Source organism: Bos mutus, chromosome 10, assembly GCF_027580195.1.
Source record: "Bos mutus isolate GX-2022 chromosome 10, NWIPB_WYAK_1.1, whole genome shotgun sequence".
NCBI classification, from domain to species: Eukaryota; Metazoa; Chordata; class Mammalia; order Artiodactyla; family Bovidae; genus Bos; species Bos mutus.
Genome location: NC_091626.1, coordinates 43,481,100 through 43,539,172, shown reverse-complemented (window position 1 = coordinate 43,539,172; position 58,073 = coordinate 43,481,100). Strand labels below are relative to the sequence as shown.

Here is a 58,073-nt window from a genome sequence, read left to right as displayed (position 1 = left end):
TTACCGCTGAGCCATGAAAGAAGCCCGCCACAATATTAGGCAATCAATAAATATTTGTGGGGCTTCCCTGGTGGTCCAGTGGTTAAGAATTCACTTTGCAATGCAGGGGACACCAGTTCAATCCCTGGTCCAGGAAGATCCCACATGCTGAGAAGCAACTAAGCCCCCTTGTGCCACAACCACTAAGCCCACTCACCTTGAGCCTGTGCTCTACAACAAGAGAAGCCAGCACAGTGAGTCCACGCACTGCAACTAGTGAGTAGCCCCTGTCTTGCTGCAACTAGAGAAAAGCCCACATGTAGCAATGAAGACCCACCACAGCCAAAAAATAAAATAAATACATGAATATTTAATAAATATTTGTAAAATAAGTGAAACAAACAGATTTCGGACATTGGGTGTGAAGATGATGATAACCAACACCAAAACAGGAAGATATATCTCTGTTTCCCTAGTTCCATGCATTTGTATACACACACACACACACACACACACATACAAAGCCTAGCAGAGTAAATGTATGTTATATTCTGTAACCTAGAGCAACTCATTTTGCCTCTCTGGACCTCTTCTGTTATTTCTGCCCTGCCTAATTGTCCAATGCTATTGAGAGAGTCAGTTCTTAGGCAGGTTGATAGGGAGTCTAGGGATCCCCAAGGAGAGAGGGATCTGGAATTCTCAAGGAGGAAGAAAGGACAAACTTTTTTTCTTTCTCCACATTCCTTAGGATTATATAACAATAATGTATCCTGCCTAAGGACAGTCTTTGGATTCAACCTTCTGTTATCTTAAAATGTTAATTATGGGAGTAGACCTGGTCTTTACAAGGATGTATCTTGCCTGAGGACAGTGTTATCTTAAAATGTAAATTATGGGAGTAGGTCTGATGAGGTCTTTACAACCTCCAGATAGTCTTTGGATTATATAACTTCATTGTTAACACTAGCAAGCGGGTACTCTTTCTGCCCCCTTCTGATGCCTATGTCAGAAGCTTTCTCTATCTCCTTTATACTTTAATAAAACTTTATTACACAAAAGCTCTGAGCCATCAAGCCTCGTCTCTGGCCCCGGGTTGAATTCTCCTCCTCTGGGGGCCAAGAATCCCGGTGTATTCGCGTGATTCAACAACAACCTTTCACAGTCTTTCATCTTGGGGGCTCGTCCGGGATCCTTCAGGACAAGGTAAGGATGCTTGGAGCTTTAGTTCTTTGTTCACTTAGAGAACACGTTTTCTGCTGTGCTTTACTAACTCTACCGTGTGCTTGTGTGAATGAATGGCATGCCCTGAGTGAAGCAAGTAAGGAGCCCTGCTCTGCTGTTCCATGGTGATCTTATATGGCTTATGGCAGAAACCTGTCGGGGCGTTATACCGACCTGCCAATGCCAAGAGGCACCCAATGTCTCCTTCGGGAACCGACCAGAAATGGGCAAAGCGTGTGGACTGAACTCTCCTTTCTCGGTCAAACTTTTCGGTCTCTTTGACCATTTCATAACTCCTTGGGAATTAGAAGTACTAACTTAATCTATCAGATCATAGACTTTCAAGGGATTTGTGATCTATACTGTTATTGTGTACTGTGGCTTAGGTCCCAAACTTGGATTGGTAGCCGATAAAGCGCCTAGCCTCGCTAGGAATCGAAAGGTCAGAAGCTAGATGGAGCTCTAGTTCCCAGAACATCTCTGAGGTTAAAGGTTACTCACATTGGGACTGCCATGAGTTTTTTTCCTTTGGTAACACTGGCTCTTAGATCAGAGGAGGCTGTTATACTGGTGTGGTGATGCTTGGAAAGAACATCTCAGTTTCATGTTCGTGCCGGTCTTATTGTGGTCAGGAAATACTCAGGGTCGTGCATGGGCACTCAGGTGACGAATGTTTCCCACAGTGGTCTTAGCTTGGGAGGCATTCCAGAAGGTTACTCTGATTCACCCCGGGTGACATCAGAGGCAAGCAAGGTTAAAGGTGAAGAGCTGGACGTCAAGTAGGGATGCTATCAAGTCTACTCCTGGTACATCCCCACCCCATCTCGGTGGTAGAACCGGGAGGGACGAGTTTGGCACCTGCATCAGTAAGGGACAGACTAAGTCCGACCAGGAAGGAAAAGCTTTTGGTGTAACGTCTGTCTACATCCCCATCTAGAGCAGGGAGGGATGCCTCTGGTAGAAAAATGGTGCTGGTCACTTTTTTTCTCTCTTACAGATGGGAGCTAACAATTCCAGCCTCACTCCTTTGAACTGTATCCTGAAAAACTGGGATAGACTTGATCCCCAGGGCTTAAAGAAGACACACCTGGTCTTCCTATGTGATACCGCATGGCCACGGTATCCATTGGAGGATGGCGAACGGTGGCCAGTTGAAGGGTCTCTTAAGTATAATACTGTTCTACAATTAGACCTAATGGGTAGAAGTAGCATATGTGTTGCCCTTTTTCTCTCTGTGAAATATGCCAGACTTATGTCCTAAGGGTATAGATTTGGGTGTGAAACCTTCAGCTCCCTACTGTCCTCTTACTTTGCCCCCATACCTGGGACTCCAAACTGGGATTCAAACTGCCCACATGGAAGTCCAAACAACTCCTGTCTCAGTACGACCTCAGACTACTCTGGTTTCAGTAGAAACTCAGACCATTGAAGTAAGAGATGAGATGGAGGACAGGAGACAAAGAGAAGAGGAAAAACAGGTTTCTCCAATCTATCCCTGGGATCATATGCGCAGAGCAGCCAGGGAGACTGAGGAACAGCCACACAAGCTGTTGCCTCTTTATGAAACATCCACCGGGAGAAATAATCAGTCTGTGAGAGTTAATAAGCCTTTCTCTTATCAAGAAATACAAAGAATCAAGGAGGATCTGGGAGACTATTTAGAGGACCCAGAAAAATATATTAGAGCTTTTAAAGGTGTTACTCTGTTTTATGACCTCACTTGGAAGCATGTGATGTATATCTTGGGACAAACGCTGACTCCCGAGTCAAAGACTCGAGTTTTGGGGAAAGTGGTTGCTTATGGAGATGAATGGCTTGGTAATGAATCAGTAGGGAAGAGGGAGAACTCCCCACTGGGAATCAAGCGGTCCCAACTATAGAACCAGACTGGGACTACAACACAGCTAAAGGAAAATGGGATCAGAGTCATTTTGTTAGATGTATTCTTGAAGGACTTAGGCAGGTGTGTTCTAAGCCTTTAAACTATGGCAAATTGGCAGACATAGAACAGGAGGAGAAGGAAGCTCCTGGTAAATTCCTAGATAGACTGAAAGAAGCCCTTCGAAGATTCACTGAGATTGATCCTGAAAGTGAAGTGGGAAAAGTGATCTTAAAGGATAGATTTCTCACTCAGTCGGCTCCAGATATCCGCCATAAGCTACTAAAAAGGGCGTATGGACAAAATCAGTCTTTAGATACTCTGTTACAACTGGCTCAGACAGTCTATTATGGTAGGGAATATGAGGAAAATAAAGAAAGGCAAAAAAAAAAAAAGACAAAGGAAAAGGCAGAAGCCTTCGCCATGGCTATGAAAAACGTTCTTAAACAGCCTGAGAAAAATGCCCAGAGGGACCCAGGTGAAAAGGGATGGGCTTGCTATTACTGTGGAAAGGAGGGGCACCTCAAGCAGGATTGCCCTCAGGCATCTAAGCCGCCCCCGGCTCCATGTCCGGTCTGCAAAGGACTACACTGGAAGAGAGACTGCCCCCAGAGTCGTAGGTCTCCAGGGTCGGACTCAAGACAATCAGGACTGAAGGTGCCCGGGGGTCCCCACACAAGCTCCCGTCCTAATTACACCTGAGGAACCCCGGATATTAATAATTGTGGGGGGCCAATCCGTCGATTTCCTTTTAGATACTGGGGCAACTTATTCTGTGCTTACTGAAGCCCCTGGCCCACTTTCTTTCCGATCCGCTTCCGTAATGGGACTGTCTGGACGAGCCAAAAGGTATTATTTCAGTTATTCTTTATCTTGCAACTGGGATTCTGTGCTGTTTTCACATGAGTTTTCTGATCGTGCCAGAATCTCCCTCACCTCTTTTGGGGAGGGATATACTGAGCAAGGTCCATGCCTCTATTTTCATGAATATGGAGCCCTCCCTTTCTCTCCCTTTAGTTGAACAAAATGTAAATCCTAGAGTATGGACTGATGGAAAATCTGTGGGTCGAGCACAAAATGCTATTCCTGTAGTTGTTAAGCTCAAAGACCCACACGTATTTCCACATAAGAAGTAGTATCCACTGAAACCTGAAGTTAAGGAAGGGTTAAAACCCATCATTGAAAATTTAAAGGAGCAGGGACTATTAATTCCCTGTAACAGTCCTAGCAACACTCCTATTTTGGATATAAAGAAATTGAATGGTAATTGGAGACTAGTTCAAGATTTACGAATAATAAATGAGGCTGTAGTTCCTTCACACCCCGTGGTGCCTAATCCTTATACTCTATTGTCTGAAATTCCTGAATGGGCCAAATATTTCTCAGTAATTGATTTAAAGGATGCCTTCTATTCAGTTCCTTTGGCGGAAGAAAGTCAATTTCTATTTGCCTTTGAAGACCCTACACAATCAGCTGCTCAGATAACCTGGACAGTTTTGCCCCAGGGATTTCGTGATAGTCCTCACCTATTTGGACAAAGTTTGTCACGGGATCTACAAAACTTTAATAGCTCTGAAGCAGTAGTGTTACAATATTTTGCTCTGTGCTGAGACAGAGGAAGCTTGTTCGCGAGCCTCAGAAGATTTCTTAAACTTTCTGGCAGACTGTGGTTACAAGGCATCAAGAGAAAAGGCTCAGCTTTGTCAACAATCGGTTAGATATCTGGGCCTAATCATATCAGAAGGGACTAGGGCCATAGGCCCTGAGAGAATTAAACCTATACTAAATCATTCCCTACCTATGACTTTAAGACAATTGAGAGGATTTTGGGGAATCACAGGTTACTGTCGCATTTGGATTCCGGGTTACGGGGAACTTGCCCGGCCTTTATATAAACTTATAGCTGAAACTCAGCAGGCCCAAACCGACAAACTGGTTTGGTCTCCGGAAACTCAAAAGGCTTTTAAGGTTCTTCAGACTGCTCTCCTGCAAGCTCCAGCTCTGAGCTTGCCCACAGGGTCAGAATTTAATTTGTCACTGAAAGAAAAGGTGTGGCATTGGGAGTTTTGACACAACCCCGAGGGTTGTGTGTCAAACCAGCAACCTATTGCTTATCTAAGCAGAGAATTAGATGTAGTTTCATGTGGGTGGCCCCACTGCCTAAGAGTAATTGGGGCAGCGGCTTTATTAGCACCTGAAGCTTTAAAAATAATTAATGGACGAAACCTTACTGTACTGACTTCTCATGATGTGAGTGGAATCTTAAATTCTAAGGTTAATATTTGGATGACAGACAGTAGGCTTCTTAAGTATCAGTCATTGTTGTTAGAAGGACTAGTAACTAAGCTTAAAGTTTGTGGAAATTTAAATCCTGCCACTTTCCTTCCTGAGAAGGAAAATGAAACACCTGACCACGATTGTTCTCAATTCCTAACTTTAAACTATGCAGCTTGGTAGGATCTAAAGGATACCCCATTAGACAATCCTGACATGGAAATATTTACAGATGGCAATTCTTTTGTTCGGGATGGAAAGCGTAAAGCAGGTTACGCCGTGGTGACTGCTGAACAGGTTTTGGAAGCAAAATCTCTCCCCCAGGGAACCAGTGCTCTGTTAGCGGAGCTTGTGGCCCTGACCCGAGCTCTAGAGTTAAGCACAGGGCAGCGGATGGGCCTGATAATCTATGTGAGTCTACTTCTGCTGACTCCAAATATCCTGAGTCTGCCGTTGGATCCTCAAGACACTGCCTTCCTGTCCTGGGCTCACTCCTATGCTGCATTCCACAATCGGTCTAACTGCTGGGTCTGCGGAGCGCTCCCCTCTTCGTCAGTGGAAGGCTTCCCGTGGTGGACATCCCCACTTCAAGGAAAAGACTTTCTCCAAGTCTGTGAATACCTTCGACAACAATCACATGCGATGCCTCTTCTTCATCTGATGACATCTACCAACCCTAAAATGGACTGGTGCAACACTTTGCACTTTAACTATGGACATGATGTGACTTTTAATTTTGATTCTGAATGTTGTGTTTTTGCTGTTTGTATCTGTAATTGTATAACTGGATTTGTTTCTAGCCGCATGAAAGCTTTTAAGTTACAAATGGTTGCTCAAACTCCTGCTACTGCTGTAGCTTCCTCCAGCTACTATTTGGGCCCCCTGGATCAGATATCCTCAATATGAGGATTAGGAAAATATGTTGCCTCACCAATTTAGGGACAACGCCCCAGTCAGCTTGGAAGTAGTTATGGAATGAGAACGATGCCCCTTTTCCCTAGGCAACATAATCCTCCTAAAAAGAAAAGGGGGGAATGAGAGAGTCAGTTCCTAGGCAGGTTGATAGGGAGTCTAGGGATCCCCAAGGAGAGAGGGATCTGGAATTCTCAAGGAGGAAGAAAGGACAAACTTTTTTTCTTTCTCCACATTCCTTAGGATTATATAACAATAATGTATCCTGCCTAAGGACAGTCTTTGGATTCAACCTTCTGTTATCTTAAAATGTTAATTATGGGAGTAGACCTGGTCTTTACAAGGATGTATCTTGCCTGAGGACAGTGTTATCTTAAAATGTAAATTATGGGAGTAGGTCTGATGAGGTCTTTACAACCTCCAGATAGTCTTTGGATTATATAACTTGTTAACACTAGCAAGCGGGGACTCTTTCTGCCCCCTTCTGATGCCTATGTCAGAAGCTTTCTCTATCTCCTTTATACTTTAATAAAACTTTATTACACAAAAGCTCTGAGCCATCAAGCCTCGTCTCTGGCCCCGGGTTGAATTCTCCTCCTCCGGGGGCCAAGAATCCCGGTGTATTCGCGTGATTCAACAACAACCTTTCACAACCTTTCACTATTTCACAAGATTATTAAGAAAATTTGATATACTAATGGAAAGATAATTTGAAAAACAGTAGGAAAACTTAGAATTGTAGGCTATTATTGTAAGTCCCTATAGAAACTCAGGAAAATTAAAGACATTGTAAAGGTCGCATCTGAAAACAATATGATTATGAAATCTCTCAAACTCATTCTCAGTCAGTTCAGTCATTCAGTCATGTCTAACTCTTTGCAACCCCATGGACTGCAGCATGTCACGCCTCCCCGTCCATCACCAACAGTCGGAGCTTGCTCAAACTCATATCCATCGAGTTGGTGATACCATCCAACCATCTCATCCTCTGTCGTCCCCTTCTCCTCCCGCCTTTAATCTTTCCCAGCATCAGGGTCTTTTCCAGTAAGTCCGTTCTTCGCATCTGGTGGCCAAAGTATTGGAGCTTCAGCTTCAGCATCAGTCCTTCCAATGAATATTCAGGGTTGATTTCCTTTAGGATTGACTGATTTCATCTCCTTGAAGTACAAGGGACTCTCAAGAGTCTTCTCTAACATCACACATCAAAAGTACCAATTCTTCGGTGTTTAGCTTTCTTTATGGTCCAGCTCTCACATCCATACATAACTACTGGAAAAACCACAGTTTTGACTAGATGGACCTTTGTCGGCAAAGTAATGTCTCTGCTTTTTAATATGCTATCTATGTTGGTCATAGCTTTTTTTTTCAAGGAGCAAGCGTCTTTTAATTTCATGGCTGCAGTCACCATCTGCAGTGATTTTGGAGCCCCCCAAAATAAAGTCTGTCACTGTTCATTGTTTCCCCGTCTATTTGCCATGAAGTGATGGGACCAATTGCCATGATCTTAGTTTTCTGAATGTTCAGTTTTAAGCCAGCTTTTTCACTCTCACTTTCATCAAGAGGCTCCTCAGTTCCTCCTCACTTTCTGCCATAAGGATGGTGTCATCTGCATATCTGAGGTTATTGAGATTTCTTCTGACAGTCTTGATTCCAGCTTGTGCTTCTTCTAGGCTGGCATTTCGTATAATGTACTCTGCATATAAGTTAAAAAAGCAGGATGACAATATACAGCCTTGATGTACTCCTTTCCTAATTTGGAACCAGTCTCTTGTTCCACGTCTGGTTCTAACTGTTGCTTCCTAACCTGCATACAGATTTCTCAGGAGGCAGGTCAGGTGGTCTGGTATTCCCATCTCTTTAAGAATATTCCATAGTTTGTTGTGATCCACACAGTCAAAGGCTTTGGCATAGTCAATAAAGTAGAAATATATGTTTTTCTGGAGCTCTCTTGCTTTTTCGATGATCCAACAGATGTTGGGAATTTGATCTCTGGTTCCTCTGAATTTTCTAAATCCAGCTTGAACATTTGGAAGTTCTCGGTTCACGTACTGTTGAAGTCTGGCTTGGAGAATTTTGAGCATTACTTTACTAGCATGTGAGATGAATGCAATTGTGCGATAGTTTGAGCATTCTTTGGCATTGTCTTTCTTTGGGATTGGAATGAAAACTGACCTTTTCCAGTCCTGTGGCCACTGCTGAGTTTTCCAAATTTGCTGGCATATTGAGTGCATCACTTTCACAGCATCATCTTTAAGATTTGAAATAGCTCAACTGGAATCCCATCACCTCCACGAGCTTTGTTGAGTAGTGATACTTCCTAAGGCCCACTTGACTTTGCATTCCAGGTTGTCTGGCTCTGGGTGGGTGATCACACCATCGTGATTATCTGGGTCATGAAGATCTTTCTGTATAGTTCTTCTATGTATTCTCGCCCCCTCTTCTTAATATCTTCTGCTTCTGTTAGGTTCATACCATTTCTGTCCTCCTCCTGAGAACAACTAAAAAGGCTAGAAAGTGAAAGTTAGTCGCACAGTTGTGTCCAGCTCTTTGCCTCCCCATGGGCTGAAGCCCACCAGGCTCCTCTGTCTGCGGAATTCTCCAAGCAAGAATACTGGAGTGGGTTGCCATTTCCTTCTCCAGAGGATCTTCCCGACTCAGGGATCAAACTCAGGTCTCCTACATTGCAAGATTCTTTACCAACTGAGTCACTAGGGAAGACCCCAAAATAGGTTAGACAAATATTTAAATCAACAGGAGAAAATATTGCAGAGCAACCAATGGAGGCAGAACTTGAAGGTCTATGATCCTTGAGAGAAGAGAAGCATAACAGTTGAGTTCCACATTCATCTTAGTTCTTTTTCTGAGGACATTTTATTTTCCAAATCACAAGCAGTCTTTTTGAAAGGGAAAAAGAAAAGAAAAAAAAAAAAAAAAGAACTATGAAGAAGGAGCCTAAAAACCTGCAACCAAATTTCAAAGTCATTGGCCAACTCAAAAATTTTAGATGTTCAAAACAAGAAACCAAAAAATTCAGTGAAAAACAGTATTTGGAGTGGTTAAAGACCAGAGATTTCAGCAACCATGTGCTGCCAGATAGACAAATGTTTGTTTTGGATCTCGATAAACACATCAAGTTTTCTATTGAGACCCTAAAGGCACCATAGCCTAGTAATAAGAAACATGTCTAAAGAATAAATACTATGCCCTAGGACATTTCTTTTGTACTGACTTCCCTGGTGGCTCAGATGGTAAAACATCTGCCTACAATGTGGGAGACCTGGGTTCAATCCCTGGGTCGGGAAGATCTCCTGGAGAAGGAAATGGCAACCCACTCCAGTATTCTTGCCTGGAGAATCCCATGGATGGAGAAGCCTGGCAGGCTACAGTCCATGGGGTCGCAAAGAGTTGGACACGACTGAGCGACTTCACCAGTTTACCAGGGGAAAGACAAGGCTGAAATAGCAAGCTTAAGACAAAGCCTCAACAGGATCAAGTCAATCCACTTCTACCTTATCTGACTGAGGAAAGAAATGTTAACCCTCTTCAAGTACATATAACATCATCCAGAGCCTCTACAAATGTTCAATTACAATGTCCAGCACCTAATTTTAAAATATAAGAGATTCTAAAACGAAAAAAAAAAAAAAAAAAGAAGGATCAAATGACCAACCCCCTCAAAAAAAAACACATCATAGAAACAAATCCATAAATGATCCAGATATTAGAAATATCAAATAGGGCCTTTAAAATAACTATGATTAAACTTTCAAGAAAATAAGGGGAAAGGTGGAGAAACAGATGAAAAGATGGGAGATTTAGAAAAGACAATTAAAATCTGTAAAAAAAAATGCATATTCTAGAAATTAAAGGCTAACTGAAATGGTTTCATGAACTACATAAAGCAAAAGGCAGGGTGAATGAACTCAAAAAGTGGTCAACAGAAAACATCAGAACAGCACAGAGAGAAAAATTGAGGGGAAAAAAAAGAGAATAAGACTTCCATCTTTTATTAAGGATGCAGAACGCTGGAGAGTCTTGCTCCCTTCATTAAAACAACAATTTTGAAAATCCAGATAATCTAAAATTTTACAATTTTTGTTTAGCCAATCAGTAACCTGGGTTACAAGTCACCCACCTAGTCTATGGCGTTTTGTTATGGCAGCCTGAGCAGATTAAAACTGAGGCTTATTATGAAGAGAAAGTAATTAAGGCAGTGTGGTGTCAGAAAAAGCACTGACACATAGTCAATGGAATAGGGTCCAGAAATAGACCCACAAATATATGGTCAACTGGTTTTCCACATGTTATAAAAGCAACTCAATGTAAAAAGGATAATGTTTCCAACAAATGGCACCACAGCAACTGGGTATCCATATGCAAAAAAGACAAATTAATTTCAATTCATAATTTGTGCCCTATTTTAAAAGCAACTCAAAATGGGTCAAGGACTGAAATCCCAACTCAGAAAGCATAAAGCTTCTAGAGAAAAAAAAAAAAAAACAGCAAATTTTTGTTATCTTGGACTATACAAAAATTTCTTGGATACAATGTCAAAAGCACAATCCATAAAAGAAAAAACAATAAAATGAATTTCCTCAAAATTAAGAACTTCTGCTCTCCAAAAGACACCACAAAGAGAATGAAAAGATATACCACAAATAGGTATGAAATATTTGCAGATTTCAAATCCGATAATATACTTACAACCAGAATATTTTTTAAACTCACAAAACTGAATATTGAGAAAAAAACAAGCAAACAACTTGATAAACGGGCAAAAGATTTAGATATTTTACCAAAGAAAATATCAGGTGGCAGAAAAGCCTATGGAAAGATGCCACCTCATTAGTCAACAGGAAAAGGCAAATTAAGACTACAATGAGATACCACTGTATATCCATTAGAATGGCTAAAACTAAAACGGCGGGGGATGGGCCGGTTGGGGGGGCGGGGCGTGGGGGTGGAGAAAAGGAAAGGAAAAGAAAGAAAGAAAAGAAAAAAAATTACAATTCTAAGTACAGATGAGTTTGCAGAGCAACTGGAATTCTCACATACTGATGGAGGGAATGATCTCTACAAGCGTATACAAAAACAAATTATAAAAATCAACTATATTACTATGTACTAAAAAAATGAATTTTAACAAAAGATACCTTACAATACAATTTTTTAAATAGAATATCTTCAAATACTTCTTTGTCTCACCCATCTGTTCTTTCTGGGACTCCAATCAGATTTGTAGCAGGCCCTTGATGATATTCCACAGATTTTTAACACAGTGTTATGTCTCTCTTGTCTATGCTTATTTCAAATAGTTTCTATTGCTATGTCTTCAAGTTCACTAATCTTTTCATCTGCAATGTGTAAGCTGCTACTAACCCCATCCAGTGTACTTTTCATTTCAGATGATGTATTTTTTTATCTCTAGAAGTTTAATTTCAAGCATATCTTTTTTATATCTTCTTTTTTTGTACCTCCTATTTCTCTCCTACTAAAGCTCTCCTACTTTCTCTCCTACCTACTTCTTCTACCTTCTTGAACAATATTTTAATACATATGGGATGGGATATACAATAAATATTAAAATACTTGCTTCAAAGATTTTGTCCTGTATATCTATCATGTGTCCTTCTGTGTTTTTTCTGACTGATTTCCCCTCTTGTTACAAGCTCTATTTTTATGCATTATTACATAAAGTAAATTTAAATTTTTTTAAAATGGTAATTTCAAGTCAGAGGGCAGTTAAAATGAGTTTTACACAGTTGGGTGCTGCATTTTTTTTACATTCCTTTCCCCCGAGTCCGAGGCCAGGGGCTGCGGGCGGGAGGAGCTACCCCACGCCCCCACGCCCGAGGCCAAGGGTGGCCGGGAGGAGCAACCCCAAGGAGCCGTGGCTGCATGGGCGCAGGAGGGCCTAGAGGAGCCATCCCACGTTGAAGGTCAGGAAGGGTGGCAGTGAGGAGATACCCCTAGTCCAAGGTAAGGAGTAATGGCTGCGCTTTGCTGGAGCAGCCGTGAAGAGATACCCCACGCCCAAGGTAAGAGAAACCCAAGTAAGACAGTAGGTGTTGCAAGAGGGAATCAGAGGGCAGACACACTGAAACCATACTCACAGAAAACTAGTCAATCTAATCACACTAGGACCACAGCCTTGTCTAACTCAATGAAACTAAGCCATGCCCGTGGGGCAACTCAAGATGGGCGGGTCATGGTGGAGAGATCTGACAGAATGTGGTCCACTGGAGAAGGGAATGGTAAACCACTTCAGTATTCTTGCCTTGAGAACCCCATGAACAGTATGAAAAGGCAAAATGATAGGATACTGAAAGAGGAACTCCACAGGTCAGTAGGGGCCCAATATGCTACTGGAGATCAGTGGAGAAATAATTCCAGAAAGAATGAAGGGATGGAGCCAACACAAAAACAATACCCAGCTGTGGATGTGACTGGTGATAGAAGCAAGGTCCGATGCTGTAAAGAGCAATATTGCATAGGAACCTGGACTGTCAGGTCCATGAATCAAGGTAAATTGGAAGTGGTCAAACAAGAGATGACAAGAGTGAATGTCGACATTCTAGGAATCAGTGAACTGAAATGGTCTGGAATGGGTGAATTTAACTCAGATGACCATTATATCTACTACTTCGGGCAGGAATCCCTCGGAAGAAATGGAGTGGCCATCATGGTCAACAAAAGAGTCCGAAATGCAGTACTTGGATGCAATCTCAAAAATGACAGAATGATCTCTGTTCATTTCCAAGGCAAACCATTCAATATCACAGTAATCCAAGTCTATGCCCCAACCAGTAACGCTGAAGAAGCTGAATTTGAACGGTTCTATGAAGACCTACAAGACCTTTTAGAACTAACACCCAAAAAAGATGTCCGTTTCATTATAGGGGACTGGAACGCAAAAGTAGGAAGTCAAGAAACACCTGGAGTAACAGGCAAATTTGGCATTGGAATATGGAATGAAGCAGGGCAAAGACTAATAGAGTTTTGCCAAGAAAATGCACTGGTCATAACAAACACCCTCTTCCAACAACACAAGAGAAGACTCTATACATGGACATCACCAGATGGTCAACACCGAAATCAGACTGATTATATTCTTTGCAGACAAAGATGGAGAAGCTCTATACAGTCAGCAAAAACAAGACCAGGAGCTGACTGTGGCTCAGATCATGAACTCCTTATTCCCACATTCAGACTTAAATTGAAGAAAGTAGGAAAACCACTAGACCATTCAGGTATGACCTAAATCAAATCCCTTATGATTATACAGTGGAAGTGAGAAATAGATTTAAGGGCCTAGATCTGATAGATAGACTGCCTGATGAACTATGGACTGAGGTTGATGACATTGTACAGGAGACAGGGATCAAGACCATCCCCATGGAAAAGAAATGCAAAAAAGCAAAATGGCTGTCTGGGGAGGCCTTACAAATAGCTGTGAAAAGAAGAGAAGTGAAAAGCAAAGGAGAAAAGGAAAGATATAAACATCTGAATGCAGAGTTCCAAAGAATAGCAAGAAGAGATAAGAAAGCCTTCTTCAGCGATCAATGCAAAGAAATAGAGGAAAACAAATGGGAAAGACTAGGGATCTCTTCAAGAAAATCAGAGATACCAAAGGAACATTTCATGCAAAGATGGGCTCAATAAAGGACAAAAATGGTATGGACCTAACAGAAGCAGAAGATATTAAGAAGAGATGGCAAGAATACACAGAAGAACTGTACAAAAAAGATCTTCACGACCCAGATCATCACGATGGTGTGATCACTGACCTAGAGCCAGACATCCTGGAATGTGAAGTCAAGTGGGCCTTAGAAAGCATCACTATGAACAAAGCTAGTGGAGGTGATGGAATTCCAGTTGAGCTATTCCAAATCCTGAAAGATGATGCTGTGAAAGTGCTGCACTCAATATGCCAGCAAATTTAGCAAACTCAGCAGTGGCCACAGGACTGGAAAAGGTCAGTTTTCATTCCAACCCCAAAGAAAGGCAATGCGAAAAATGCTCAAACTACCGCACAATTGCATTCATCTCACATGCTAGTAAAGTAATGCTCAAAATTCTCCAAGCCAGGCTTCAGCAATATGTGAACCGTGAACTTCCTGATGTTCAAGCTGGTTTTAGAAAAGGCAGAGGAACCAGAGATCAAATTGCCAACATCCGCTGGATCATGGAAAAAGCAAGAGAGTTCCAGGAAAGCATCTATTTCTGCTTTATTGACTATGCCAAAGCCTTTCACTGTGTGGATCACAATAAACTGAGGAAAATTCTGAAAGAGATGGGGATACCAGACCACCTGATCTGCCTCTTGAGAAATTTGTATGCAGGTCAGGAAGCAACAGTTAGAACTGGACATGGAACAAGAGACTGGTTCCAAATAGGAAAAGGAGTACGTCAAGGCTGTATATTGTCACCCTGTTTATTTAACTTATATGCAGAGTACATCTTGAGAAACGCTGGACTGGAAGAAACACAAGCTGGAATCAAGATTGTTGGTAGAAATATCAATAACCTCAGATATGCAAATGATACCACCCTTATGGCAGAAAGTGAAGAGGAACTAAAAAGCCTCTTGATGAAAGTGAAAGTGGAGAGTGAAAAAGTTGGCTTAAAGCTCAACATTCAGAAAACAAAGATCATGGCATCCAGTCCCATCACTTCATGGGAAATAGATGGGGAAACAGTGGAAACAGTGTCAGACTTTTTTTTCTGGGCTCCAAAATCACTACAGATGGTGACTGCAGCCATGAAATTAAAAGGCGCTTACTCCTTGGAAGGAAAGTTATGACCAACCTAGATAGCATATTCAAAGGCAGAGACATTACTTTGCCAACAAAAGTTCGTCTAGTCAAGGCTATGGTTTTTCCTGTGGTCATGTATGGATGTGAGAGTTGAACTGTGAAGAAGGCTGAGCACAGAAGAATTGATGCTTTTGAGCTGTGGTGTTGGAGAAGACTCTTGAGAGTCCCTTGGACTGCAAGATCCAACCAGTCCATTCTGAAGGAGATCAGCCCTGGGATTTCTTTGGAAAGTATGATGCTAAAGCTGAAACTCCAATACTTTGGCCACCTCATGCGAAGAGTTGACTCATTGGAAAAGACTCTGATGCTGGGAGGGATTGGGGGCAAGAGAAGAAGGGGACGACAGAGGATGAGATGGTTGGCCAGGAGTTGGTGATGGACAGGGAGGCCTGGCGTGCTGCGATTCATGGGGTTGCAAAGAGTCGGACATGACTGAGCGACTGATCTGATCTGAAATACTTTTGGACTTCATTCTAGAATACAGCTAAGTTATTACTTGGAAACAGTTTGAATCTAGCAAGTCTTTTTTTTTTTTGCTTTGTTACAGAGATCCAAAACAGCCTTTAAAGGGACTTCCTGGGCAGTTCAGTTGTTAAGACTCTGAACTTCCACTGCAGGGGGTGTGGGTTTCCTACATGGAACTAAGTTCCCACCTGTCTTGAGGCCAAAGAAAAACAAAACAGCCTTTAAACTAGGACTAATTTGGCTCTACTACTGAAACAATCCTTTCCTGAGAATTTGACTCAATGCCCCAAGAGTTAGGTCTTTCCACTTGGGTCAGTAGTTTCCCAGTCCTGTGCAAGCTCTAAGGGTTTTTCTGATTGCTCTTTTTCAGTTCTTCTTTCTTAGGTCTCAGTGGTTTCTTCACATGCATGTCCTTATCAGCCTTCTCTCTGTTACTCTCTCCTCCTCCGTACTCTGTCCTGTGAATACCAGCCATCTTGAACTGAACTCTGAATCCCATGAGATCAATGGGCCTGGAAACCCTTTCCAGGCAGTAAGCTAAGACAGTCACAGGGTTCATCTTACTGCCCTTTCAAGGATCACCATCCTGTGCTGCCTGTTGTCCAATATCTGAAAATGTTTTCAGTTGTTTACAACGAGATAAGGCTGGACCTTGTCACTCCATCTTGGCCAGAAGTGGAAATCCGTGAGTAATTATGAGTGCCTACTATTGTGCTGGATGCTGAGGACACAGTCGTGACCCACACAGACAAGGGTCCTGTCCTGGAAAAAAGCTTTTTTAAAAAAAAAAAAAAAAAAAAGGACCTCCAGGGAAGCCTGCATAGCATCTTTTTAATTTCATTTCTTTTGCCTGTAGTGGGTCTTATTTGCTTTCTACTGGCTTTCTTTAGTTGTGGAGATCAGGGGTTACTCTTTATTGTAGGGAGAGGCCTTCTCATTGTGGTAGCTTCTCATTGTGGAGCACAGGTTCTAGGTGCATAAGCTTAAGTAGTTGCAGCACGTGGGCTCAGCAGTTGTGACTCGTAGGCTTAGATCCATAGCATGTGGAAACTTCCCGGACCAGGGATCGAACCTGTGTCCCTTGCATTCACAGGTGGACTCTTATCCACCGTGCCACCAGGGAAGTTCCGGGAAAAAGCTTTTTAATAAAGGCCTGTGAAGATCAGTATTGGATTCTACAGCAGGAATAGATACAATTAAGAAGTCTTCATTCTGCCTTTCAGGACTTTCAGATCTACAGCTTCAAAAAATAGCAGATTACACTGGAGGGCAGAGGATAGGCAAAGAGGTGAAGCAGACATCTATATAAAAACTTTGCCTATCATTTTTTTTGCTTGTTTGTTTTTGCTCTCTTCCTTTGTGTGATTTTTTCCATTACTGTTCTTTTGTATTTTTTTTTATTTTTTGACTACCATTTTGTAAACAGAATGGTAGTTGGCTGTAACAAAGCAGCATTAGTTTAAGAATGAATGCGGGTAATTATAGTGTCCATTCAACAGAATCCTAAATCAAGTTGATTTATATGAAGTGTTTATTTATCTCAATGCTTGATAGGGACAGCTTTTTCCCTAACTTCAATTCAACAAATAATTATGGACAAATTCACAGCTTGGAGTAGTGTATGGTGCCTTTTCGTCCACTCCTATGCAACTTGTATTATTATTCCTATAGTCTTCTGCCCCCAGATACAGAATTCTCTCCGGAAGAATCTCTCTTATTTAAGACCACCTCCATAATTTGTGGGGCCCAGTGTGAAACTAAAACATGCCCCTCCTTGATCAAAAAAAGAATTACCAGATGTTGACAGCAGAGCAAAGCAAGCATGGGACCCCTCTGAGAGTGGGCCTTGTGTGACTGCCTAGGTCACACACTCATGAAACCATTCCTGCTCCCGTCTCACCTCCAAACAAATTCCAATCTCCTCTAAGATGCCCTCAACCATCTGTCAGACAGACAGGAAGGCTCTCCAGCAGCCTGGTAACACAATTAACACAAACACACAAACAAACAGTCAAAACATTTGCATCATTTGCAGATCGAATGCACAGTGCTTCTCCTAGGGTTGTAACACAACACGTACTTGATAAACACTTGTTGGATAACAAATACTGAAGAAATAATGCCCTAAGAAAAGGAGTTAGTTAGCATAGCTTTGATCATCAGGACCTTTCTGGCACCCATGAAATCTTCCCACATGAGTGATCCCTTCTTGAACTCTAAGGATAGGTCTACCAGTGTTCATACCACACTACCGTCATTTAGCAGTCTTCGGAGGAAAACTGTTTAAAGTGAAGGAATTGGGACCTCCCTATTGTCACCCTGCTTATTTAACTTATATGCAGAGTACATCTTGAGAAACCCTGGGCTGGAAGAAACACAAGCTGGAATCAAGATTGTTGGTAGAAATATCAATAACCTCAGATATGCAGATGACACCACCCTTATGGCAGAAAGTGAAGAGGAACTAAAAAGCCTCTTGATGAAAGTGAAAGAGGAGAGTGAAAAAGTTGGCTTAAAGCTCAACATTCAGAAAACAAAGATCATGGCATCCAGTCCCATCACTTCATGGGAAATAGATGGGGAAACAGTGGAAACAGTGTCAGACTTTATTTGGGGGGGCTCCAAAATCACTGCAGATGGTGACTGCAGCCATGAGATTAAAAGGCGCTTACTCCTTGGAAGGAAAGTTATGACCAACCTAGATAGCATATTGAAAAGCAGAGACATTACTTTGCCAACAAAGGTCCGTCTAGTCAAGGCTATGGTTTTTCCTGTGGTCATGTATGGATGTGAGAGCTGGACTGTGAAGAAAGCTGAGCGCCGAAGAATTGATGCTTTTGAGCTGTGGTGTTGGAGAAGACTCTTGAGAGTCCCTTGGACTGCAAGGAGATCCAACCAGTCCATTCTAAAGGAGATCAGGCCTGGGTGTTCTTTGGAAGGAATGATGCTAAAGCTGAAACTCCAGTACTTTGGCCACCTCATGCGAAGAGTTGACTCATTGGAAAAGACTCTGATGCTAGGAGGGATTTGGGGCAGGAGGAGAAGGGGACGACAGAGGATGAGATGGCTGGATGGTATCACCGACTCAATGGACGTGAGTTTGAGTGAATTCCGGGAGATGGTGATAGACAGGGAGGCCTAGCGTGCTACAATTCATGGGGTCGCAAAGAGTCGGACATGACTGAGCAACTGAACTGAACTGAACTGGTGGCCCAATGGTTAAGACTCCATGCTTCCATTGTCAGGGGCGTGGGTTTGATCCCTGGTCGGGTAACTAAGATCCCATATGCAGCGTGGCTTAAGTAAATAAATAAAATGAAGGAATTACATTTAAAGGAAAGGCAGAGAACCAGCAAACTGAAAATTTCAACTTTCCAATCAATAACTGAGCTACTGTTAAGTGGATACAGATCTACATTATCTTGTTATCAGCTAAAGAAGAGAACAAATTGAGAAATTATCCTGCTTCCAAAAAGGTAACTGAAAAAATCAATTTCCAAGGAAAAGAACTTCACGGCCCTCCCATTCCTCCCATGCTCAATTCCCTCTGGCCTTGGTGCCAGCCAGGATCATAAAACAGCTGCCATCTGGAGGAGTGAGGCAGGTTATCTTGTAGAATCTAACAGATTTTTAGAGCAAACTGGACCTTTAAGATTGTCTTGTTAACCACAACTGAACTGACTGTGGGCAGTGCAGGGCATCAAGCTGCAAACAACTGCCTGATCGGCAGGGTGTAAGGACTCCGCTCTGCTGGTTGTGCACTTGGGCCTGCGGTGAATCTGACAGTCTATTACACACTTTCCTCTTCATGAAGATGACATCCAGTCCCTCTCTCTACCTGTGACCTTGAGAAGTCTCCCCTCACTCTCCTGTCTTCCCAAAAACCTGAAGGTCCTTTCCAATTAGATGATTCACTGATGTCTCAGCACTAATTGTTCTAAACGTGAAATTACACTTATCTTGTCAGATGCCATCTCCTTCCAAATTCCCTCTGTTACCCTCTAGGTAAAGCTTTCCTTATCCTTACTTTCTCCTTCTGTCCCCGTAGTGGTACTTTCCTCACTTGGCCTTGTGTAGAGCTAGGCATATGTCCAAGCCAGGTACAGGGTCTGGGCTAGAGCTAGGGCCTTTGTTCCCTCTCATCAGAGGGGATGTTCCCTGAGAGAAGACCTTGTGAAGGAGAAAAAGAAGACATGGAATAGGGTGCAAAGGGAAGCATTTAAAGATTCATCTCTTCAACGTCACAATTTTGCAAATGGTGGACCCTAAACACCAGGCCATGCAAATTACTGGGTACAGTTAAATGGCAGATTTAAATGGGTGGTAATGACAAGTGTTTTCCAAGGACCCCTTTATTTTTTAATGTTTTCTATATTCAACTATGATTTGTTTTTTGAAATGTTTGCCATTTCTTATGTAATTCTGCTGTTTTTTAAATTTTGTCTATGAGAAATTTAAGGTCTTTTTCTCTTTAGCTTTGTCTCCCACACAGGTTACTTTCAGAGTAATGAGACATTGCAAGTGTAAAGGATGTGAGAACAGAGGAGGGAGATGATAAATACCCTTCCATACCACAAGTATTGGTCTTGGCCAATTCAAAGACCAAGCACTAGATAGCCTGTTCTTTCAGTAAAGAGTTTCTAGAAATACCTAATTGAAAGATCAACCAAATGTTCTCACCACAGAAAGCAGAGTGAAACTATGGTAAGTCTTAAGGAATTAACCTTTCTGCTCTGGTGTTAAGAAATCTTATTCCTAAAGATGCTTTCTCAAAAAAAAAAAAAAAAAAAAAAGATTCTTTCTCAACATCCTGTTTGTAATTTCTCTCTTTGACTCTACTTCCCTCTCTCTCTCATCTCTGTCTCTCATACCCCTTCCTCTCTGTTTCCCACTTCTGTTACATCTTGCAGTGCGTTGCCTAAGAAAGCTGTGAAAGACGGATCTCTGGGGAACAGCTTCCCAAATTCCTGTGGGGACCACCCCACCTCAGTCCCTGCAGAGTGGAGTTGGTGACTAAGACAGTCAGAAATGAGGGTGTGTGTGTCAGGGAGCAGGTGGGTGAGCAGTCAAGGCTTTATCCTGGGAGCGACTTCCCTGGTGGTCTCATGGTTAAGACTCTATGCTTCCAATGCAGGGAGCCTGGGTGTTTGATCCCTGGTTGGGTAACTAGATCCCATATGCTGCAGATCCCATATGCTGCAACTAACTAAGAGATCCCGCATGCCCCAATGAAAATCAAAGATCCCATGTTCCACAATTAAGACCCGGTGCAGCCTGACTAATTAATTATTTAGTATTTTTTAAAGGCTTTATGGGGGAATGAATGAGGCTCGTGAAGAACTCAGTGAGGCCCTGCGACCACAGTCATGTGGTCTAGAGATTCGGCATTAACAAAAACCTCCCACAATTAGTCTTACAGGACTGTGACTAGAATCTTAATTTTCTTTTTGCTGAACTTCTTGGGAGACTTTTGCCTTGGATTCTGATTAGAAAAGCCTAATCTCTAGTATTCCTTACTGATCTGTAGTTGGCTAATTATTTCCCATGGTTAAATTGTGAGGTGGACAAAGTCTAGGAAAATTGGTGCTCATTTCTCACTTCTGACCCTCCTCCTAGGTGCTCTAAGTATACCTTATTGGTGAAAGTCTATTCTTGTTTGAAAAACAAGTTATAAGGAAGTAATCCTTGGCCAAAATATTAGTTATTAAGCATTTCAAGGTTTTTCTCTCTACCTCTCTTTCTTCTTTTTTTTTTTTTTTTTACTTTTAAGGTAGGATTGGAGAGATTTGGAGTCAGAGACTCCACGAGAAATGACTTCGTGCCTTTAGGGAAAGTATATTAACCATCTTGAGTCTCGAGTCCCATTTCTGAAAAATGGAAGTGATAAATTAATCTGCCTACAAGACTGAGAGTCTGCCTACTAAATGAGAACAAAAGGGAAAGGAGAAAAAATGTCTGTATAAATGGTAAGATGCTCTCAAAACTTTAGTACCTAAAGTATAAACATCCTAATATGGATCCTTCTGCTTTTTTTTTAAGCTATATTGTTCACTTATCATATTTCAGGCACTACTCCAAGCCTGACATGTATTTCATTCATTTTCTCATGTAATCCTATCCACACACCTTTGAGGAAAGTACTATTACTATCCCAGTTTTCCACACAAGGAAACTCAGGCTTAGAAAGGTGAAATACTTAAAGAGGTTAAACAACTTGCCCAACTGCTGATAAGTGGAAATCTTTGTTTTGAATCCAAACAGCTGGGTATTTCTTAAGTAGAGTTGAGAACTCCCAATCCGTAGGTTCCCAAATCCCCTTGTCTCCCCTAATCAGAGGGTGCTGATGGGGCATTACAGCTGGGGCACTGATTCAAACCTTCAGTTCACATCTCTCCCAGGAAGCTGTTTCAGTTCCTGATAAAGCCTTCTAGAAGCAAGTATTGCAATAAAGATAAGTTTTGAAATAATGGCATTCTGCAGAAAGGAATTAAGGCAACTCTGATAGTAGGGAAGGGCACTCCAGATGCACTAGCTTTGAAGTCTGCAAACTCTGCCTGTGATTCAGTCCATAGGTCAGTTCTCAAGAACTCTTCCAGGCCTGTTGACTCCATGGCCTAAAAGAGTAGAACCTGCCTGCAAGGAAGATGGAACAGAGTGGTGGCCACCATCTCCTCACTTACCTCCTGTCCTCTCCACCTCTGCAAGCCTTTCCAAGGAAACCACTGACCATATCATAAAGAGTAGGAGAAGGGGCCCTGCCTGGGTCAGATAGGGGCATGGAAAGGAGAGGCCATGTCTGAAACATGCAATAAAGGACAGCACAGATGACTGGGAAGCCAGTCTTCGGCACTAAAGCCCCCTCTCTTTTCCCTTTTCTCCATCCTATCTTCCTCTCCATCCTGTCTTCTTCCTCTCCAGCCTGATCAAAATCTGTCCTCAGGAAAAGATCAGAGATTGGCTGCTTCCCTGGGAACCAAAGTCAGGAAGTAACCATGTAGTTTCTGTAGTTTCTGTGCCCTGTAAAGGGCTTTGCAGAATTGGTGAGCAAAAGAGGTAGGTGGGCTTTGTCATAGTCAGGTTTATTTTCCCTGTGCCTAGATCAGTGCCTGGCTCTTTAGTTGTTGACTGAACGAATTTTGGAGGCCAGGGAGTCCTTTTCACAACCCTTAAACTGAACACCTATTGGCCCTGGGCTGTGGACCTGTGGGCCACAGAAGTTATATCTTCTGAGCAGAGGAACTTCAGATGCTAAGAGATCTAGGCCTGTGTGGATGTGAAGCCAACACTAAATACTGTATCACTACATGTACCCAGGGTGCCCTTCAGCTCCTAGCAGAGATTTATAAGCCTCACTCCAGCCTCCAGTCCCTGTTTCCAAAATTCCAGAATGCTGGCTCTACCACTGGAGGACATGCCCTGACCTTTCTGGGGCATAGAGCAAGGGGTCTGGATTAAGACCTCCCCACTGCTAATGCACTGAATTGTGCCCCTCTCCTCCCTATTCAGGCTCCTCCTGTGGCTCAGCTGGTAAAGAACTCACCTGCAATGTGGGAGACCTGGGTTCGATCTTTGGGTTGGGAAGATCCCCTAGAGAAAGGAAAGGCTACCCACTCCAGTATTCTGGCCTGGAAAATCTCATGGGCAGAGGAGCCTGGTGGGCTGCATTCCATGGGGTCACAAAGAGTTGGGCATGACTGAGTGACTAACACTTACTTAACCCCCAATTCATATGATGAACCATTAAACCTTAATGTGACTATATTTATACTAAAGAAGTAATTAAGTTTTAATGAGGCCATAAAGGCAGGACCCTAGTCCAATAGGAATATTGTTGTTATTACTATTGAATACTTTGGCCACCTGAAGTGAAGAGACAACTCACTGGAAAAGAACCTGATGCTGGGAAAGACTGAGGACAAGAGGAGAAGGCGACAACAGAGGATGAGATAGTTAGATAGCATCACCAACTTAATGGACATGAATCTGAACAAACTCCAGAAGATAGAGAAGGATGGGGGAGCCTGATGTGTTACAGTCCATAGGAATGCAAAGAGTAGGACATGACTTAACAACTGATAAACAAACAAAAAAATTGTTCTTATAAGATAATGCACCAGAGTAGTCACTCTCTCTCCACCATGTGAGGACAAAGCAAAAAGACGGCCATCTGCAAGTTAGGGAGTCCTCATCAGAAAATAAACTGGCCAGCACAAATACATACATACATTAGGTTTAAGCCACTCAGTCTATGACAGCCTGAGCAGAACAAGACACCTGCTTCCTCTATAATACTTAAGATTTATGCTCAGAGAGGTTCTGACGAGCAGACAAATCTTCTAGGCCCACTCTTACCCAAGCCAAATTCCTTCCTGTTATATATCTTTTATTCCTCACAAATGGACACAACACTGCTTTTTCTTATACTCCATTTCTCCCTTGCCACATCTTAGATATTTTTTTAATAGTAATTTCGTTTTTCCAACTTTAACTGAATTTCAGATTTCTGCTTGTTTTTCCATTTGGGTTTTGCCTTTTTTTTTTTTTTGGCTTCGTTGCATGGCACGTGGAATTTTAGTTCCCTGACCAGGTATGGAACCCATGCCCCTGCAGGGGAAGCTGGAGTCTTAACCACTAGATGACCAGGGAAGTCCTGCCACATCTTAGATATTAAGTCACAAATGAGGCAGACTTTGCAGGACAAGAAACCTTTGAAGATCCAGGCATACCATGGGGCCCTGGTGGTACAGAGAATCTTCTCTCCCTTGGTCTGTCTTGGTCTCACGGTTTCAGCATCAAGAAATTGGGCTTAAGATGTCTCCATTAAAATGGTCATGTTACTTTGGGGTATGAGGGTAATACTTTTAACAGTCTTCAACCATTTAGTAGGTCAGCTGGATCCTTCTGAAGGGAACTGGATAAAGTTCTCCTAAAATAACTGTAGGAAAGAAGGTTTAAGAGTCCTGAGAGGGAAAGCTTAGGAACCAAAGCTTATGTCTAAAAGAGAGTGAAGCTTAAATCAGCAAAGCAGGATTGCTGACATGGTAGTGTTTCCCATTTCCCAGGAAATAGAAAACTAATAAAGCCCTTGATGCTGGCACAGCATAAACCTCAGCAAAGGCTAATAAACAATTATAAAGCATTTACGATAAGACCTTAAATAATTAACTAATTATCTTGGAAAGTTAAAGAACAGGACCCCAGGGTATGGGACCTGATTATAAAGTCATACATATATATGTGAGGTGAGGCCAGAGTAGGAAGAGGGTGGCAGGAAGGAGGCCTATTAGAATAGGCTGAAGGAGAAGGGGAGGAGTGTGCAGATCAGTAGTCAGAGACAGGAAGTAGGAGAACTATGTTGACTACAACCATACCTGTATCACTGCCATGTCTTGGGGTAGTCACAGTGCTGGACAAAAATCGCAAAGACTATTGCCCTTTCCAAAGAGATACATAATCAACTGCCTAGGAGGAGAGCCAAAAAGAGACCATTGGAAACCTACGGGTTTTTCTATAAAGCTGTTATGAAGTGTTACCAGACTCATTTTCTGCATATTTTCCAATCCCAACATTCTGCCTTATTAAAATGCTGGGCCTTTGCATTACCTTGGAAGTACCTTAGGGCAAGTCACCACTTGTTCTGTACAATTTCAAGATGCACTGTTGTCCAGTGACTGAGCTTTCATTGCCTTGCTGTTTTCCAGGAAAGCAGACCCCTAAATCACTCAGAATTGACTCAACAATTTTTTCTAAAAATTGCCAGGATTTCCACTGTCAAAAAACTGCTCACGTATATCTAAATAACTTAAGAATATTTTTAATATAAATAAAGCATTCCAACAATTTTCTTTTTAAGAACCATAAAATCTGTACTATGCCTTCTGAGACCCAAGCAAATTAAAGATAATAGGATTGTTAGGGAACTGTTGACCAAAACTGCCTGCCTTGGCCAGGCACAACCAGTAACAGGTTTGCTTAAGTCTCCCACTTCAGGATGCTTCAAAAGGACTGAAAACCAGTGTGGGGCCCAAAAACAACCCAGAGAAAACCTAAGAGGAGCCAAGAAGGGGAGGAGATACCAGTTGATAATATGTCTCAACAACCTCTCAGAAATCCTTGTGCTGAAAACCATCATGACTGAGAGATGCACGCACTACCAAGAAGGGCCTGAGGCAGATCAAATGAAGGCACAACCAAGATGATTGGCCAGAAACAACCCAGAAAGCTAACCCCACCACCATAAAACCTGAGACTGTGAGATACACGAGGCAGAGCAATTCTTCCCAGTTTCTTTACCCTGCTGCTCTCTGCCTGAGTGCCCCTTTTCAATAATGCGTCTTTTGTTTTGTCAGTATGTCTCCTTTGACAATTCATTTCCAAGGATTCTGAAGTGGGACCCCTTCAAGAGCCCATTGTCAGGCCGTTGAAAGAGTCCCATCCAGTGACAGGATGATGCTGGCAATATATATTTACAAGAACAGAGGTTTCCAAAAATCAGAGGTAAGATGAAAACCAATTTTATTCTGAACAGCCTTTTAGTTAAATCATTGAGGGTGTGGCCCCTGCACTGGAAGGGTGGAGTCTTAACCACTAGACCACCAAGGAAGTCCCCAGATGCTCTAGATCTTGATTGTGGAGGTGGTTATACAGTTGTGTATATTAGACAAAAAGCACAAATGTGTGCAATTTACTATTATCAGTCACCATACTTTCCATAGACAAGGGAGCTGAGGGGATAATAGGCGGGGAAAAAGACACTATTAACACATTATTTTCCATTGGCACAATTTCTTCTGTTTATTTTTGATTTAACTTTCCTTTCTGATTCCTGCACTAGAATATAGGTTTACGGGAGCAACGTATCTGTCTTATTCATTACTATAACCCCAGAAACTAGAACACTACCTGGCACATAGTAGGCCATTAATAAATAGTTGATCAAATGAATGAGAATTAATATGGTAAGGACAACATAAAGAGGTGGAAGGGGATCAGAATGAGGGAAGTGCTGGATATAAACTTGAATAATTTTACAATTCTGGAAGTTTATGTCAGTTCCTCCTTGGAGAATTTCCTTCCACTCCAGCAAGAGATGTCTTTCTTCTACAGCATTTCTTGTGTCATTTCTGACTGTTGCTATAGGCTAGCATTTTCTCCCAGCTAGAAAATAACTATTTGGGGCAAGAAGTAAGATATACAGCTTTGCAGTTCCCCCATGATGCACAGCACTTTAGCTACACTATGCTAGTTTGCTGAATGAATAAATAACTGAAACTTGAGTCCTGAATGTCCAGAGAATCCCTGAGGAATGGGCTCAGTGTTATAGCGGCTAAAGTCAAAGTGATATATTCAAGAGTAAGTTTCATCTGGCTTCAGCATTCTACATCCACTCCCTGGGGTGCAGTACCTCCTAGTGGAAGTCCAGGGCTGCTGCCTCCTTCCTAAGTGCCCCAAAACACGGGCCCTCAGTGACTCCCTCCCAGAAATCCATCTTCTCCTCCTCAAAACTTCCCTTTCACCCCCATCAGTGAAGCCCAGTAGACAATGAGGACCAGCAGACTCAGGCAGGTCCCTTCTACTAACCCCCAAAATCCACAGCATAAATAATGAAGGGCTCCATTAGAGTCAGGTGGTTCTCTCAACCATACCTGCACTTTTCAAACTCTATGGTGCAAATGAATAATCTGTGGAGAATCCTGTTAAAATGAAGATTCTGATACAGCAGTTCCAGTTTGTGAGCCAAGATTCTGAATCTGAACTAGCTTCCAGATGACACCAAAGGATGCTGGTCCAGTCTGTACTGCACCCGTGTGGTGATTGACAGCTACAGCAGTCACAACTCCAGATGCACCAAGAACTCCAGAAAGCCACGGGGGTTGATTGTTTAAGCAAACACTGTGAAGCATATAAACATATGTTCCCTTCAAGGTTTGGCCCTAGAAGGTTTGCTTGCTTCTTTCCTGATGCTGAGACCCTAGAGAAGAGCTCTGCCTTCCAGCTGGAAGGGGTAGAGGAAGGGACCACATTCCCAGAATCAGAAACAGAAAAATGTGGTTTACATCAAGAAGTTAAGGGGAGGGAGCTGAAGGCTCAGAGAGGGTGTCCCAGAGCAGTAGTCTCTATAAGGTCATCCCAGGCCAGTGTCTCTAGCTCTCAGCTTTGCCAGCCTGTAAACTCCACATTTTGTCAGCGCACCAAGAGATAAGCAGACTGAAGGGAAATGAATCATACCAACTAGACTCAAGGGTCTAAACCAAATGGCAAAGTAAGAAGAACAAACACCAACTAATCAGAAACTTGTTCAAAGCAATGCTTTTCCCTGCAGGAATGTCTACGTGGGCTGGCATATCATTACCAAAAGTCTGTTTTATGGGCCTGAAATCAGAGCAAGAGGAATCGAGTGAGGGGATATTATGTCATTTTGAAAGCTGGATACACCCATCTCCAGGATATTTGTATATCTGCCAAGAAGGTCAGCAGTCAGAAACTAGGAGAACACACTGCCCCTCTGTTAATCTTCCTGCACCCGGAAACTTTCTGTTCAGCTTTCTTTACTACATTCCTGATCTCAGAAGACACTTCAGTTGCCTTGGATTGGATGTGAATAGCTAGAATGGGTTATGTCCAGTGATGTATGTTTGTGGGTTTTATTTCCTTGGTTGACTCCTTTTGCTCTTGGAAAGTGATTGCACCAGAACTTCTCTCCAGATTCTGAGAGCAGCTCATTGTGCAGCACTGAAGCACCAGCAGGAGAGGAACAGGGGGTTGGAGGGAAGGCCACTGGGGAAAAGCTGGATCCTTTCATTGCTTCCTACCCTAACACCTTATTCCAGGTTGCAGATTTTAAAACCTGTGTAGTTATTTAAGTGGTCAGAGGAACAGAGGTTGTCACATTCCTCTTGGCTGGTTCTTTTTCTGCTGGTGATGTTGATTTTCTATATGGACAACACTTAAATCAGTGTCCAAAGTTGGGCAAGTTTCTCAGGCTCATCTTTCCTCATTCCATTCTCTGAGTTGTCCTGTTGTATGGCTTTACACTCATCAAATTTAGGGAAGTGGCAGTAAGGAGACCTGGAAAATTACAACACTCCAGTGTCTTGCTTTTACAGGGTTCAGTATGCTTTTGTAGACATATTGTCAGTAAAGGGAGCACAACCCCACTTCTTCCTGACTTACTCTGCCACTTCCCTACAACCCCTGAACTCCGCCCCGCCCCCCCGGACCCGCCCCGCTCCCCTACCTCCACCCCCCCACCCCAGGTCCTCTGGGAGAAGCTGGAGGGACTCATTGTTCACTGAGTCCTATCTCATTCCCTCCTTGACAGTGATACAGCCACTACCCAGCCACCTGAAAGCAAACTCCAAAACTTACTTCCATTTGCCTATTGCCAAATGACAGACTTAAATTTGCTAAACCTGGATACTGCTAAGTCACTTCTGTTGTGTCCGACTCTGTGCGACCCCAGAGACGGCAGCCCACCAGGCTCCCCCATCCCTGGGACTCTCCAGGCAAGAACACTGCAGTGGGTTGCCATTTCCTTCCAATGCATGAAAGTGAAAAGTGAAAGGGAAGTCGCTCAGTCGTGTCCGACTCTTAGCGACCCCATGGACTGCAGCCTACCAGGTTCCTCCATCCATGGGATTTTCCAGGCAAGAGTACTGGAGTGGGATGCCATTGCCTTTCCGAAACCTGGATAAAGTGCTCACAAGTGCTCACAAAACAAAGTAACGAATAGTATTTGCTTTAAACCTGAGGTAGGTTAGGAAAAAAAAATCCTCAAGGAGAAAAAGCCCTCCCACCCAGAAGGCTGAGGAGACGGAGGCCACAAACTCTTCCGCAACCTCATAGTGGCTACCGGTACCAATTCGTCCAGAGCGGTCAGATTTTTCGCTAGTCACGGTGTATTGTCTAATCTGCACTCTTCTAATTCTTAATAAACGTTTGCACAGTGTTCCTATAATCCCTGCACTCCAAAGTATTGACTAGAAAGTATGAGGCTTTTTTTTTTTTTTGAGAACCCAAAATATGATTTCACCACTGATAGCAAATAAGGAAAGAGAACGAGTACCACACGGAAAGTGAAAGTGAAGTCGCTCAGTCGTGTCCGACTCTTTGCGACCCCACGGACTGTAGCCTACCAGGCTCCTCCCTCCATGGGATTCTCCAGGCAAGAGTACTGGAGTGGGTTGCCATTTCCTTCTCCAGGGGATCTTCCCGACCCAGGGAACAACCTCCCAAAATTAAACAGTCTGATAACACAGAAGATGACGGTTGGCCGACTCACTGAAGCCCCTGGGTTCACTTTTTGCCGAGTTATTAATATAATTTCAGCCCTGACCTAATGTCAAGAAGCAGTTAGGGAACAACCGCAGAAGAATACTGCTTCCCAAGTCTAAAAAAGACGCCCCTGCCGTGCCATTGTTGCCACAATGCCGTGACTCGGATTCGAACCGAGGTTGCTGCGGCCACAACGCAGAGTACTAACCACTATACGATCACGGCGAGCTACTGGGACGCCGCGAGTAATGCGTCACCCAGTGTTGTCCTCGTCTAGATGGCTGCCGCCCTCGCCTGCCCAAGTCGTTCACTATCAGCCCCTCTGGTTCTGGCACAAAGCCTGAAGCGGAGTAAAGGCGCCGTAGACTCCGGGCCGAAGTCTCTGTTGATCGTCCGCCTGGACCGTTAAAGTACTTTGCAAACTAAAGGACCCCTGGGACGCCGGGCCTGCGAACCGGACTCAAGCAGCCTGGAGGGGATGTGAGGCCTGCGCCAGCGGGTCGCCCGAATAGCGGCGCCGGTCTCTTCCTCACACCCTTTGTGCCCTGGCGCTCGTGCTGTCTGAACAGGCTCTGGCTGGGAATGGGACTGTCTCTTAACTCTCACAAGAAGAAAAATCATTTCCGGTCCCCAGCACAACTTTCTTCGAGATGCGGAGTAAGATAACCCCAAGATACCTAGCACCGCGGTAGTGAAACCGCAAGATCTGTCCCGCGGAAGAGTGCGGACTGATATTGACACAGCTGAAAGACAGTGCGCCTGCGTACGCCCGGGCAGAGCGGCGAGGTTTAAGATGGGCGGGAATTAGCAATGTCACAGCCAGGGGGCGGGGCTTTAAACAGAGAAGAGCTCAGGCGAGAAGCGAAAGACACAAGTCTCCAGTAGCTCGCCGTGATCGTATAGTGGTTAGTACTCTGCGTTGTGGCCGCAGCAACCTCGGTTCGAATCCGAGTCACGGCATTGCGAAAGCAGTGGCACGGCAAGGGGGCTGCATTTTAGCGTTCTCCCCCATTTTATTTTTAATCTTCAGTTTGTGGCAATTTTCTCGAAAATGGATCCCAATCCCCTTGTGACAGAAACGATATTTACGCCAGGTCTAGCTACACTGGATTTCGGAAGAATATAGGCTTCCGCTTACACTGGGCTACGTACGTTATCCGGCACAACCCAAACAAAGCACAGAACACTCAAGAGGCAAAGTGCTAAAATTAACATATGTACAAATTTCCATAGCAGCACTGGAAATGGGCTTCCGGTAACAGAAGTCTTCGCAGAACAAGTGACCTTGGAAGTAGCTCTTTACAGGCAGAAAGGGAATTTGTCAAGCAGCAAGCAGCCAGGATAATCTCGTGAGCTAAGGTCTTGAAATGGAACGAAGAGAATTCCTCTTTGCAGGTCTTCTCTTCATCTCATCCCCACGACGCTTACAGGCCCTGGTCGGAAAGGTAGTATTAAGCGCTTCTCAAGGACCTGTTGAAAGCAAGTAACTAAGAAATGGGAAACGACACTGAGGAAAGTCCACAAGATGAACTGTTAAAGGCTCCGCAGTCGAAGGGTGTTGGGAAGAGAGTTAGAAGAGTGAGATTCCATTCGGGTTTAGCAGGATCCTTCCGACTGCTCTGCAGTGGGGGAAGGGGGTAGTGATTAGAGCAGACGACACTGGAGAAAGACGGGTGGTCCCTCTGGATTCACTCATTAGAACCAGTGGCACGTTCTGTTTAGCAAAAAGGCACTGCCTACTGTGGACTCAGCCTGGTTCTAGGCGCCTTGCGGACGAGAGCTCCGATGTATCCAGAAGGAAAATCGGGCTCCCTCCCTGCTGCGCCCAGGGACACAACAGAGGACGGCACCGGATCCGGCGGAAACACAGGTGAGCGGACGAGTCAATGCCGTCGGGGGAGCAAGGGAAGCAAGGAAGGGGGTGCTGCAGATGAGGGGAACAGCAGGTTGAGATACATTCATGGAGTCCCTTCTAAGTAGCCAGTCCAATTCTGGGGGTGTCTTCCTTCAGAGGCAGCGTTCGGTCACTCGGGGAATCAACAAAGAGAAGCCCTCAGGAGCTCCCCTCTGCCGATCTGCGGTGCTGGAAGGGTCTCGAAGGTACAGGAGATGGGATTCCTCCAAGGAAGGCGAGTTACACAGTTTGTGAACATTTTGAGTTCACGGCCAGTCCCGTCCCTGGATGCCCAAGTGGTACCCCCTAACTCCCACCTCCCTTACATGGAACCCACTCTTTCTTACAGCATCGTCACCATCTCGGGTAGCTAATGGACCCAAACTGGAGAGAACCGGAGCAACTGGCAAAAGAGCAATGCGCCTGCGCATTCTCAGACTCGGCCTTAGGCCTGAACCCGCCCCATAGGTGGACCCTTTGGTGACGTGCAGAATGGGAAGGCCTATAACTGTTGAAGAAGACAATCCGAAAGTTCGCCTGACAGGTCTCCGGTAGCTCGCCGTGATCGTATAGTGGTTAGTACTCTGCGTTGTGGCCGCAGCAACCTCGGTTCGAATCCGAGTCACGGCATTGTGGCAACAATGGCACGGCAAGGGACCTCTACTTTTAAATTCCTTTTCCCACCCTAGTCCACGACGCTTTATATAAATCATAACTCACTTTTTTGAAACGAAACGCTGCATCTCTCTACTTTGAAAACTGAGCCACCTCCGATCGCCACCTTCAATAATTCTCATTTAATCCTCTGAATGCAGCATTAGACCAAACAAATTGTAACCCTTTCCCTCCTGAAAAAAATTGAAAATCAGTGTCAAAATCATTTTACACCAACAAAACAGCGACCCTGTGGCCTCGCGATTTCTTTCCTTTTCATACATTAAAAAAAAAAAGTCTTCATTTTCAAATGGAGAATACAAAGCACAAGCCCAGTGAAAACTGTCTCCCTCTCATTCTTCACCCTATCTAGCAATCGTCGTCAGTTTCCAATATATTTTTCTGTGGCAGTCTTTGTATAAATAAATATTTGTATATGTATGCGTGTTGAGTCCTAAGTCGCTCAGTCGTGTCCGACTCTTTGCGACTCTATGGACTGTAGCCCTCTGTTCACGGGATTCTCCAGACAAGAAAACTGAAATGAGCTGCCACGCCCTCCGCCAGTGGATCCTCCGGACCCAGGGGTTGAAACCTTCTCTCTTATGTCTCCTGCATTGGCAGGCGGGTTCTTTACCACTTAGGGTCATCTGATACATGTATGCACATATATTCCCGCTTGCTTCTTCCATAGTACAGGTGACATCTCTTCTTCCTCACCCCCAGAAATCAGACTAAACTTGAAGTCTTAGATTTGCGTTGGTAACCTATCTCCCACTACAGAAGAGTATACATACCCCAGGGGGAATCTCCACCCACCTGATCTAGTCCTTTTTCTCCCCAGGCACAGGCTCCTGGTTGGGGAGGGTGGAACTCTGGGTTGATAAGATAAGGGAAAAGCATTCATTACCTTGCCCCCAAAAAAAAAAAAAAAAAAAAACGGTTGGATGGGAGCCTGGGCTCTGCTGGGAATTGGCCCTCTTTTGATTTTAGGTTGGAAGGTCAGAATTCATTTGGAGACCCTCTGAAGGCAGGAGGAGGAGGGGTTGGATGGCATCACCAACTGGATGGACATGAGTTTGAGCAAGCTCCAGGAGTTGGTGATGGACAAGGAAGACTGGCATGCTGCAGTCCATGGGGCCGCAGAGTCAGACACAACTGTGAGACTGAACTGAACTGGACTTCCATTTCTTCCTTATTGTCAGAATCCAACTTAAATCACAAACCACTCAAGTTAGAAAATTCAAGTTCAGTGAAGGTAGAACTGAATCCTACTATGTTTGTGTTCCAAGAATACAGCCTCCTCATAAATATTTGAACAGAGATATCTTATGGAGTCCATAAATGAGATAAGTGGCCCAGTTTGCTGTATGGCTGCATTTTAAGTTGTATTCTTGCAACACAGAACCATGTTATTTTTATACCAGAAAACATGACTCAAATGAAGCTCCATCTACATGCAGAATATCTAAGAACAGAATTAATATATTTGGGATATGTTTGTCTTCTCAAGGTTGTGGACAGAGATGAATGCAAGGCAAGGCTGGAGACCAAAGGCAAGGGCCAGGCTTAGAAAAAGACAAAACCAGAAGGAATGAGAGTTCAGAATGGGACTGGGCACTCAAAGGTAAGCAAATAGAAGTAAGGACATCCCACGCAGTACCCAGCAAGGGAAGTGAGCACTAAGGACTAGGCTTTGGGACATGTGCAAACTTAGCACGTTAAGGGAGGAAGACAGGATTTGTCTTGAGAGAAAAGAGAACAGTGTCATTTCAAGAAAAGTTTGGGAGAAGAGGACTTTAAGCATAGACGAGGTAAGCAGACAGGAGAAAGAGAAATGAGAAGTCACTGGTCTTAACACATAAAAGTCGTTGACTTTAAAAACCTTCTGTGAGAGCAAACGGATAACGTGTAACAAGAGTCAGAAAAAAATATACACTCTTTGCCCCAATAACTCCACTTTTGGGAATCTTGCCAAAGGAAATTATCCTAAACTTGGAAAAGTTATCCACATAAAGATGTTTGTTACAGTTATTTAGAAGGGAGGATAATGGAAATAGCCTAAATGATCAACAAATAAAGTGATAAAGTATGTTCATTTGATGAGATATTAAATAGCCATTTTTAAAGTACAAAGTCAACTTTTAACTGCCATCTCCAACTAAAGGGAGTAAGACCCCTTTAAAGAAATTGATTACAAGTACAAGAACTGCAGACCGGTAAGTACAAGTTGTGTCTGGAATATCTTATGTGAGAAAGCAAGTAAGTGTTTAAAGACTGGCAAGACCAAGTCAACAGAATCCAGAAGCTTCTTGAAAGGGCTCTTACTGGCCCAATTTAGGACAGTTTTGAGCATTAAAAAAATGATGGTAATGGATTATACATATTAAATTAAAAAAAATTTTTTTTGAGACCACAGGGATTGGGTGGAGGGGTTGGGGGAGGAGAAACTCTCTCTTTACAGAAGAATGCCGGATAATAAATGCAGAATGACAGAATTAGAGTCACCTTTTGCAATCCCCAGTGTAATAACAAATGTAAGCATAGATCATCAATGGAAGCTAAGACCGCTGGGTAAAACATGTTGGGAGCTAATAGTCTTAGGTTATCACACCACAACTTACTCTAAATTGTGAAATGGAGAGATCTGATGGACTCCAGTTTAACCAAGTGATCAAGCCTAGCATCGCCAATAAAGGACAATGAGCACTATTGACTGGCCTGCCAGTGTAACACACTGGAAAGTCCACATCATCTCAAATGTAGTGGTCTTTTTTTTTAAAAAATGTCAAGCCTGAATCTAATCATGAGGAAACTATGGAAAAATCCAAAATGTGAAACATTCTACATGACAACTGCCCTGGACATTTCAAAATGAGCAATGTCATGAAAAACAAACTAGCAAGAAAAAAAATGGGAAATATTTCAAGATTTTAAAGAGAGTAAAGAAGTAAACAGTGCAACAGGGGAACCTTGGTAAATCCTGAATCTGGACGGAAAAAATCCCAAATGTATATATGTATGTATGTGTTGGAGAAGGCAATGGCACCCCACTCCAGTACTCTTGCCTGGAAAATCCCATGGGCAGAGGAGCCTGGTAGGCCGCAGTCCATGGGGTCACTAGGAATCAGACACGACTGAGCGACTTCACTTTCACTTTTCACTCTCATGCATTGGAGAAGGAAATGGCAACCCACTCCAGTGTTCTTGCCTGGAGAATCGCAGGGACGGGGGAGCCTGGTGGGCTGCTGTCTATAGGGTCGCACAGAGTCGGACACGACTGAAGCGACTTAGCAGCATGTATGTGCACAGTCGCTCAATCAAGTCTGACTCTTTGTGATCCTATAGACTGTAGCCTGCCAGGCTCTTCTGTCCATGGGAATCTCCAGGCAAGAGTACTGGAGTGCTTGCCCTATCCTCGTCCAGAGGATCTTCCTGACCCAGGGATCAAACCCACATCTCTGCATCTCCTGCAATGACAGACTGATTCTTTACCACTGAGCCACCTGGGAAACCCAAGTAAATGACATTTGGCAGGGAGGGATGGAAAAAAATTAATATGGACTGTATAACAGACAATGCTATTAATGATAATGGTTTGTGGCCCCATAGAAGAATTCCTTATTCTTAGGGAATGGCTGCTAAAGTATTTAGAGCTGAAGCATCATGACAACTGAAACTTGCATCAAATCGTTAAGGGGGGGAAAAGGCTGAAGGGATAGAACAAATGTGGCATAATGTTAAAAAGTGGTGAATCTAGGTGAAGGGTATACAGATTTCCCCTGTACTTTCTTACTTGTACTTACTTGAATTATTCTGTAAGTTTGAAATTAAAAAAAAAAAAAAACCTGGAAGAAAATAAAGCTTTCATAATAAAAATGGGGAAATTATGCAATGTTCAGTGAAAAAAATAAGGATACAAAATTGTGTATACCACAATTATAGCTATATAAAAATAACAAGAGAAATGATGTTTATTCATTTCAACATTTGTTAAGCTCACTGAGTGATGAGAACACCCAAATCACCTTCAGAATCCTGAGTCTATGGTGCAATGCTTAACATGCTTAAGTACAAGACTTTGGATCTGGCAAACTCCACCCAAGTCTTGAGAGCCTCACCTCTGTATCCTTGGTTCCTAGCAAGCTATCTGGCCCCATGAGGTGCTCAACAATGCCTGATTCTGAAAGTGCATTAACAAAAGTTTAAGACAAAAGTAAGTTCACGGTGTACATAAAGTATTAGAGCTCTCTAATTATCATTTAAACTATCCTTATGATATCCTCCCCCATCCTCATGTGATTTTACTTCCTAATCTTCCTCACTATGAATTCACCCCTTCTTAATGGTATGCTGGTTCACTCAACCCACGCTGACCTCTTAGCTTGGAATGACCATTTGCTCCTTTGCTTCATCTACCCACACCCTACCCAGTTCAGGTCTACCCCCTGCGTGAAGCCTGACAACTTTTGTGCAGACCTTATTTGGTTCCATTCCTCTGTGCTGTCAGAAGCTTAGCTCCATATTTCTTAAACATAGGTGGCTTCATTTGACACCTACCATTGTAAGCACTTTACAGTTTTAAAAGCCTGTTCCATCATTTCCATCATTCCATGTCCATGATTTCCCTTAATGCTCACAGGACAGTCATCATGCCCTTTGCAGATATAAGGAAGGTAAGAATCAGTGGCAAGAGGAGAGTCTTGCTTTTGATCCTGAGATGTGTCTCGAGCCCACAATTACTGTTAAACACCTGGTGATTGAGGAGACCCTCCAATATGAATCTACTGGATCATTCTTTTAGAATTTATTATCTTTATAATAAATAAAGATATTTATTTATATCTTTGCTTTGTTAGTCAATTTTAAGCAAATATCTATTTATTAGGTTGCACTGAGTCTTAGTTGCAGAATCTTCAGTCTTCATTGTGGCATGTAGGATCTTTCAGCTGCAGCATATGGAATCTTTAATTGTTCCATGTGGAATCTGGGATCTAGTCCTGACCAGGGATGGAACCCAGACCCCCTGCTTTGGGAGCACAGAGTCTTAGCCCCTGGACCACCTGGGAAGTCCATTAGTCATATTTGAAGCCGCATATTTTTATGATGTGCGTGATATTTTCTCTATTATACCTCATGAAACCATATACAATATCAGACATTTCAATTATCTCCTACAGTCCTGCCCCTCAAAGAGTGGTGGGAGGACCAGCTGCATTTGTATCACTTGGAAGCCTGTTAGAATTCCACCGAAATTCCATCCCAGCTAGACCTACAGAAACTTCAGTTTAACAAATTCCCCAGGAGATTTGTGTTCATTTTATAGTTTGAGAAGCACCGTCCTGTAACACCAACTAGAATATGCACAAAGCAGAAACTCAGCAAATATTTTGAGACGTGGGGCCCTGGGAATCCTAGGAGATTCTCAGTTTTGCCATCACATCTTACTGTACTCCAGTTTTGAGCTTCCTTCCCTTTGGGACCTCAGGTGGCTCTTTGCTCCCTCACAAAGCAGATATGAGCCTAAGAGAGAGGGAGACATTGAGGTGGTGTCAGAGGGATGGATGCTGATGAAGTGAAGCTGCTGTCTTTCCAACAGTCAAAACCAAGTGTTGGAGTCGGGCCTCAGGGCTACAATATTTCTGGGGAGAAATTGGCTTTATTTCTAAGACAAAAATGCCTATCGCTTGAGCATCTGAGCCTCTGGGGATTAAGGGGTTTGTGATAGACAACACTGTAACTGTTTCTAGACTTGGTTTATTGACTTGCCTGTTTCTATTCTGTCACTAATCTGACGGACAAGGAAACCCGGGACATGAAAGAATTTCTGCGTGTTTGCGCTCTCTGGCATCAGGGCCGGGTCGACCTGCTCAGAATGGGTGAGCTCAGGGGTGGGAGGCGTTTGTGCAAGGGCTGTTTGCCTGTGAGGAGGGCGTGTGTGGAAGCCACTCGGGAGAAGTGGGTGCCTCTAGGGAGCTGATTGTCTGTGATGTGAGATGTCCGCCTGGAGTGGGTTAGAGTATGTGCAGTGAGAGCGGTTGGATGGGAGGAGGTAGGTGGGGCTCCCATAGCAGCACGCCGAAACCCGGTCCTACCGAGCAGCCCCCATCTCGGCCTCCCCTCTGCCTGCCCCCAACCCCAGCTTTTCCTCCTAGGATAATATTTCCCAGTTAGGAGTGGCCTTGGGGAGGGGCAGAAGGAGCCGGAGAGCCAGGAATCCAGGAGTCTAAGGACTCCCCTCTCGGGGTCGCGCTAGGTGGGAGGTGGCGGCAGGGAACAGACGTGGGCAGGTGAGCCCCTGCAGGGAGAGGCGTGGCGACACGTGGAGGATTTATCCTCAGTCCATCCTCAGGAGTCGGATGCCCTGCCCTGGGGTCGCCACTTCGCGTCTTCGGCGAGCACACAGGCTGGAAGCCGGTCCCCCTCCTCTCCGTGGGGCGGGGAGTGGGGGGAGGTAGACCCCTTTAGGTAGCGGAACCCCGCCTCTCCCTTGTTACCGACGAGCCCCGCCCCCTCTCGCCGCCCGGCGGAGCTCCGCCCCCTCCCCGCCCCCCGCCCGGCCACCACTCTCCCATAGCTCAGTCTGGCCGGCCCTATGTTACTGAGCGGAGCTCCTCCGGCCGGCTCCGGCCCGGGCCCGCGGGCGCAGGGGAGCGCGGGGGGCGGCCCGGCAGGATCACGCCGCGGCGCCGGGGGTGCAGGAGCGGGCCCAGGAGGGGGCGGCAGCGGCGGAGTGGCCAAGTGGCTCCGGGAGCATCTGGGCTTCCGCGGGGGGGGCGGCGGCGGAGGTGGGGGCAAGCCGGCGCCCCCCGAGCCGGACTACCGCCCCCCTGCACCTTCCCCGGCCGCGCCCCCCGCACCTCCCCCGGACATTTTGGCTGCCTACCGGCTGCAGAGGGAGCGTGACTTCGAAGACCCCTACTCCGGGGGGCCGTCCGGCACCGCTACCCTAGCCACCCCTGCCGCCCCCGGCCCCACTCCGCCCCCGCGCCACGGCTCGCCCCCCCACCGCCTTATTCGGGTCGAGACCCCTGGCCCCCCAGCTCCTCCGCCTGAGGAACGAATCTCTGGACACCCCGCCAGCAGCGACAGGGTGAGTGCCACGCCGGGCAGGGGGCGGCCAGAAGGAGAGGTGGTCGGAGGTCTGAGGCTTACGAGAGGGACAAAGGTGGCCTGACCGGGGCCGGGCCCCTTGGTGTCACGGTTCCTGGCGGACACGATCTTAGTCTCTGACCCCGGGGCTCGAAGGCTTCATCCACCTTTGTTCAGATTCTCGACCTACTAATTTGGGACGTGCGCCCCAAACTCTGCCTCTTTCCCTTATTATCGCCCCGGAACTAGTGACCCTCCCCCTCCCAGGTTCTGCTCTCCTCATCGCAGCCCCCGGAGCCTAATCAGGGAGCCTTTTTCTAACGGGATTTGAGCCCCGCTTTTCCCCAGTTTATGGCCTTTCAACTCTCTGGGAGCAGCAGCTCACTGCCCTTTGATCTCTGACCCCTCCCCCCCAGGGCAGAGTGAGCACAAAGCTCCTTCCCACCTCCTGTTAGCATCTTTGCAGGTGCTCAAGCGCCAGAAAGGAGGGGAAGACTGGTTTTCTCCCGGACACGGCAAAAGCTGGCTTTTGCCTTAACCCATGGTGCTGGAGATGGGTGGACTGTTGAGCAGGGTAGACTTGTTCTTAGCAAGCCAGAACCAGCAGTATGCATCTCTTCACCAAGGATGCCGGCCACTGAGGTACAGGCAGGGCCACTCCTGCTCTCCTTCCCTATCTCCTCAGGTATGGGGACAGTCGGGCTTTCCTGGTGGCTCAGTGGTAAAGAATCCATCTGCTAATGCAGGAGACTCAGGTTTGATCCCTGGGTCAGGAACATCCCCTGGAGAAGGAAATGGCAACGCACTCCAGTATTCTTGCCTAGGAAATCCCATGGACAGAGGAGCCTGGCAGGCTGCAGTCCATGGGGTCATAATCAGACACGACTTAGCAACTAAACAACAACGTGGGGACAGTCAGTGCTCAGAACCTGTTGCCCAGAAGGGACTAAGCAACTGAGCCCACTCCTTCTCTCTTCTTGGCCTCCTCCTCCTGGTGTCCATTCTAAGGATGGTTAGAGCTTTTCATGGATCTTCAGGCTTAGGGTTCTCACCATTCTCGAGAACATCCATTGTGGCTCAAAGCCCCAGGTAGAGGAACCACCCCCTGCCCAACCCCAGTGTGGCCTGAGAGCTGAAAGCCATCCTCAGGCCCCTGTGGCCCTAAATTCTAGGAAGGTGACTCTGTGGGTGGCCCTGGCTCTGTTGTCCCTCTTCACTGACCTCTGGGAGCTTGCTCCGGGGCTTACTCCCCTCTCCTGAGCAGAGAACACTGTTTTCTTTGATTGGAAAGCAAAGTTGCTGTCTGAATCCATTGGCTCCAGTATTGAGGTTTTCAGCTGAACGTGTGATGCTGTTCTGCCCAATTTCCTGGGTAAGAGAGATGTGTCGGGGTCAGAGAAAAGCCTCAGGAATGTGAGTTATTTTTCCCTGAGTTCCTACCATGGGGCACGGCTGCCCATCCTGCCCATTCTGCAGACCCTTCGCCTGCAGAAGGCGGCTGGCCTGTCCCCACGTGTCCTTAGGCTCCTCTTCTTCCTAATTTTCCCTGTTGATGATGGTGGTGGTGGCAGTGGCTTTGTTCTTACTATTGACCAGTTAGTCTCCTCCTCCCTGACCATTGCCTATGGGCATGTGGGCCTGGAATGTCCCTGGCCCTCCTCCTCTCTGCATCCTCTTGGAAAGGCATAACAGGCTGCCCACCAAGCCATGGACTCCTCCGGGACAAGGACCATGTCTTCATATTATGTCTCACAAGCACCTAACACAGAATTTGGCATGAAGAGGGGTGGTGCATAAATAAGTCCTGAGTTGTGACTGTCCATTGCCATAGTGACCTGAGGGTGAGCATTTCCCCTAACTAAAGCTGCCCATGTCCATATTCTCACAGAGACCCCAAGGAAGGGGCTGTGCCCACACAACCATGTGGAAACCCACAGCCTTTTCTCACCGAGGGCATCCATCCTTCTCCTAGTCGGCTCTGTGATCTGTGGGCTGCTCAGACCTTGTGGGCTAAGCAGTGTCTGACTCCTTTGTCAGCTGTGGGGACAGAAATGAAATGGAGCGCTCAGTGGTTTAGTGGGTGTGTGAGAAAGATCCAGGAAGCTATCTGAGCTGGCCCCAGGGCAGGGATGCTGACCTGGGGCTGCCCCCACCCCCTGCCCCACCATTCCAAGAGAGCAGCTCCACCCCCTCAGAACAGTTTGGATCTTCTTAGGAAGAGCCCAGACTGCACACCTGAGCCCCTTACCCTAAACCCAGGTGTCGGCCCATGCCTGCAGAGCCTGCACAGAGTTGTGGCTTCTAGATAGTGAGCCAGCCTGGCCCCCTGAGCCCCTGCTCAGCCAGTATTTCTGTTCTTTGTGGCTGCTTTCTCCTTAGTCTCCGTTTCCCCCGCTCTTAGCCCTGCAGGTCCCCTTGGCTTGTTGCTTTTGGGTTACTTCCTGAGGCGCGACGGAGCTGGGCCCCAGGTTTTACTTTGGGCTGGCTCATTTCTCTCCTGCAGCCCAGCAGCTGGTACTGGGTGGGTCAGAACCCTCTGAGAGGCTGGATCATGAGATTTGATGCAATGGGTGGAAATGCTTCTGTGATGAGCCAGAGAGATTGAAGGGGAATGAGCCCAGTGGATGTGGGTCAGGAGAGAATAGGCCTTCAGACAGGACCCTGAGAGGCCTGGGGGCTCAAGACCATTAGCCTTCTCCCCATGCAGGGCTCTGGCTGCTGGCCCACCCTGAGACCCATGGCTGCAGTTGGCAGGGGTGCACGGGTGGCCATCTGGGCAGGCCTGGCAGGGCAGGTGTGGGAGCAGCGGGAGCCGCGCCCTGCACCAGGCAGGCGGGGCCTTGCCATCTGGCTGCAGGAAGGCTCCCTCTTGGTGCTGGGCCCTGTCTGGCCATCAGGCTGTGCTCTGGCAGAGGGGCTAGAGAGCTGTGCCTTCCCTTGCTTTGCTCCCTTTTCTCAGACCTTCAACAGGAAAAACCTGATCTAATTAGCAAAAGGGGCTGGGGTTGGGAGAGGGGCCCTGACTGGATGAAGCTTTGAGTTCTCTCTGACCATCTGCACAATGTGTCCTTTGCCTCCATCATGCCAAGATACGTGTGAGAGAGACGGACAGAGATAGAGAATGAGTGAGAGTGAGAGCAAAGAGAGAGAAGTGGTGTGAGCAATAAGACAGGCACCTTGTATGAACTGAAACTAAGGTTCTTGTCCCTAGCTCACAGATGGGCCTCTAAGGTTCACGAACCTCCAGAAATAGTGCGCAGATATTTGGGTGAGTGAGCATTTTTCTGCGAAAAGGCTCACAGCTCTTGGATTCTTATTGGTGTTCACAGGGCCCAAAATATTAAGAACTTTGAAAAACAGATGCTATACCTCAGATGATTTTCATGTGGACTTGGATCCTCCAGTCCCAATTTGGAAATGAGTGAACAGATAGGCAGGAGGAAGGAAGTGAAGGATACATTCCGGGTGCCAGAAGATGAACAAGCTATGCCTGCCCTGGGGTTAGGGGGGCAGGTAGGGGCCCTCCCTTAGCCAGTGTTTATGGAGTGTTTGAGTATCATTAAATGACACGGGCCCAGGCACCGCCTGGGAGGCTGAGGTCTTGCCTTTTTGGGGTTTGTCTGCTTTAATTTTCCTTCTTATGACTTGCACAGAATCTGGAGGTCTGATCTGTTTATCTTACACCTGTCCTCATGTCCCCAGTGACGGAGGAAAAGAGAAGGGTCTGGGTCAAGGGACCTCTGTGGACTGGTTAGACCTCTGAACCCTTTGTGGCCCGGGCTGGTCATCTGTGCTGCTGTTGGTTCCCCTGCCGTTGGTGCGTCGAGGAGGGCCAAGGCCCGAGGTGACTGTGGGATGGTGTGGCAGGCCTGTCCACTCTCTTCACTACCGCCTTCTCACGCTGTGACACTCCCTCCTCTGGAAGACACCTGTGGCTTGTTGGCCAGTGACTCAGTGACATTGCAGCCCTGGTGCTTTACCTTTGGGAGCCAGGAACAGGCAGGAGCCTGTGACCAGAATGGGAGCAGCTGGCTAGGGTCGGGGCTTGGAGGGGTACCTGGAGCCAACACCAGCTACCCTGGAGAACCAGTGTGGTATGATAGGAGAGCGGAGAAGGGGCCCAGACCCTGCATACAGTGAGCCTGTCATGCTTCCAGAGCCTGGGGCCCAGTGGTGTGTAGCTTCATAGCACCTCGAGGTGCTTCTTCTCTCTTTCAGAGCTTGTTTTGTGTGTGTGTCACTGTGAGCTCCTGAAGGATCCTGAAATTTGTTCTTTTCATATCTAACAATGTAATCATGGATGTTTACTGAGCCTCTACCTCGTATCTAGCATTGTTTGAAGCAGCTCGCGTATATTAGACAGTTGATCCTCACAACAACCCTATAAGGACAAGTCTGGTCTGTTATTATTCCAGCATTACAAATAGGGAGACCAGGAATGTTGAGTCACGCTTACTTGGTTTCACAGCTAGTTAGGAAAGCTGAAGTTCCCACTGGGGCAGCCTGATTCCAGACTGACTGCCAGCATCGTGGGACCTTTGCACCTGCCTCGAGGACCCCTGCAGAGAGAGGATGTGTCACTAAGCAGTTGCTAATGAACAAGGGGAAGGAGACTCTTAAAGAAGGAATGAGGATTGCATTCTATGCTGAGTTCACAATTTCCTGAATGCTGAAGGCCAGCACTTGCCCCTGAATCCCAAAGTGGCCCTCAGACAGACCTTTCAAGAGTCTTACAAAGGTTGGTAACAAGGGTTAGTTAGTACACGTCTGTGATGTTTGAATGTTTTACAGGCATGGCATTGCTTTGTGGTTAGAAAAGGATAATAACAAATTTGCTTCATGTGAGGGCATTTCCCTGGCAGATAATATTAGGAAGGGCATTCCGGTAAGTGGGAACAGAAAGTGCAAAAAGTTTGATCTTGAGGAAGGTAAATATCAGTAGTACACCATTTCCAAAACTGACAGACTTTCAGTGGTAAAAGGACTTCATGGTTAAAATAGTTTGGAGAAATGCTGAGTTAGACAAAATTAGTTTATTCTTTTGACTGTAGGACTTCTCATAGCCTTTAACATGCTATGGTGTATTTTACATCTACAAGTAGAGGAGGGAAGATGCTACATTTCCCAATTCTTCTGGAAAATCTATGGCAAGGCACTAAGACCTGGGTCTCTGACTTTCTTGTCTCCACTGCTGCAAACTGTGCACCCTGGACAAGCCTGGACTGTGGGGCCCCAATGCCTGTATACAAGAGATTATCATCAGTGCTAAGACTGATGGAGCACTGACTACATGCCAGCCTCTGAGCCAAAGACTTTTGTATTCATTGTCCTCTACCCAATCCTGTGAGACAGATACTAATACCAACCCCATTCCACAGATGAAAAGACCAGAAGCTTCCAGACATTAAATGTAAATGAAAGAAATAGAGGAAAGGGACAGTGGTAGACTTTGGAGACCTTACAGAGCCCAAATCCTGTGACATATGTCCCTCTTGCTCCCCTGGCCTTAAGAACCCCATGGATTGGCTCAGGAACTCCTAGCAGGGTCCAGCTGCAGAGTGGGAGGGTGGAACCACATGGTGGGCCTGCCAGCTCCCTCAGGAGAGGCCTGGGCAGGAAGGAAAGGCAGAGCCAGACAGCTACTTTGGGAGGGACACTGCCCAACTGAACAGGTGCAAGAGCAGGGTCTTGGAGCCACCCTGCCAGATGGCAGGAGGGGAAGGAGACCTGGTTGGCAGGGGGCCCTCTGGGGAGCAGCTACTCACCTATTAGTTTGGAAATATTTCAGCATTTCAGGAGCGTTCCAACTACCAGAGGGTTTGCCTAAATATCAGCCCCGTGTTTTAGGTGCCTTCCCTGTCCGTTCCTTCCTTCTGCCCTTGAGCCAAAAGCTTTGATCCCCATCAAATACCCATTCTCCTGACTGGCTGCTCCCACAGCCCCTACTGGTCAGTCAGTTAGGATGAATGGGGGACTGAGACTTGGTGTCTCTCCAGAAGATGGAGTCTGGGGAGCAAGAGGCCTTTTGAGCATCCAGAATGCATACTGAGCAGCTACTGTGTACCAGGCTGATACCATATACTACAATGAGCACATCAGAGTCGAGTAGAGGACCCATAAAGTAAGTCGTGGTGGAGGAAAGGTATCAGAAGCCGGCAGAGGCAGCTTTCCCACACCTGAATGGTTTGCCTTCTCACGTGACCTGGAAGCCACTGCGAAAGCAGGTCTGGTCTCTGATGGGGGTCCCCCATGTCCAGGCAGGTGCTTGTCCTGCCAACCTCCCAGCAGGCGTCTCTGCTGCTGTTCCTGATCCCTGTCCTGTGGGTGGCTTTTCTGGGCACCCCCGCCTAAGGTGAGGGCCGGGGCTTCCTGGAGCAGGTGTAGAGCCAGGAATGGAACAGAGGAGCCATTGAGCTGCCCACAAAGCTGCCACCTGGGTGCCCGTGGGCCCTGCGGGCTGGTGCTGTGGAGGCCCACGCCAGCCTGGGAGGGGTCACAGCACCTGGCCCAGGCTCTGGTGGGAAGGGCCGGCCTGCAACTCTGACTGAGCTTGGAAAGCCAGGGCATGGGGTGCTCCGTGGAGTTGGGGAGGAAGGGCCTGGGGCTTGGGCCAGGTGCTTCTGCTCCCAGAGCAGCTTCTGGGGACTCATACCTTCTGTCTGACTCCTCACCCAGATTCATGCTTCCTCTTCTGAATGAACAAGGAAAAGTGCTTCCTTTGTCCTTTCTTCCTTCCTGTTTTTATGTACTGATTCAACACAGAATTACTGAGCACTTTAGGCATTGGGAATTTAGCAGTAAACATGATTCCTGCCCTCAGGAAGTTCACAGTCAGCAAGAAGACAGATAAGAAGACAAGTATATACTACACAATGTGATGGTAGCCCAGCACAGAGCCCCTAACCAGACCTGGGGGGAGACTGACTGGAAGGCTTTCTAAAGAGAAATAAGCTGATCCAGGTAATTGGAAAGCCTTAGAGATAAAAAAGAGATTATAGAGCTTTCAGGTAATGAAGTGACCGGAAACTTCAGGGAGGGAGAGAGAACATTTTTCTAGTGCCTACTGTGGACCAGGTGCTTATTAGAGCTGGAGAGACAAAAATGACAAAGAGCTCAGGTTACAGGAAGAGCTGGTGGAGGTGATAGGATGATCTGAGATGTGGCCTTAGGGGCATGCAGAGATACAGTAGAGATAAAGGAGCTGGCGGTCTTGATTGGAACGAGGTGAAACAATTGGGAGCTGAAAAACTGAAGGATGAGAGTTCTGCTAGGAGCTGTTGGGATGCATGTCAAAGACCCCTGGAGGGGCCTGTAGAGTGCTGCTGCTGCTAAGTCACTTGGAACCTGCAAAAAGGGGTATCTGAGGTGGGAAGTTTTCTTTCTTCATTCCGCCTTGCTAGGGGTCTCAGATCCTATTACCCAGGCCAGGGTGGTCATCCCCACAGCCTCCCTGCCCAGCTGACTCCCAGAGTTCTGATCTGGACCAGAAAGAAAGTCTAGAAAAATGGGGGAGAGGCAGGAGCAGCCCTCCCCTAGGCCACAGGCCTCACAGCTACCTCTTGTCAATGCCCAGCATCCTGGTGTGCAGTGATCTCCCAGGGCTGTTGGCACGGGGCGGACTGGTCTCTGTGTCTGCCTCAGCGGGTCCCCCCACCCACCCAGCCTGTGCCCAGCTTGGAGAAAGGCTCTTTTGTCCTCAATGAGCCCCGCCCCAGAACCTTAAACTCTTCCAAAGGGTGCGTGGTTTGCCGTTCACTCTGCCTTCACTGGAAGCAGGAACAGAGGGGTGGCCATGAGCCACTTGTGTGAGAGAAGGGGCAGCCTGAGTATGGAGGGCCAAGGCCAGGGCTGTCCTGTCCCTTCCCTCCAAGAGCCCAGAGGGGTTCCGCAGAGCCCAAATCCTGGTTTTCTCAGGGCTGTCCTAAGGTGGTCTCTCTCCCAGGATAGCCAAGATGCCGTGGTAGCAGGTTGGCAGCATGATTTTGCACAAAGGGCACAGGTTCCAATCCTGGTTCCTCTGCTTACCTGGAACAGACTTGGGTATGTTGTTCCCTACCTGTCCTGAGCCTCTATTTCCTAAAAATGGGGATAATAATTCCCATATGGCATTTTGAAGGGCTGTGAGGATAAACCAGTGAACTGTGACATAAAGTCAGTGCTCAGCCCTTCCTTCCTCCATGGTCAGCAAATATTTTCAGCATCTGGGAGTGCAATGGTAGACATGAACCAAGCTAATCGCCTCATTGCCTGCTGTTCCCTGCTTATTCTTAGGACACTCCCAACACCTTTATAAGCAGGTTTCTGAATTAATTCCTTCTGTTAGGCCAGCTTGCCTAGTGGATGGCCCAGAGGCACACAATTAAGAGAAAAGGAAGATGGCCCATTCTGTGGGCAGCCTGGTGGGGGACCCCACAAAGGAAGAGCCAGAGCTTGTCCCCATCCAAGCTCCTGGGCAGCCAGGACTCTTGTTCCCATGGACAGAGCAACCGGGGAGAAGCAGAGCTGTCTCTCAGATGGCTGAAGCCTGCTCCCCTCACTCTCTTCCCACAGTTAGCAATTCTAGAAGACTATGCGGACCCTTTTGATGTTCAGGAGACTGGCGAAGGCCCAATAGGTGCTGCAGGAGCCCCAGAGAAGGTTCCTGAAAATGACGGCTACATGGAACCCTATGAGGCACAAAAGATGATGGCTGGTAAGTGATGGAGTCGGGGGTGGGAGCAGGGTGGGGGACACTCCCTGAGGCCTGAGTATTTGAAGAACAGGCTCTGGGACCCACAAGTCTAAGGACTGATTCCTTGGTCCCGAGAAAATAGGGAGAAAGCCTTTGCTGGGTCCTTGGGGAGGGTGGTGGCCATTGCCTTCAAGATAGTCATTTTGGAGGAGCTGGGACTTATGGAGCCTAAGACCTAAGGTACTGGAGAAGGCCATACAACCAAAGGTCAGACAGTAAAAACATTTGGGATAGTCAGGAAGGGCAGGCTAGTGGGCTGGGCTGGGGGTCACTGATCCCAAGCAGAGAATCACTAGCTATAGGGAAGGTGATGGGGTCGAAACGATGGGATGTTGAAGTAAACACCTTTGTGGCGACTGGAAACACATAACTAGACATGCAGATGCAGTGCACAGAAGTGGGTATGTAGTTCAGGGAGTGAGGGCAGGGAGAAATGAATAAGACCTGGCCCTGGGGAACAGAGGTCAAGAAAGCATACAGGAAAAGGGACCAACAGGGGAGGATGTGGTGAATCAGTGTAAGCCAAGGCCCCACGGAAGGATGAAAGGAAGGTTTGTTCAGGGGCAAATAATCTTAGCGCTAGGCATAAGGCTAAGCCTAGCTAAGAGCTAAGAGGGGCAGTAAAGGATCGCAAAGGCTCGAATGAGGCATTTGGACTTGCTCCAAAGTGGGGAGGGGAGCCATTCTGTATTCTTAGACAAGAAAGAAACAGGATGAGTATGGCATTTTAAGAGGATTGCTGAGGCTTTGGTGTGCAGAGCAGGCTAGAAGAACTGGGCAGCAGGAAGATGAGTTATTAGGCTATTGTGGAAATTGTTGAGGCTTTAAGAGACCGATAATTAACACTTCTTTCTTCCCCTCTGGGCTTGGAAATAACTGAGAAATAGGATTAAGGAAACAGACAGATGGAGATAGCAATGTCAGCTTTATTACTGATAAAGTTGATTGGAGAACATTACTTAGCTATGTCACTACAATGGGCTTCTTAATACTTCACCACAGAATTAAACTTGCCCACTCAGGCTTGGGCAACACAGGGCAGCTGTAGGCCCCTGTACGGGGGCAGGAGGAGAAAGAACCAGAATGTTCTCTCTCTGCAAGTAGACAGATGTGGGAAAGAAAGGAAGCATCCACTGTCCGATCAGATAAGCTGCTCTCCCTCCCTGGGTGAGGTGGGTGAAGGGGCAGAGAGAAGCAGGGAGTGTTATTCCATGGAGACCATGAAACATGAGCCTGTAGAATGGAGGTTCACCCTAGCAGTAATCTAGACGAGGAGACCTGGCCCTGTGGAATGGAAGTCAAGATAAAGTGTCAGAGGGAAAGGGGTCGTAGAGAGTTGAGAGCGGGGAGTCAGCAGGTGGCACTGAACATGTGGGATTCAGAGAAAGAAGAGGGGCCAGGACCAAGGAGCCAGCAGTGTATTCGCCAGCAGTGGAGAAAATGAGAGGGTGGCTACTGTATTTAGATCAGAGGGGTGTGGATACCTGGGAGGTCTAGGAGTGCCCTGGAATTGTATGAGAAAATTTGCACATTTTTCTGGGGGAATAGCTCCATAATTTTTATCAAAATTTCATTGGGGTCAATGATCCCTAAAAGAGGATCACAGAAAAGACTAGAACTTTGGAAGAAAGCAGTGAGTTTGAAACACCAAAGGGAAATATCTTTATGGCAGTTGGAAACATACAGATGCAAAGGGTGCCATGAGACTGAAGAGTGAGGGCAGGGAGAAATGAATAAGGCTTGGCCGTATGAGAACAGAGACCAAGAGAGGGATCCAGGGAAAGAGACTGAACGGGGGTGATCAGAGAGGCAGACAGTCCATGAAATTGACTCATCCAAGGGGACAGTTTCAAGGAGGAGGAGGTCAGCAGTGCCTGAACAACAAAGAAGGATTTTCTGACTGTGAGATGACAAAACTTGGGGCTCAAAGAAATAAGTGGATCTGGGTAGCAAGGAGGAAATGGACTCTGCCTCAGTTTCTGAAATGAGTAAGCCTCAGCAACCCACCCCTTGCTGGCCATCACAAGATCTCTTTTCAGTCTTTCCCTTTGGTGCTTCTCTGCCCCTGCCTCCGTGGGGTCCCATGCTGTTGGAACCCCAGGGGTGTTTTGAGGGGCCTCTGGTCTCCCTGCAGAGTCAGCAGCCTCCCCTCTGAAGTCTTATAGCTGGAGGGTGCTGCCTGCCAGGGAAGCTAAGCCAGGCAGCCAGGACCACTCACACCTCCCCTCCTGCCTTGCCCTGGCAGAGATCCGGGGCTCCAAGGAGACAGCAGCTCAGCCCCTGCCTCTGTATGACACACCCTATGAGCCAGAGGAGGAGGGGGCCACCCCAGAGGGTGAGGGGGCCCCCTGGCCCCGGGAGTCCCGCCTGCCAGAGGATGATGAGAGGCCCCCCGAGGAGTATGACCAGCCCTGGGAGTGGAAGAAGGAGCGGATTTCCAAAGCCTTTGCAGGTGAGTCCTGGGTAGAGAGGGCAGTTCTGCTGGGGCCTCGGAGCAGCTTTCCAGGCTCAGGGGAATGGGAGGACTGGGCCCTGGGGACAGAGGTGATGAGTTGGGCACTGTGAACACGAACTGTGTGCAGCGTCAGGGGATGACTTCCTGCATCACCACCTCTCAGGCCCCCATCTTTTAGGAGGCAGGGTAGACTTAAAAGTAAAGAAATTCCAAACAAAATGCTCAAACGTGTGGCCTGTGTTAAAGACTTATATTTAACAAAACAAAGCACAGAGGGTGTGCATGGGTGATGCAAGAGCCTGGATCCTTGATTCAGTGAGAACATCAAGGACTTAGTGCCGTTAGACCTCATTCCTGCTCCTGTGTCCTCCTCAACCCTCCCTGGGCAAGGGGCTCATCCTGGAGCTGGACTTGGCTCTCCGCTCTGTCCCCCCAACCCTGGCAGTCAGACTGAGAAACCACAGCTTTCTCATTTGTTTCCTGTAAAGCATGCACCGTTGAGGATGGGCCATTTATCTCCAGGAGTCTCCTTGGAGAATCAATACTGTTTGGATTGCTTAATGGGAAAATCTATGCTCGTCATTAGGAAACCTCGTTAGCAGTCCTGCAGCCGCCAGTGGCATGGCTCTGCTAATTGTCAAGGCTCAGGATTGAGAGTGTGGGGGGTAAATTTCAATAAAATATCTGCCCCCGTGTCTGAGCTTTCCTGACACCCTGCGGCCAGACTGTCTGGGTCTTGCTACCCATGAGTTCCCAGGCTTCAGGTGAAAGGGAGAAGAGAGGCAAGGTGGGAGGTGCCAGGAGGCTGTGGGGGCGCCTGGGTATGGTGCTGGGTGGTGTGGACAGCCCTTTGTCCCACTTTTCCTCCCTGCCCAGTCCCTTTGGGCCCTGGAGGCTTGAGAGACATCAAAAGGGACCTGTGGGGCTGGCAGAGCAAGGCCCTGTGTTCTGCTGTTTGTCACTGGAGCCTCCCACTGGATCAGTCAGTGCGGCTCCACCCAGTCCCCTAAGAGTCCTCTTCCCCCAGAAGCCGCCCCTGCCTCTGCTCTTTTTCCTTTCCAGGCTGTCCTATATCCTGGCTCTGGTTTCGGTGTCTCAATCTCTGCCTCTCTCTGTCTCTGTCTCTGTCTGTCTCTCTTCTCCCGGCTGCTCCTGGCTCCAGTTGACATTAAGGTCATCAAAGACCTACCTTGGCCTCCGCCCGTGGGACAGCTGGACAGCAGCCCCTCCCTGCCCACCGGGGACAGGGACATCTCCGGTCCAGCCTCCCCCGTCCCCGAGCCCAGCCAGGAGGATGGCAGCGGTGGGTCCCGTGGGGGCTTCTGGAGAGGGCCATCCTGTAGGCCCCGTGGGATTGGGTGGGAGGAGCTGAGAGGTGGGGTGGAGTTCAGAGAGCCCAGGAGGAATGCCTCTGGCCCTGGAGGGAGAGGAAAGGGACAAAGGCCTCGGTCCTCCCTCCTCAAAGCACAAGGGAGGTGCCTCCTGAGAGAGGCCCCCTCCAGATACCTTTCCCACCAAGCCAGGTAAATCCACTCTTCTAAATTCACCTTTTGGGGCAGAGCTCTGCCTGACCGGATCCTTCAGCAGCACAAATAACCCTGAGGCTAGGTGATACTAGCACAGGAAGGACCTGACTCCTTAAAGGAGAGATCTGATTTTGCACCTGGTGACTGGAGGGCTTGAAAGTGGTACTCAGAAAAAGAGCCCAAATGGGGAGAGAGAAGACACTGAACCCTTCATCTATGTTCAGTTTTATGCACAATGGGCAGCCAGGGGTGGGCTTGCGGCTGTGCATACACACACAGGCATGAGCACTTGTTTGTATATTTGCGCCTGTGTGTGAGTGGGCATCATGTAAATACAGGCTGAGGGGGGGGGTCTCTGTCACCTGTGCATGCTGGCTTTACCCGTGTGGGCCACTGGCTTCAGCCCTCCCTGGGCAGGCTGCCCAGGGTCTTGGAAGGGCTCTGGGGTCTGGGAGGGCACCACTGCCTCTGCTGGGCTTCTGTCGGGGGCAGGGGGGTGGGGGTGGGGGAGCCTATGGGCAGCGACCTTGGGGGCGGGGGCAAGCTGGCGGCTTTGGGCTTTGGGCAGGGATGGCCTGTCAGGATGGCACCAAGGGAAATCAGATAATTGTTCTCGGATCGATAAGTCATTTCTACAGAATGGCTTGGCAGGGTGATTTGGAGAACGGTAATGAACTCTGAGGAGGAGAAAGAAACAATATTATCAGCGCTGAAACCACCCTGAGGGGGATGGGAGAGGGAAGGCAGTCATCTCCTCCAGAGGGAGAGGCTTAAGTGGTTTCTCATGTCATTTCTCTCCCCTCTCTTGCCACAGAATGGGGACCGAAAGGCCCTGTGTGCACAGGAGAGCTGAGCCCCGCCCCCACCAAGGAAAGGACCGATTCTGTCCCTAGAGCTAGTCAGGCTTATGAGCAGGCCCCACCCTTGCAGAACTTTCCTTTGTTCCCTTTCGGGTGGAAATGGGGATGGAGCCCTGGCTAGGCTATAGGGCTCTACCTCTAGGGTCCTCAGAGTCTGTGACTGGTATGTTCCCCACAGCCCAGTTTGAAGGATCTGAGAAGAGCTGCCTGTCACCTGGCCGGGAGGAGAAGGGGCGCCTCCCTCCCCGACTCTCTGCAGGGAACCCCAAGTCAGCCAAGCCCCTAAGCATGGAGCCCAGCAGCCCCCTGGGGGAGTGGACAGACCCAGCACTGCCTCTGGAAAACCAGGTGTGAGTGTCTGTGTCCAGTTGGGGACCCTCCCCTCCCTTCCCGGCACTGACTTGCCTGCTGGGAACACTCAGAATGGGTGGGCCTGGACAGCCAGGGACCCAGCAGAGATGCCCCCCTTTTTTCTCTTGTCCTCAGCTGGTATCACGGGGCCATCAGCCGAACAGATGCCGAGAACCTGCTCCGGCTGTGCAAAGAGGCCAGCTATCTGGTGCGCAACAGTGAGACCAGCAAGAACGACTTCTCCCTGTCCCTCAAGTGAGTGGGGCCTGCTGGCTGGGGGCTCTAGACAAGATGAGCCTGTCAGGATGAGTCCAAGGGGAATCAGTGTGAGGACTACCAGCAGGACAGGAGGAGTCTCCAGTTTCTCTCCCAGGCTGGAGAGAACGTCATCCCCTGTGAATACATGCTGACTCTGGGCCAAGCCCGGACACCTGAGGCTTGACTGAGGCTTGACTTGCTCTCGAGGAGCTTGGAGTCCTTTGGGGAAAACAGTTAAGGTATTGAATCCAGCTTAGAAGTGTTCTGTCCCTTTCTACCTCTGTGACCTGGAGCCCCTTAACCTCTGTGGGCCTCAGGGGCAATAACGTATCTGCCTTATAGGGAAGGATTAAATGAAATAAGCACTTAGCATAGTGCTGAATGCTTAATAAATTATCAGTGTCATCATTATTAATGAAAGTCCAAGATGTTCTAGAAGTACAGGGGAAGAGATAGGAACTTTGCCTGTGGAACTCAACATGGTGAGATGGAGGCTGGGTCCTGGGAAGAAAGTGGAGTGTTGGACGCAGAGCTGTTCTTGTTCACTCTGAGGAGGTGGGCAGAAGGTCTGGGGATGGCGGCTGACAACTGAGCTTTAAAGGGTCCTGAAAGAGGCAGAGGAGTCAGGGCACCTCCTCCTCCTCAGCCTTCCACTCTGGGCACAGATATTTTACATAGACCAGCATCTGCCTCCCAGGTTCTACTGGCAGGGTGGCTAGTCTCCTTGGCGCCCAGGAGTTCTGTCTAATAGAACCCCACATGGCAGCCTGTCACAGCGCTGTCCATTCACATCTCCATCGTTACTGGGCCACCTATACCACTTCCTACCATATTTCCTAGGGGGCATTAGAGTACAGGTATACCGCACTTCAAACATCCAATATATGGAAATTTGGGAGTATTAAACACACACATTTGAGGATAATTATTCAACTTCACTAAAACATAATGGGAAAAAAATGCCAAACTAAAGTCAGATAACCTGAATTTCATTCTTAGATTTTAGTAAAACTACCTGTGTGACCTTAGGCAAATCACTTAACCTCTCTGGACTTTTTGCATTTGCAAAATATGTCCAATGGCTATCTCTTAGGGTTCTTCCAGCTTTTATGCTCAGGGGGCCTGCAAGTTATGAAAACAAAGGAACATTCAGGAAAAATTTTATTTGTCAAAAATTTGATCTACATCACTTCGGAAATGTGTATTGCTTTAAAAATCATAGTCATGATTCCTAGAGCATCTACTAGGTGCCAAGCAACATATAACACCATCTCCAAACCAACTGCCACCTGTAAGATCAATCTCTTTTTATAGAAAAAGAAACCAGATTCAAAGAGGTACGTGATTTGCTCAAGGCCAACAGCAAATTAAGTGCCCAAAGCGGGCTCTGAACCCCACTCAGGCTGACTCCAGGAACCTCACTGTTCCATTACACAGTTCCACCCCCGTCAAGGCTGGTATGGTCCAGAGCAAGGAGAGACAACGGGGTCTGGCTCCCAAACAGAGCGGAGTCTGGGCCCTCCCTTATCCAGGGGAGTGAAGGAGAGGGGGCGGCCTGGACACTGCTCCAGCCCAGGCTCATCTGGGCCTGCCAGCATCTGTCTGCCAGAGTCTTGTTTGCATATAAATGGCTTCTCTGAAATACAATTATAGTTTCTCTTGTCTCTGTAATGGAAGGGCTTTCACTGGTAATTAAACAGCTTCCTCCAAAAGCCTGCCAGCCCTCACGCTGTGGGCCAGCAAGTCCCACCCTGGTTCCCAGAGGGTCAGGCAAAGGCTCTGCTGTGTCCTAATGGATGCTTGGGACTTTGTCCCAGGAGGTCAGTTAACCACACGGAGGCTGAGCTCTCAGCTGCCAACTCAGTTCTTTGACCACTTGTTGCTCTTTTTGGCCAGACCTGTCCCTCAAGGAGAAGATATAAGGACAGTTTTCAGGAGAGGTAATCCCCCCAAGTGCACTGTGGGGAGGGGGCTGTCCCCTAACGGTGAGAGCACAGGGCCCACGCTGCTGCCAACAGCCATGGGCTGGGCTTTGGGCACAGGAAGGACAGGGGAGGGTGACTACTCACTGCTTCCCCTCTCCATTGCCCCAGGGGCTGTAACTTTTCTTAGGCCCTTTGCTCTATTCTCTGGGGCCTGCATGCTCACTGTCAATTCAGCCTTATCTCAGACCTGCACATGAAAGATGGCCCCACACCCTGACACAAACCCAGGCTTGAGGGCACTCCACCCTAAGCGGGAAGGGAAGGATGGATTTAAGGGCCTGTCTTTTTCTTCCCATCCCTTTCCTCTTTAGTTTCCCCATTGTCCGTGCTTTCTCACTGTAGGCCTAGTGCAATGCGTCCAGGCAGAGCCTTCTTTGTACCTAGATGGGAAACAAGTGGTTTGCCAGCCTCAACTCAAGGGTGGGGCCTCACAAAGAGCAGCCCCCTTGCCAGCCCTGCCTCTCACCAGCTTCTGAGCCCTGCCCGTGTCCCCTCCAGGGGCTCAGACCAGCAGAAGCAAGTCCTCGGGCGTCAGGGTTCTTCAAGGATTGTTTCTCTGTTGCTTGTGTGTGCATTTTAGAGCTGGGGCCTGGCTGAGCAGGCTGGTGGTAGTTTGAACAGACGTTCTTGCTGGGAGCTGGCCAGAGCTCAGCAGCATGGTCTTCGTCTTGTGGGCAGGGCTGGGCACTAATGCTGATTTCCTGGATTGTGGTGGGGAGATGGGAGAGGCAGTGGAGCATGTCCTCTCTGAGGGAGGGAATGGAGAGGCAGCCTAGTGATGATGTCATCCCAGGCAGAAGAGCTGGATAGATGAGGGGGGGTTGGGAGATTGGCCCAAGGCCCAGTTAGCAGGAGGGTGAAGGGATGTCTTCAGGACCAGGCAGTTGGGTGTTCCCAGATTTGGAGGGATGTCCAAAGCAGCTCACCCCCTCCCCAAATCATTGCACGAGAGAATCCCAACCAAGATTCACTTGGTTGTCGCATCTGGCCACCCACTGTCCTGCCAAGGGTGTCTGTTCATGAATCACCAGGATCTCCCCCTACACAGGTGTTCTCCCCCACAGCTCAAGGAGGGGGAGGATAAACTGGCCCTAGCTGGGGGTGGGGATGGGAGAGACTGGATCCCAGGGTTGGGGGGTGGTGCTGATAGCTTGTTTCCACCTGCACACACCCTGTACACTCACCACACACACATTCTTGGCACACCCAGTGCCCTCACCACAAAGCCAATGCCTGCTGCCGCCTACTCACAAAATCCCCTCCATCTCCTCGCTGCTTTCTGGACTGCCCTCCACCTCAGCGGCCTTGAAAGAACCACTGCCAGGGTTGGGGTTGGGGGAGCACGGGTGGGACGGGTGGGTACAGGGACTGGAGAGGGCCCTGGCTCAACAGGGTCTCTCCTCCTCTTCCCAGGAGCAGTCAGGGTTTCATGCACATGAAGCTGTCCCGGACCAAGGAACACAAGTACGTGCTGGGCCAGAACAGCCCGCCCTTCAGCAGCGTCCCTGAAATCGTGCACCACTACGCCAGCCGCAAGCTGCCCATCAAGGGCGCGGAGCACATGTCCCTTCTCTACCCCGTGGCCATCCGGACTCTGTAGGGGTGAGGCCCGGGCCTTGTGACAGATCTGGACCCAGCCCTGAGCGACCTCTCCAACCTTTCTTCCCCTCTTCCAGGAATCAGTGGAAGCTGTGATATTCCTTAATTTATTCTTAAGGGGAAGGGCTACAGGGACCTTGGAGTTAGAGGTGGTCGGGAGCTGAGGATTGAAGACTCCCTGGGGAGAAAGAATAGCCCCTGGAGGAAGGAGACGTCAGAATCACTGGTCTTCCGAGGGGTTTAAGATCGATAGCTCCAGCCCCTTTCTTCCCCTCGGGCAGAGGTGGCGATCCCTTTCCCCGCCATCCTGGGTGGAAAGGTGAATGCCGGATGGAGCTGGACGCGGGCCAACGGGGCACCCTGGCCATCTCTCCGCCTCCACTCCCAAACCACCAGCGGGGGTTCACCCAGAGTCTGCTGCAGGGCTTCGGGTAGACCGACCCCTGGGATGGAGACGGCATTGCGGGTGGGGAAAGAGGGGAAGGGCTCGGCCGCCGGGAACTTGTGCAGGCCCCGGGCCGCCCCGGCTCTGGGCCAGAGGCAATAAATAAACTCCGTCCTGCCAGGCACAGCCGCGTCCGCGCCTCCAGCGCCGCCGCCGCCCCCCCGGGCCGACAGGGGAGGGAGCGGAGCGAGCACAGATTCTGTTTATAATCAGCTCTGGAGCAGCAGGCACGGGGCGTCTGTGAAAAGCAGTTTCGAAGCATCAAGTTCCTTCCTTTGACGAGATGTCAAAGCATCCCCCGGGGCCCCCATCCCCGCCCCGGCGTGGGGGGCGGGGGTGGGCACCCGGATCCGGCTGGCCGCTCGGCGCCCCCTCCCCGCCGCCCGGACGAGCGCGGCTCCCTGAG

At 47.2% G+C, this 58,073-nt stretch overlaps 1 protein-coding gene, 1 long non-coding RNA gene and 3 other non-coding genes across 9 annotated transcripts; 4 read left to right on the top strand and 1 right to left on the bottom strand.

The window, feature by feature from the left end:
* Positions 1-29,973: 29,973 nt before the first annotated feature.
* On the bottom strand, positions 29,974-30,045 carry TRNAH-GUG (transfer RNA histidin (anticodon GUG)). The gene has a single exon. It is a non-coding gene; the product is annotated as a tRNA-His (tRNA).
* Positions 30,046-30,487: 442 nt separating this feature from the next.
* LOC138989394 (uncharacterized) lies at positions 30,488-32,201 on the top strand. Of its 2 annotated transcripts, none has more exons than XR_011465645.1 (3): positions 30,488-31,690; positions 31,832-31,920; positions 32,064-32,201. It is a non-coding gene; the product is annotated as an uncharacterized lncRNA (long non-coding RNA). The 2 variants fall into 2 exon arrangements; XR_011465646.1 differs by having other exon boundaries at positions 31,832-31,949; positions 32,064-32,073.
* TRNAH-GUG (transfer RNA histidin (anticodon GUG)) lies at positions 30,709-30,780 on the top strand. Its single transcript has one exon. It is a non-coding gene; the product is annotated as a tRNA-His (tRNA).
* Positions 32,202-32,272: 71 nt separating the features above from the next.
* On the top strand, positions 32,273-32,344 carry TRNAH-GUG (transfer RNA histidin (anticodon GUG)). The gene has a single exon. It is a non-coding gene; the product is annotated as a tRNA-His (tRNA).
* Positions 32,345-38,925: 6,581 nt separating this feature from the next.
* SHF (Src homology 2 domain containing F) lies at positions 38,926-57,791 on the top strand. Of its 4 annotated transcripts, XM_005889383.3 has the most exons (7): positions 38,926-39,458; positions 48,008-48,149; positions 50,434-50,640; positions 51,806-51,946; positions 53,208-53,379; positions 53,516-53,635; positions 57,037-57,791. In XM_005889383.3, exons 1-7 carry the CDS (start codon positions 38,961-38,963, stop codon positions 57,221-57,223), a joined length of 1,467 nt encoding a protein of 488 aa, XP_005889445.3. In that variant the 5' UTR covers positions 38,926-38,960; the 3' UTR covers positions 57,224-57,791. The 4 variants fall into 4 exon arrangements, with proteins under 4 accessions (XP_005889445.3, XP_005889444.2, XP_070233943.1 ...); XM_005889382.3 differs by lacking the exon at positions 51,806-51,946; XM_070377842.1 differs by lacking the exons at positions 51,806-51,946; positions 53,208-53,379 and having other exon boundaries at positions 57,037-57,198.
* The last annotated feature ends 282 nt before the right edge of the window (positions 57,792-58,073 follow it).

What these genes read in the sequence shown, in the direction of transcription:
- SHF (XM_005889383.3), top strand. Translation starts at nt 38,961, where the DNA reads ATGTTACTGAGCGGAGCTCCTCCGGCCGGCTCCGGCCCGGGCCCGCGG. An exon ending in GGCACAAAAGATGATGGCTG is followed by an intron (nt 48,150 to 50,433) that starts GTAAGTGATGGA and finishes TTGCCCTGGCAG; the next exon opens with AGATCCGGGGCTCCAAGGAG. An exon ending in CTGCCTCTGGAAAACCAGGT is followed by an intron (nt 53,380 to 53,515) that starts GTGAGTGTCTGT and finishes TCTTGTCCTCAG; the next exon opens with CTGGTATCACGGGGCCATCA.